The 72089-nt window shown below is 37.7% G+C and overlaps 3 protein-coding genes and 1 long non-coding RNA gene across 11 annotated transcripts; 2 read left to right on the forward strand and 2 right to left on the reverse strand.

The window, feature by feature from the left end:
* The first annotated feature begins 26184 nt into the window (after positions 1 to 26184).
* On the forward strand, positions 26185 to 30364 carry CIPK8 (CBL-interacting protein kinase 8). The gene is made up of 15 exons (XM_079066384.1): positions 26185 to 26758; positions 27438 to 27500; positions 27598 to 27669; positions 27761 to 27868; positions 27947 to 28021; positions 28079 to 28132; positions 28244 to 28369; positions 28470 to 28559; positions 28639 to 28761; positions 28928 to 29050; positions 29221 to 29337; positions 29493 to 29549; positions 29634 to 29708; positions 29812 to 29936; positions 30067 to 30364. The coding sequence occupies exons 1-14, from the start codon at positions 26600 to 26602 to the stop codon at positions 29926 to 29928; spliced, it is 1359 nt and encodes a 452-aa protein (XP_078922510.1). The 5' UTR covers positions 26185 to 26599; the 3' UTR covers positions 29929 to 29936; positions 30067 to 30364.
* An 81-nt stretch (positions 30365 to 30445) lies between these two features.
* On the reverse strand, positions 30446 to 32546 carry LOC145131719 (Pentatricopeptide repeat (PPR-like) superfamily protein). The gene has a single exon (XM_079066381.1). It carries the CDS (start codon positions 32349 to 32351, stop codon positions 30567 to 30569), a length of 1785 nt encoding a protein of 594 aa, XP_078922507.1. The 5' UTR covers positions 32352 to 32546; the 3' UTR covers positions 30446 to 30566.
* Positions 32547 to 34303: 1757 nt separating this feature from the next.
* On the forward strand, positions 34304 to 36340 carry LOC145131733 (uncharacterized). The gene is made up of 6 exons (XM_079066393.1): positions 34304 to 34443; positions 34530 to 34679; positions 35217 to 35352; positions 35449 to 35586; positions 35680 to 35801; positions 35947 to 36340. Exons 2-6 carry the CDS (start codon positions 34636 to 34638, stop codon positions 36119 to 36121), a joined length of 615 nt encoding a protein of 204 aa, XP_078922519.1. The 5' UTR covers positions 34304 to 34443; positions 34530 to 34635; the 3' UTR covers positions 36122 to 36340.
* Positions 36341 to 44183: 7843 nt separating this feature from the next.
* Positions 44184 to 49238, reverse strand: LOC145131739 (uncharacterized). 8 transcript variants are annotated; one of them, XR_013717820.1, is made up of 12 exons: positions 48912 to 49234; positions 48617 to 48826; positions 48199 to 48485; positions 47832 to 47904; positions 47256 to 47528; positions 46268 to 46350; positions 46006 to 46160; positions 45863 to 45904; positions 45580 to 45734; positions 45070 to 45236; positions 44893 to 44965; positions 44184 to 44777 (listed from the first exon to the last, which is right to left on the reverse strand). It is a non-coding gene; the product is annotated as an uncharacterized LOC145131739 (long non-coding RNA). The 8 variants fall into 8 exon arrangements; XR_013717819.1 differs by having other exon boundaries at positions 44184 to 44425; positions 44893 to 45236; positions 48912 to 49235; XR_013717816.1 differs by having other exon boundaries at positions 44893 to 45236; positions 48912 to 49235.
* Positions 49239 to 72089: the final 22851 nt, after the last annotated feature.

Consider the following 72089-nt stretch of genomic DNA (forward strand, 5'->3'; position numbering starts at 1 on the left):
TTTTGAATCCACAAGCTCTAGCCACACTAATGCAACTTCAAAGAGTTCTTCTTCCTTCAAGATCACCAAAACACCTTCAAAGTTCACTTCCAAGCTCAAGACACTCAAAAGGCAATTAGGGTTTCGTTCTTAGGGTTTGAAGAATTGGAGGTTGGTCACCAGAAGGTCCATAAGTGTCTTAAGGTGTTTAAATAGGGCACAAACCCTAAAAATTAGGGTTTGCCCCTGCTGATCATACGCTCCGCTTACCTATACGTACGCCCAACGTACTCCAAGCGTACACCCAACGTACTCGACTAGGGACCAAAATACCAATGTTTTTAAGTTTAAGGGTTAAAAGAAAAAAAATACCTGGAATGCAAATGTTACATGTTAGGGTGTGGGAAATTTACCAGAGGTGAATGAATGATGGTAGCTAGGTGGAATGACGACCCATCTATGATAATCATAGAGACGGTCAATGTTTTGAGGTGAGGGTTGGGATGGTTGATTGTTCTGGTGAAGTTTCAGATAAATGAAGGCTGGAATGGTATGACGATACTAGGTGAGGATGATATTGGTGTGAGTGAGATCATAACATGGAGAGGGAGAGTGGTGTGATGGTGGATATTTTTTGGTGAGAAAAGTAGAGATTGACGACTATATATTTGGGGGCAGTAAAGTTAATATCGTCTTCATCCACAATAATGAACGAGGAGAGAACATGGGAGAGTAGAGGGAGAGAAAAGATAGAGAAAAAGGTGGGTGGGCGTTAGATGAGGTGACATTTCTTTTATTTTTATATTATTAAAAAATATAATTTGGTAAAAAAAATAAAAAACAAAAGAAATTGAAAATGATAACTCAATAAAGTTTATATGGATCAAGAACCGCCATGTATTTTCTTCAAAACGCGAACGATCTTTTAAAAAAAAATTAAAAAGTTGGATCAAACTTGCGGAATAAACCAAACCACATGGACCATTTATGTAATTTACTCAAGATAAAATGAGAATAAAGTATTTATAATACTATTAATTTTTTGTTCCCAAAGTAACAGTACTTTTGTTTCATTGGATGATTTTTTTTTGTTTTTCTTTTAAGTTTTTTTCTTTGCTTGCTTGCTGGCACATTACGTGTTGTCTCCTCAACAAACCACCGCATAGACACTTTTCTCGATGTTCCCCACCGACTCCATTTTATCACCCTCCTATCTACTTGTGCTTTCCACCTCATCACTTCTCTTCTATTTTTTCACCGACTCCTTTTTTTGCTTCATCCACAGCCATTGACTTCAATCGCTCTCACTTCCTCCGCTCTCCATCGATGTCCGACGACCATCAACAAAAGGGGAAGGACGGTCACCAACTCCATTGCCTCCACCGTGTAAGTACTTTAACTTCCAATTGTGACGCCCCTCGAGTGGGTGTTTTTCTGATGAGAGAAACCCTCTTCGTCGCTGAACGAACCAGAAGAATAGAAACCTGTTTGTTCATTCGTTTCAACCTCCATATGCCAACGATTGAGATCAATTTTTGTTCTGATTTCCAAAATCGAACACACACACACATCAAAGTTAATCGTTTTCCATTCAGTAACAATGTTTTCCGTTGAAATTCATGTATGAATTTATTGTCCCACAAAACCTATCAGATTGATCGTTAGATTCACCCCCATCTTATTTCCCTAATTGATTTGTACAATTCAACAACCCTATACAGGTACTTTCAGACTTGAAGAATAAAACGAGGTTTTTATTTGTTTACTTGATCTGATATTTTCGGATTAAATTTTTCGGCTTTTGGATTTTTTTAACTTGAATTTCCAAATTTGTTTGCTTCAGGTGCGTATTATGAAACTTAGGTTACAAAATTCGGAAATTTTGTTTGATCGTTGATGGAAGGAAAACCGCCTTACCATACGTCTCTCTGGTTGTGTTTCTATTGATACTTAGAAGGTAATGTTCATTTGTCTTTCACGTTTCAACCTATTTGGATTCCTCATTCATTTCCAATATCGATTGTAGAAAGTTATGTTCTCAGTCAGTTACCTCCTTCCATTATTTATTTCGATTTTAGGATTAATTGATTCAAGTAACGACGTCTTAGTTGGTCCATAATATATACGTGTTGAATTTGGGAAGTGGATAGATTTGGCATTGGCAAAGGAGAATCAGTTTAACAACTACCTTTCCGGTAATGCTTTGGCCCATCCCCCAATTGATTTCACGGTCACTGTCTTGAGTACGGATTTATGCCCGAGCTATAAATCCTCTGATCTTACCCAACCTGCAGAAATTGTAAAAAAAAAAGTTTTATAAATGATTATCAATATGTTTATACATATAGATACCACTGATCTGAACTTGATATGTTTTTGTTTTGGGTTTCAGGTGAAATATGTTGAAGTGAAATATGTTGAAGTGTTCAAGGAGTTCTATCAGATGAAAACTCTATGGGGACATGCAATGTAAATGGTAAATTTGATCAGAAAACCATAGAGCTACCGTGATTGCAAAAGTCACAGGTGAGCAGTTCTTATGAGTATGATTGTGTATTTGGCTTCACAAATGTATTTTTATATCTTCCCATCCCATTTTTCTTTGCTTTGCAATTTGCTGGAGCATCTACATAGTGATGGGTTTAAGCCACAAGAACTTTCCTATGTGCACATGCAAACCCTAATGCTTGGATCTAGGTTTATCTATTGAACATGCAATTTATCCAAGTCTTGCAAACCCTAGATCTAGTGTATACAATTCGAATTTGACATAAGAAACTCAGATCTAGATGATTACCTCTTGTAGCTTGCTTGATTTTTCTTGTCTTGGAGCTTAGAGTCACAATTGTCACTCCTCTAATGGCTTACAAACACCAACTAGCAAGAGGATGATTTGGAGAGAGGAGAGAGAGATTGAAATCGGCTCTAGGGTTCCAAGGAAGCAAGTGTAGCCGATTTCCACAACCCAAGGGATCTATTTATACTGTGAGCTTCTAGGGTTTCAGCAAAAACCCTAATGGACAACTTAATCACCAAGCAGCCCATGGAACCTTCTGGATTAAGGCCATGGACAAAAATATGATGGACTCCCATCATAATTTCGTTCACCCCTTGCTCCATTGGGTTCCCGAACCCAATAACTCAATTATCCAATAATTGCAGTTCAGTCCCCTATATTTAATTAATCTCTTTTAGTCACCAAATTAATTCTTAATTAATCTATGACTAATATTAATTAAATAATATGATTATTCCTTTAATATATTATTCTCATAATATATTAATAAATCATAATATCTTCTCTCTCTTCATAAATCACCCTGTCAAGTTGCTATGGTGAAGGCAACCCAAAAGGATCATGCACAACCGGGTCAAGTACTTACCAAATATAGTTACGGGCTTAGACACTAATCCAACAGTCTCCCACTTGGATAAGTCTAGTAACTACAAATACAAGCCTAATCCGATTAGCAATCGTAGCTCTCAAAGACGCTGTCAAACTCTGATCTTATCAGTAACCTGTCCTTTAGATAAGGGATCGTATAATCCTCTGTTCTAGATATCATGTGGACAATTACATGGAACATAGTCATACTTATTGTCCATCAGTTAGTTTCTCGATCTCAGATTCATTTGACATAGAACTTAATGATGGGTTTTTGAGCATTCTAACACTTCCTAAGTGTACATGCAACCCTAATAACCTTGAATCTATGTTTTCTCTATATACATGCAAATTTCTTTTTCAAGGTTATTTCCTAACTAGCATGGCATGGGGATTACATAAAACATAAAAACTAGTAGAAATACATACCTTGTTGTTGCTTGGATTCCTTCAAGACTTTGTGAGCCTAGCACCCCAAATGTTGTGCCTCAAATGCTTCACACAACACCACAAGACTTGGAATAACTTGAGAGAATACTTCTAGCACTCAAAATCGGTTATGCCCTCTCTAGTAACACCAGGTCATGATTTTGCTAGCCATAGGGTTCCTTTTATAGTGTTGTCACAATTAGGGTTTACACATGAATGCCTTTAATTGTCATGACTCTTGATTTCTCATGACCCATGGGTTTGTAACTCCCATGGACTATCCATGGAGCTCCATATGGTTATAACCAAACCCATAAACCATGGATCATTAATCCACCATAAAAGAATGGATGATTGTCATAATCAACCCTATATATTTAATTAGTCTCACTTTGATCACCAAATTAATCCTAGATTAATACTTGATCAATACTAATTAAATAATACTATTATTAATATATTAGAACTTATAATATATTAATAATCATAAGTGCCTTATTCTCTCATTTAGTCTATCCAAGTATTGCAATGCCATGCAACCCAAATGGACCATGTCGGGTCGGGTCAAGTACATACCAAATAAAGTTATGGACTTAGACACTATATCCAACAGTCTCCCACTTGGATAAGTCTAATAACTATATTTGCAAATATGACTTCAAAATCCGACTAGCAATCGTAGCTCTTTCAAAGTCTCTCGGAACTGAGATGATGATGATACGCCATTTAAGATAAATGATCATATAATCCTCTATTCTCATGATATCAGCCGGACAAACACATGGAACATGGTCTTACTTATTGTCCAGCATTTGTTTCTCGATCTCTGATTTGTTTCGACATAGAACTAAATTGAACACATCAATTAGGTTCTGACCGGGCCCGATACATAGGTCAAAACCAAATCATCGAGGGGCCCAGATATCGCTTCTATTTCTAGAAGGAACAGATAAACTTCGACTGATATGCTTGTACTAACTACTTGTTGAATTATTCACAAAGGCACGTTTTATGACATCGAGTTACCAATGCGTTTTCGTGCAATCAATGAATAACCAACTCATAGTCAACAACTCATATCTCTAGGTTTGAAGATTTATATGATATTACCGTCTCACGATCACTCGAGATAAATTCCATGAAGTGATGCAAGTGAGCGTGGGTTGGACCCAATACTCAGCCCTTATGAGTACTCATGAATGTTGTAGCAACCATTGCATTGTCCAAAGCACTTTTAGACAAATCATACAAGCCAAATTCATGACACTCTTAAATCAATACTTACTTCCAAAGTTTGACTGACTGTGGATGGTTTGAATAATAACATAATTATTCTGGAAGTAAAAACATGCAAAATTGAAACATAGTAAACAATCAACACAAGATAGTAACACCTCACTCATAAATAAATAACAACTTTTATTTATCATCAAATGTCAATTACATTTTACAAGTTTCAGGAATCTAATTATTGAAACTAATATCACCCTTCAGCCCAATGCGCCTCGCATGCTGTAAATGCTTAACCCTGCTCAGTCCCTTCGTGAGGGGATCTGCCGGGTTCTCATCTGATGATACCCTCTTAGCCACGAGGAGTCCTTCTTCTATTCGATGTCTGATGAAATGGTATTTTCTGTCAATGTGCCTAGATCTCCCGTGATCTCTCGGTTCCTTAGCCAAAGCAACCGCACTTTCATTGTCACATAAAATTTCCATTGGCTCCTTTATAGCTGGTACAACTCCAAGGTCTCCGATGAAGTTCTTTAGCCATATCGCCTCCTTAGCTGCTTCACTTGCTGCTATGTACTCTGATTCACAAGTAGAATCAGCTACTGTCTCCTGCTTGGAACTTTTCCAAGTAATTGCCCCTCCATTTAGGATAAAGACTCAGCCTGACTGAGAGCGGAAATTATCCCTATCAGTCTGGAAGCTAGTATCGCTATATCCTTCCACTCTCAAGTCATCACTGCCTCCGAGGGTAAGGACCCAATCCTTTGTCCTCCGCAGATACTTGAGAATGTTCTTTACCGCTGTCCAGTGTGCCTTGCCAGGGTTCCCTTGATATCTACTGACCATGCTCAAAGCAAAGGCCAGATCAGGGCGAGTACAAGTCATAGCATACATGATCGAGCCCACAGCGGAAGCATATGGTATATGACTCATCTCAGCTATCTCAGCCTCTGTACTCGGACTCTGAGTCTTACTCAGCTTGGCATTACTCTGGACGGGTAATTCCCCTTTCTTGGATTCTTGCATGCTGAACCTCTTCAACACCTTATCCAAGTAAGTACTTTGACTAAGTCCAATTAGTCTCTTACTCCTATCTCTCAATATCCTTATCCCTAGGATATAGGCAGCTTCCCCAAGGTCCTTCATAGCGAAACACTTCCCAAGCCAGGACTTAACCTCCTGCAAGGTTGGGACGTCGTTTCCTATGAGAAGTATGTCATCCACATACAACACCAAGAAGCTAACTATGCTCCCACTAGCCCTGACATACACACAAGACTCATCCTCACTCCTAGAAAAGCCAAACTCTTTGACTTTCTCATCAAAGCAAAGATTCCATCTGCGAGATGCTTGTTTCAATCCATAAATGGATTTATCAAGCTTACACACTCTATTAGGGTATCTTGTATCGACAAAACCCTCTGGTTGAGCCATGTAAACATCCTCAGCCAACTTTCCATTAAGGAAAGCGGTTTTGACATCCATTTGCCATATTTCATAATCATGAAATGCAGCTATGGCTAACAATACTCTAATAGACTTAATCTTAGCTACTGGTGAGAAGGTCTCATCATAGTCAACTCCCGGAGTTTGAGTAAAGCCCTTCGCAACCAGTCGCGCTTTGTAAGTATGTACCTTCCCATCCATGTCGGTCTTCTTCTTGAAGATCCATTTGCACCCAATTGTCTTACGACCTGGTACATTGTCAACCAAGTTCCAAACTTGATTGTCATACATGGACTGAATCTCGCTGTCCATAGCCTCCTTCCATTCAGCAGACTCAGGGCCTGCCATGGCTTCCCTGTAATTATTAGGATCATCCAAATCTATTAGTGTATTATCACTAATGAATGTATCACCTTCAGTGGTGATGTGATAACCATAATAAAAATCAGGTGTGTTCCTCACCCTAGTGGAACGTCTTGGAGGTACAGACTCATCTATCGGATCAACAGGAGTTTCCTCCTCAGGTTGTTCGATAGCATTTGAGGTTCCTTCACCACTTGACTCTTGAAGCTCTTCAAGGTCAATTTGCCTCCCACTGTCCCCTTGGCTTATGAATTCTCTCTCACGAAAGACTCCTCTTCTTGCTACAAAAACCACATTATCACTGGGTCTGTAGAAGAGGTAACCAAAGGATCTATGTGGGTAGCCGATGAAAATACACCTCTCACTTCGAGGTTCAAGCTTATCATGAGTCTCACGTCTCACGAAAGCTTCACAACCCCAAATCTTGATGTGGTCCAAATTGGGAACTTTCCCAGTCCACATCTCGTGAGGTGTTTTGGCAACCTTTTTAGTAGGGACTAGATTAAGGATATGGGCGGCAGTCTCTAAGGCATACCCCCAGAAAGAGATTGGTAACAAAGCTCCACTCATCATGGAACGAACCATATCCAACAAGGTTCGATTGCGCCTCTCAGCTACACCATTCAACTGTGGTGTTCTGGGAGGTGTCAATTGTGAGACAATCCCACATTCCTTAAGATAGTCAAGGAACTCAATGCTAAGATACTTTCCTCCCCGATCGGATCGGAGCATCTTGATGTTCCTGCCCAATTGATTCTCCACTTCCTGCTTAAACTCTTTGAACTTTTCAAAGGTTTCTGACTTATGCTTGATTAAGTAAATATATCCATATCTACTGTAATCATCAGTAAAAGTTACATAATAGCGATTAGCATCCCTTGTAGCAACTCTGAAGGGCCCACACACATCCGTGTGTACAAGGTCCAACAAACCTTCACCCCTATCACAAGCACCTGTGAAGGGTGACTTTGTCATTTTTCCAAGTAAACAAGACTCGCAACTATCATCTGACTTGAGGTCAAATGATTCCAAGACTCCAGCCTTTTGGAGTTGGCCTATGCGCTTCTTGTTAACATGTCCAAGATGACAATGCCACAAGGATGCTTTATCCAAGCTATCTGAAGAATCAATATACAACACATTATTTCCTAGATTGTCTACAACATTCACGGCTTCATATACACCATCACAAGATAATGCTTTAAAGTAAAATACATCATTGTAATAAACATTAATAGCACCATTTTTATTATCAAATGAAAATGAAAAACCTTGTTTGTACAAGCCATGAAAAAAAAAATATTTCTTGCCATTTCGGGCGAGTAACAACACTTATTCAAATCTAACATTAACCCATTATTAAGCAATAAAGAATAAACTCCTATCTTGGTAACAGGTGATGCTTTCCTGTTGCCCATGACTAAGTTTATCTTCCCGTGCTCCACTTGCTCACTTCTTCTTAGTGCATGCAAATCAGTACAGATGTGAATACCACAACCTGTATCAAGCACCCAAGAATTAGCATTAGATGAGTTATTAGACAATATTGTGTAAATACCTGCATGGGTGGGTTTAACCTTCCCATCCTTTACATCTTGCAGATATTTAGGGCAGCTTCGCTTGAAGTGTCCCTTATCCTGGCAATAGAAGCACTGTGCTTCCTTTGGGTTTGAAGAAGGAGTAATGGGACCTTTCTTTGTCCCACTTGAAGAGGAACCATCAAGAGTCTTACCCTTGGTACCCTTCGAAGGGCTTTTTCTCTTCTTACCCTTTCCCTGCCCAATAGCCAGAACAGGGGCTATTGAAGGAGTAGAAGTAGCAACCGCTTTACCCTTAAGGCCATTTTCAGCTGTCCTTAAGAGTCCTTGAAGTTTGCTAAGTGTGACTTCCTCCTTGTTCATATGATAAGTCATACGAAACTGATCATAACTTGGAGGTAAGGAATGGAGAATGATGTCAATCGCCATTTCCTCAGGAAAGTCAACATTTAGCTTCAGCAACCGGTCAACGAACCTTTGCATCTTCTGCAAGTGACCGGTGATGGGTTCACCATCCTTCATCCTTGCGGTTATCATGGAGGAGATGATTTCATACCTCTCCTGACGCGCGCTCTGATGGTACCTTTCCATCAGATCCAGGTGCATCTCATAGGGGTAGAAATCTTCATAGGATTTTTGAAGTTCAGGAGTCATGGTGGCCATCATGATGCATGCTACTTTAGTAGCATCCTTTTCATGTGCAACAAACTCCGCAAACTCTTCAGGAGTAGCAGTGGCTTCACTCACAACCTTAAGCTCCCTATCGAGGACATATTCTTTGTCCTCATAGCGGGTAATCATTCTGATGTTTCTGATCCACTCATTGAAATTGGATCCATCAAAGATGACCTTACCACACAAGTTTATAATGGAAAAGGAGCCTGTTGGGTTTGAGCCAGAAGCATTGTTGGAAGACATCTGAAAGGAAAGAAAGACAAGTTTCATTAGATTAGGAATCCTTAATAATTCACCCAAAAGAAATATTAAGGCTAGGATCCAACAAACTATTTATAGTTGGAAGAGGGATGCCGTAATCCATACTATAAAATATTTGAAGGTAGGTAAATGACGATTTACCAATTTCCACCATAAGAACGAAATATTTTATTATTAGGTTTTATTGGTTTTGAAACTCCTAGATCTTTTGAGATACATTGAACTTTTCAATGGCATGTTTGAATCTCGATTGTGCCCTCTCAAGTTTGTGACTGGGATGCCGAGGATCACAAACAAGGTGTGAATAACCATACAAATTGACTTGGTACCCTCAACAATATTACCTAATCGATGTGCCGGTTAACCACACACGCTCCACCGATCTATAATAAGGTCAAGTTACCCTTTGCCACTCTTACTAGTCCATGTTAGTGTGTCGGTTAACCACACACGCTCCACTGACGACTTGGTAAGGTACAAAGTGTAATTTTATGGGCTAGCACCAATTTCACATTTTCCTAAAGTAACTAAGATTGGGAATTTATAATGTATAGTTATTTTATAATTCATTATACTTTTAACGAGTATTTAAAGTCGTATCCTACCCGTTCGGTTAACGACCCTCCACCGATCAAGGAAGCGGTGGGTGAGAGTGGACACCCATTAAGTCACCATTTTATAGGCAACAACCTTATACCCCCCTTATAGACCGGCTTCGTGAATGAGGCCTACTAACGGTAAGAATGACATATTCTTATACATATCTATATAATAAAATTATAATAATAGTATAAGTGTTGATTTTTAAACTTTTTTAAAAATCTAAGGTTTAATTTGGAATTAAAGTATTAAAGTGTAAGACTTTTCAAATTCCAAAACTTGAGGGCAAGATTTGAAACTATTCCAAGTCTCTTCAATTTGTAACTTATGAGTTTTAATGGTTCATAAAAATGAAGACTCTTCATTTTATGAAACCTCTTTAGTTCTTTAATCATAATTAAAAGAAGTGACTTTTGGTTATCCATAACTTGAGGACAAGTTATGGACACCATCATAGCCATTAAGATCATGAATTAAACACACATGGAGGTTACAAATAATTCCTATGATCTTCTAAACCTCATAAGAACACAAATTCATGTCAAGCAATTTCAAGAAATCATATAAACATATACAATACTTGAAAATTGATAAAAGTCATGTAAAATGGGTTAACATAATCATTATCATTTTGAAAAACAGATTTTACAAGTCCAAAACAGATTGAGATAATGATCTTAATCCATTTCCAGCAACAAAACTCGAAAAAACTGCCCAGCACGCTCCTACTCGCCGAGTGCATTATTCTACTCGGCGAGTAGAATGAATTTGTTCATGGACTCGGCGAGTCCTCCCCATGGACTCGGCGAGTCCAGTCGTAAGAGTGCAGAATTTTCGATTTTTAAGCAGTTTTGTATCAAGTATACAGAAAACAATCCTAGGCTCTGATACCACTGATGGGTTTTTGAGCATTCTAACACTTCCTAAGTGTACATGCAACCCTAATAACATTGAATATATGTTTTCTCTATATACATGCAAATTTCTTTTTCAAGGTTATTTCCTAACTAGCATGGCATGGGGATTACATAAAACATAAAAACTAGTAGAAATACATACCTTGTTGTTGCTTGGATTCCTTCAAGACTTTGTGAGCCTAGCACCCCAAATGTTGTGCCTCAAATGCTTCACACAACACCACAAGACTTGGAATAACTTGAGAGAATACTTCTAGCACTCAAAATCGGTTATGCCCTCTCTAGTAACACCAGGTCATGATTTTGCTAGCCATAGGGTTCCTTTTATAGTGTTGTCACAATTAGGGTTTACACATGAATGCCCTTAATTGTCATGACTCTTGATTTCTCATGACCCATGGGTTTGTAACTCCCATGGACTATCTATGGAGCTCCATATGGTTATAACCAAACCCATAAACCATGGATCATTAATCCACCATAAAAGAATTGATGATTGTCATAATCAACCCTATATATTTAATTAGTCTCACTTTGATCACCAAATTAATCCTAGATTAATACTTGATCAATACTAATTAAATAATACTATTATTAATATATTAGAACTTATAATATATTAATAATCATAAGTGCCTTATTCTCTCATTTAGTCTATCCAAGTATTGCAATGCCATGCAACCCAAATGGACCATGCCGGGTCGGGTCAAGTACATACCAAATAAAGTTATGGACTTAGACACTATATCCAACACTTAATTGAACACATCAATTCAGTCCTGACCGGGCCCGACACATAAGTCAAATCAAATCATCGAGGGGCCCTGATATCGCTTTCACCCTCTTAGGATAAAAGGAACAAATAAACTTTGACTTATATGCATTTACTATCCACTAATCAAATCATACACAACAATGCGTTTTATAACATCAAGTTACTAGTGCGTTTACGCATTATCAATGCACAACCAATTAGCAAACAACAAACCATATATCTAGGTTTTAAGACCATATGATATTACCATCTTGCGATCACTCGTGATGAATTCCATGAAGCGATTCCAGCAAGCATGGGTTTATTCCAATGCTCAAATCAAGTTCATAAGCACTCATGAATGTTGTAGCAAACTTTTGCTATGTCTAATACACTTCAGACAATCTACACACCAATTCATGACAGTCTTCATTCATATCTACTTCCAACATATGAACGACTGTGGACCGTTCGAATAATTCGATTATTATCAAATAATTCAATTATTCAGGAAGTCAAAACATGCAAAATGAAACAATAGGTAAATGATTAACATAAGACAGTAGCATTACTAATAAATAATACTCTTTTATTTAATCATCGAATGTTAATTACAATTTATCTATTATACGTTTCTAAACTATCTAATCTAAACTAATATCGTCCTTCAGCCCGATGCTCCTAGCGTGCTGCAAGTGCTTAACCATGCTCAGTCCCTTCGTAAGCGGATTTGCTGGGTTATCCTCTGACGATACCCTCTTCACTACGAGGAGTCCTTCTTCCACCCGATGTCGAATAAAGTGATATTTTCTGTCGATATGTCGAGATCTGCCATGATCTCTCGGTTCCTTGGTCAAGGTAACCGCTCCTTCATTATCACAGAAAATTTCCATAGGCTCTTTTATGGCTGGCACAACTCCAAGGTCACCGATGAAGTTCTTCAACCATATCGTCTCCTTTGACGCTTCGCTCGCCGCTATATACTCTGATTCGCACGTTGAATCAGCTACGGTCTCCTGTTTGGAACTTTTCCAAGTCACTGCTCCTCCATTAAGGGTAAAGACCCAGCCCGATTGCGAACGGTAGTTGTCTCTATCGGTCTGAAAACTGGCGTCACTGTACCCTCGCACCTTTAAGTCATCACTCCCACCGAGGACTAGAAACCATTCCTTGGTCCTCCGAAGGTACTTAAGAATATTCTTGACTGCGATCCGATGTGCTTTGTCAGGGTTCCCTTGATATCTGCTGACCATGCTCAAAGCGAAGGCCACATTAGGGCGAGTACAAGTCATAGCATACATGATTGAGCCAACCGCGGAAGCGTAAGGTACTCGGCTCATCTCTGCTATCTCGACTTTAGTACTCGGACTTTGAGTCTTACTCAACTTGGCATTACTTTGGATTGGTAACTCCCCTTTCTTTGAATTCTCCATACTAAAACGTTTTAGTACCTTGTCCAAGTAAGTATTCTGACTAAGTCCTATTAGTCTCTTACTTCTGTCTCTCACTATCCTTATTCCCAAAATATAGGAAGCCTCTCCGAGGTCCTTCATAGCGAAGCACCTCCCAAGCCAGGACTTAACCTCCTGCAGTGTCGGGATGTCGTTTCCTATGAGCAGTATGTCGTCGACATACAATACGAGGAAGCTTGCTATACTCCCACTGTCTTTGACATATACACATGATTCATCCTCGCTTTGCAGAAAACCAAACTCTTTGACCTTCTCATCAAAACAAAGATTCCATCTGCGAGACGCTTGCTTAAGTCCATAAATGGACTTCTCAAGCTTACACACTCTATTGGGATGCTTCACATTGACAAAACCCTCTGGCTGATCCATGTAAACATCCTCAGCCAACTTCCCATTAAGGAAAGCGGTTTTAACATCCATTTGCCATACTTCATAGTCATGAAATGCAGCAATGGCCAGCATCACCCTAATAGACTTTATCTTCGCAACTGGTGAGAAGGTTTCATCGTAGTCAACTCCAGGAGTTTGAGTGAAACCCTTCGCAACCAACCGCGCCTTATAAGTGTGCACATTTCCAACCACGTCGGTCTTCTTCTTGAAGATCCACTTGCACCCGACCGTCTTACGACCTGGTACATTGTCAACCAAATTCCAAACTTGGTTGTCATACATGGACTAAATCTCGTTGTCCATAGCCTCTTTCCATTTCGCAGACTCCGGGTCTGCCATGGCTTCCTTATAGTTGTTAGGTTTGTCCAGATTCACTAGTGTATTATCACTAATAAACGTATCCCCTTCTGTAGTAATATGAAAACCATAAAACTGGGGTGGAACACTAACCTTTTCGGAACGTCTAAGAGGTAAGGACTTGTCAATCGGTTCAACCGGAGTTTCCTCCTCAGGTTGAGCGCCAGTGTTAGAGGTTACTTCATCGCTCGACTCTTGAAGCTCTTCAAGATCGATTTGCCTCCCACTGTCTCCTTGGCTTATGAGTTCTCGCTCTCGGAAAACCCCTCTTCTCGCAACAAAGACAACATTGTCACTCGGTCTGTAGAAGAGATATCCAAAGGATTTCTGCGGGTAGCCAATGAAAATACATCGCTCACTACGAGGTTCGAGCTTGTCGTGAGTCTCTCGTCTTACGAAAGCCTCGCAACCCCAAACCTTGATATGTGCTAACGAGGGAGATTTCCCTGTCCACATCTCGTGAGGTGTTTTGGTAACCTTCTTCGTAGGGACTAAGTTAAGGATATGGGCGACAGTCTCTAAGGCATACCCCCAGAATGAGATAGGTAGTGAAGCATGACTCATCATGGAACGAACCATGTCTAGGAAGGTTCGATTACGCCTCTCAGCCACAACATTCAACTGTGGTGTCCTAGGTGGCGTCAATTGCAAAACAATTCTGCATTCCTTGAGGTAGTCGTGGAATTCAAGACATAGGTACTCTCCACCTCGATCAGATCGAAGCATCTTGATTTTCCTGCCCAACTGATTCTCCACTTCTTGCTTGAACTCTTTGAACTTTTCAAAGGTTTATGACTTGTGTTTGATTAAGTAGATATACCCATATCTGCTATAATCGTCTGTGAAAGTCACACATAAGCGGTTTTCATCCCTTATGGTGGATCTAAATGGTCCACATACATCTGTATGTATGAGATCCAATAAACTCTCACCCCTCGCACAAGTGCCAGTGAAGGGTGACTTGGGCATCTTTCCAAGTAAACAAGACTCGCACACGTCATCGTCCCTAAGGTCGAATGAATCCAACACTCCATCCTTTTGGAGTTGGGCTATGCGTTTCTTGTTGACATGTCCAAGACGACAATGCCACAAGCATGCTTTATCCATACTATTGGAAGAATCCACACACAACACATCATTTCCTAAGTTATCTACAACCATCACAGTTTCATATATTCCATTACAAGGCAATGCTTCAAAATATAAAACATTATTAAGATAAGCACAAATAGAACCCTTTTCATTATCAAAAGAATATCTAAAACCTTGTCTATATAAACCATGAAATGAAATGATGTTTCTTGCCATATCTGGCGAATAACAACAATTTTTTAAATCTAAATCTAATCCATTACTAAGCACTATGGAATATACTCCAATCTTGGTGACAGGCGACGTTCTTCTGTTTCCCATGATCAGATTCATCCTTCCATGCTCCACATCCCTATTTCTTCTTAGTCCCTACAAATCAGAACATATGTGAAAACCACATCCTGTATCAAGAACCCAAGAAGTAGCATGTGATAAACCATCAGATTTAATTGTGTAAATACCTGCAAAAGATGGCTTGATCTTCCCATCCTTGATGGCCTGCAGATATTCTGGGTAACTTCTCTTCCAATGCCCTATCTTGTGGCAGTAGTGGCACTCTGCCTCCTTTGGGTTTGAGTTGGGTTTAGCAGAACCAACTTTGGTTGCACTAGAAGAGGTACCATCTTGGGACTTTCCCTTGTGGTGGCCCCTTGAGGGAGCCTTCCTCTTCTTACCCTTCCCTTGCCCTATTGCCAAGACAGGGGCAGCAGCGGGAGTTGGAGTTGATGCAACAGATTTGTCTTTGAGGTTGCTCTCAGCAGTCCTCAACAAGCCCTGAAGCTTGCTCAAAGAGACCTCTTCCTTATTCATGTGGTAGGTCATGCAGAACTGGCTATAGCAGGAAGGCAAGGAATGAAGGATGATATCAATTGCCAGCTCTTCATCGAAGTTCACATTTAACTTCAGCAGGCGATCGACATATCTCTGCATCTTTTGCAGATGAGCGGTAAGGGACTCTCCATTACCCATTTTGGTAGTGATCATCGAAGTGATGATCTCGTACCTTTCTTGTCTAGCGCTCTGGTGATAGCGTTCCAGCAGATCTTGATGCATCTCATAGGGGTACTTGTCTTCATAGGACTTCTGGAGTTCTGCAGTCATAGTCGCTAGCATGATGCAATGGACTTTCGTGGCATCACGCTCGTGGGCCTCATAGGGCGCGATCTCTTCAGCGGTAGCAGTGTCGATGTCAATCTCCTTTAGCTTCTCATCGAGGACATATTCTTTGTCCTCGTAGCGAGTGACCATGCGAATGTTGCGGATCCAATTACTGAAATTGGTCCCATCAAAGATCACTTTCCCATACAAGTTCATGAGTGAGAACGAACCAGAGGAGTTTGAACCGGAAGCGTTGTTGTTTGCGTTCGACATCTGAAAAGGAAAAAGAACAAAGTTGATTAGAAACGAATTTCCCCAATTAATCACCCAAATGAGAAATTAGGGCTAGGAACCAACAACATTATTCAAAAATTAGAAAAGGGATGCCGTAATCTAACAAGTAAATAATTTGAAGGCAAGGGAATGTCGATTCACTAATTCTCCACCATGAAAAACGAAAAAGAGATTAAGTTTTAAACGTATTGAAAAACTCCTAGATCTTTTTGAGATTCATTGAACTTTTCAATGGCATGTTTAAATCTCGATATGCCCCTCTAGTTTGTGACTGGGATGTCGAGGATCACAAAGCGGGTGTGAATAACCATGCAAATGTACATGGTTCCCTCATTGTTACAGTCACCTATTCGATGTGCCGGCTAACCACACACGCTCCATCGAAGTATGACAAACAATGAGTCACCCTTTGCCACCTTTGCTTAGAACCCAATTAATGTGCCGGTTAACCACACACGCTCCATTAACGTCTTAGCAAGGGTACAAAGTGTAATTTCATGGAATTGCATCAAATTTACTTTTGCCTAAAGTAACTAAGATTGAGAATTTTGTAAAAACATTTAGTTACTTTATATAGATTCATTATACTTTTTAATGAGGAAAGTTTGCCCTATCCTACCCGTTCGGCTAACGACCCTCCACCAATCAAGGAAGCGATGGGTGAGAATGGACACCCATTAAACGGCCATTTTATAGGTCATAACCTTATACCCCCTTATAGATTGGCTTCGTGAATAAGGCCTACTAACGGTAAGACTAACATTTAAGTTATACATACACACATATATATATATATATATATATATATATATATATATATATATATATATATATATATTAATCTTATAATACTATAAAGTATAAGGTTGAATTTTAAAACTTGTAAAATTTCTAAGGTTTGAAATTTAAATAGTTCAAATTAAACTTTTAATCACAAAATTTAAATTTCAAAACATGAGGACAAGTTTTGAACTTTTCAAAACACAAAGGATCAAATAGCAAATAATATAAATTAACCAATTAATTTAATGATTATCTAAATTTGACATAGTCAATATTATTTGCAAGATAATTCAACAAATTAATTCAAACAATCAATTATTATCAAATAAGGAAATTATTATTTAAACAACTGGTAATTATCTTTTGTTTTGTTAAGGATATTGTCAAATAGGTGATAAAATTCGGATTTTATTAAACCAAAACGATTTAGGTAAGAATCCTTAAGCAAAACAGCAAGAAATCCCGAAAATCACTCTGACAGACGCTCCGACTCGCCGAGTCCCTTTATGGACTCGTCAAGTTCATCCTACTCGTCGAGTCCACAATGGGACTCGCCGAGTCTGTCAGTCAGGGGGCAGAAAAAAAAACGATTTTTCAAAGCTTGAACAAATAAACAAGGCATCAATTCAATAGAAACCAATCAAGCCTCTGATACCACTGATGGGTTTAAGCCATAAGAACTTTCCTATGTGCACATGCAAACCCTAATGCTTGGATCTAGGTTTCTCTATTGAACATGCAATTTATCCAAGTCTTGCAAACCTTAGATCTAGTGTATACAATTCGAATTTGACATAGGAAACTCAGATCTAGATGATTACCTCTTGTAGCTTGCTTGATTCTTCTAGTCTTGAAGCTTAGAGTCACAATTGTCACTCCTCTAATGGCTTACAAACACCAACTAGCAAGAGGATGATTTGGAGAGAGGAGAGAGAGATTGAAATCGGCTCTAGGGTTCCAAGGAAGCAAGTGTAGCCGATTTCCACAACCCAAGGGATCTATTTATACTGTGAGCTTCTAGGGTTTCAGCAAAAACCCTAATGGACAACTTAATCACCAAGCAGCCCATGGAACCTTCTGGATTAAGGCCATGGACGAAAATATGATGGACTCCCATCATAATTTCGTTCACCCCTTGCTCCATTGGGTTCCCCAACCCAATAACTCAATTATCCAATAATTGCAGTTCAGTCCCCTATATTCAATTAATCTCTTTTAGTCACCAAATTAATTCTTAATTAATCTATGACTAATATTAATTAAATAATATGAATATTCCTTTAATATATTATTCTCATAATATATTAATAAATCATAATATCTTCTCTCTCTTCATAAATCACCCTGTCAAGTTGCTATGGTGAAGGCAACCCAAAAGGACCATGCACAACCGGGTCAAGTACTTACCAAATATAGTTACGGGCTTAGACACTAATCCAACACATAGGTGTTCCCACATCATTTTATTTAAAAGGTTCATTTTTATTTTTTTAACTTTTTTAATTTGCTTTTACTTTTTTTTTTTCATTTTCTTATTGAAGCATTGTACTTTGAAAGTACAATAGTTTAATAAGAAAGAAACATTAAAAGAATTAAACAACTATACATCTGTATGGAGCATACAAGTCGATTTCAACTGCCCAAGCTACCATAACCGTCAAGCCAGGCTACAATTTAATCCTGAAAAGCAAAGTCATAAGGGTAAATCTGTCCAAATCCCAAAAAAACAAAAAAAGACCCTATTTTCCAAAAAAAAAATACCCTTGCACCTAACGGTCACCAATAAACTAATATCAACTTTTACCCACCAATTTAAAACCAAAAAATAGCATCAAAATCCAAGAAAAAACCCAAAATACAAGAATATGAGGTAATGTAACTGTTAATACCTATGAAATTGACCTTTGTTTAGTTAGTTACACCATTGTGTCTTATTGTCACTTACTTGCTGCCAATTTATGAGGTAAATAAACGCCAAGGTTCTTTCCTTAATAATTTCTGATAATCTGAAACTAACTACTCCATCAATAGCTATAATTTCAAAGTTTAACACACCTGGTGTTCCTATTGGTGATATGGAGCTCTAATGATCATCGATGAACAAGAGGTAAGGAATCGGTTTAGGTAAAGAGCTTGAACCATATTTTCGTTTCTTCCTTTTATGGCCTAACATGTGTGCTCCCTTATTGCGATAAGGTTTTTTTGTTGAAATTTATAATTTAACCTCTGTGCCCCCATAGATTCATGGATACTATGCTCAAAGTGGATGCTAGCCTAATCACAATCAATGTTATTCAGACATTTGAGAGGTAGCCTTTTTTATTAAATTACTTCTCTTTTTTTTCCAAATGCTCAGTTGATGTCACATATTTTTACTTATGGTAGTGCAAATGAATTACAAATCATAGAAGGGTGTTTTGGTAACTCCTGTTTGTTGATTGTTGTATGATAGACAAATTGATGATGGGGAATTTGCTGCAACGATGAGGAAGTGTATTGGTGGAATTGGGAGAAGAAGCATCATTTTTTCGATTGTTTTGATTCCTTTATACTATCGTGTTAAATACGGAGAGCCATATTGTTAAAATGAATGTCAATAATGCATTCTCCCTTTACTGTTCTCTTAAGTTAAATTTCAATGTTCAATTGTTTAACTACCCTTTGGATTTTGGAGACGTTATAATAATATTGAGTCCTAAATAAAACCAAAGGTTACCAACCCCCGCAAAGCAGGGGAACCTTCACTGGTTAATAGTAAAAATGTTAAATAAATATAAACCAAACAACTTATATATATATATATATATATATATATATATATATATGTATATATATATATATAGGGAGTGGTTCAAATGAGAACCCTAAGAACCATTTTTTAAAATGTTTTCATTGAGAGCATTTTGGACTTATCAAATATTAATATTATATTAAGCAAACTTTATATTCCCTAATTTACAACTAATTGCCACTCGTTGTTGGACAGCTGCCGACACTGGCGGAGCTTATATAGGGTCAGGGGGCTGTGCCCCCCCCCCCCCCTATTTTTTTTATAATTACTCCCTAACTTTTAAAAAAGTTACATGTTATGGCTAAAACTATAAATTTTGACTTTGCCCCCTGTACTTCAATTTTTATACATATTCTATTTTCGCCCCCCCCCCCCCCCCCCCAATCAACACTTCAAGCTCCGCCACTAGCTGCCGGACCGCCGTCGAACCACTGTTGGACTAATAGTAAATTTAATGGCATATTCTGGTTATATTCACAACTTAATAAAACAAATATTATAGTTCTCATTTATTTGATAATTCTTTTTGATACATACTATTTTATTTTTGCAGCAAAATATACAAAATTTTAATTAAAAAAAATAGATTTATGTCTTGATAAACTCAATCATCTTTTTTTTTTCTAGATTGTAGATTTTTTTAAAATAATATATCGTGTATAAGACATATTCACAGTTTAAAATACCATATTCACAGTTTAATAAACATATTAGTTCAGTAATACACAGTTTAATATTTTCATGCATACATTTATTCATATTTTAACACAAAATTTATATAAAATATACAACTTAATACAATCCATTTTTAGTTTAATACATAAAATTCACAACATAACATAATACAATCAATTATACACTAATTCACATATTTAAAGTTAAACCCAAACTCTACCACCACCACCAACTACCGAACGCCACCACAAACCACCTGTGCCACCTTCACCATCATCATTCATTTCAGATTTGTATATAAAATCATTGATTGATAGCTTACATATTATATTCACAATTTAATATACAATTTAAATTACTTATTTAGAGTTTAATGCAAAATAATTATAAAAAACTAATACATTCTTACATATTTATATAACACGAAAAATAAATATGTTCACATGAAAATTAATACAAACATTCATACATAAATTTATTAATAATTCACATCTTAATATAGTCAATTCACAGTTTAGTACATAAAATTCACAGCTTAATATGTAAAATTCACAGTTTAATACAAAAAATTATACATTCACAACCATATTTTTAACTTCAAATTACACATATACCTTCAGATTTATATGCTAGTGCTTCTTTCAAAGTTTATTTAAGCAAATATTCACAATTTAAGTTTTTTACATACTTTATTCAAAATTAGATAAAATGATATATGTGTATAGTGTTTCTCCAATCTTATATTTCAGAAGCAAACAAAAAAATTATAAAAAAAATCACAGTTTAATACCAGTCATTTCACATGTTAATACAGTCAATTCACAACTTAATACAATAAATTCACAGATTAATATAGTCAACTCATAGTAGTCAACTCATAGTTTAAACAGAAAATTCACAGTTTAATGCAATCAATTTACTGTTTAAAACACAAAAATAACAACTTAATATAAGAAATTCATAGCTTAATGCAGTCGACCATAAAATAAATAAGTTAATACAAAAAATTCACTGTTTAATACAAAACAAGTATGCATTCAAAAGCATATTATCAACTTAAAAATTTTAATACTACCAATTCACAGTTTAATACAATTAATTCATAGTTAAATATACAAAACTCGCAGCTTAATATAGTCAATTTACCGTTTAAACAAGAAATTCACAGCTTAAATCATTCAATTCACAGTTTTAAACACAAATATCACAACTAAATACACAAACTTCATAGTTTAATACACAAAACATATGCATTCACAACTAAATTCACAGTTTAATACTTACCAAATTTCATTGAGGCATTTTATCAAACAACCTGTGTGCATCTTTTTTTCAGAACTTCCTTTTGTAAACACCATCAATGTAAACACCGTACACACACCAGATCTAACCTGAAAATGGACAAACACATCAGATCTGGTGTCGATTTGGTGGTATTTTGACCAGAGATAAAAGAGACAGAGACGGAAACGAGTTATAGATGAGAAGGAGGCGACACATAACAGATCTGGTACAAATCCGACAAACATTTCGCCGGTGATGGAACATATAAGAGAAAAAAATAAGTTCAAGAGTTCTGGAACAAAACGAGATCAATATTAGCACCTGTAGGTTGAGATGATGACTATGATTTGTGATTTTTAATGCTCCGACAATGACACCAACGGTGGGGGAATAGATCTGATGTATATCCAACAATGGAATGATGAAATAGAAAAAAAAAACCTTTGTATAATAACAACAACTTCTCGGATCTACATCAGATCTGAATTGATCTGGTGTAAATGAAGATAAATGCAGTCTCCAGTGGTTGTTTGAATAAAGAAGTAAATATGGAGGTGGTCGGACATCTGGAGGCGACAGAGAGCTTCATACTCCGTCACATCTGTTATTCCGGCGAAGCAGATCGAAGAGTTTTTCTCGTGCTTCATTAGATCTGAAACGTTGGAGATCTGGAGAAAAAGCATATTCAAACTTCAAAATAGAGTGAGGTGTTTTCTAGGTGTTCCAGCAAAGCAAAGCGGCTGATGGAAGGCGATAGTGGGTGCTGGTGAGATAGATGACGGTGGAAGGAGGCGGTGCTCGGTGGTGATGGCAAATCTGAAGTCGAGGGTTCTAGATCTGAAGGCGAATGCACCAGATCTGAAGGTGAATGCTTCAGCTCTGAAGGCGGCAGCTCCAGATCTAAAGATCGTTGTATTTCGGCGACGACGACGGTGCCGACGGTGGTGTCGGCGATGGTGGTGGTGGTCAACAGCGGTAGGAGGTAAGAGAGAGAGAGAGAGAGAGAGAGAGAGAGAAGAGAAAGATGAGAGAAAATTTATCTTGTGAGATAAGATTGATCAAATATGTCTGATGATTTAAGTTATAAGGTAAAAAAAGTGGTTCTTATGGTTCTTAACTTTTTATGGTTTTCATTTGAACCTTTACCTATATATATATATATATATATATATATATATATATATATATATATATATAGGGCCGACCGGGAGATTTTGGAGGCCCTGTGCAGATTAGTAAAAATAGGCCCTAAAACTTGAAAAATCTGAAAAGATGTGAAAAACAATTTTAATTTTTTATTTTCTATTGCAACATAAGTTAAAATTCATTCAAAATAACATAAAAAAAAACACTTGTCTCTACTTAAAAAGTGTCATCCTCTTAGTATTGGCTGAAACAAAATTTTCAATTATTTCTTCATAAATAATTTTATCCAAAAAATTCCTCTCAATTGTAATCAAAGCCAATCCATTAAGCCGTTCTTGTGTCATTGTAGATCGTAAGTAAGACTTTAATATCTTCAATTTGGAAAAACTTCTTTCTGCAGATGCAACAGTAACAGGAATGGTTAATAAAATTCTATATGCAATAGATGTATTAGGAAAGCAATCAACACGTTTTAAAAAATTTAGAATATCTATTGCTGTCATTTTTTCTTTAGGTAAAAGATGTAGAAGTAATTTTAATTCAACATATAAATCATTTCCATCAATATCTGATTGTTCATCTTGTTTAAGTGAAGTTTCAAGAGTCTTACAACATGACTTTAAGCTCATATCAAATGTATAAAAGTTATTAGCATCATCAAAATTATTATCATTAACATTAGCTTCATCAAAATTATTATCATCAACATTAAAATCATCTACATTAGCTTCATCAAAATTATTATCATCAACATTAATATCATCTATATTAGCATCATTAACATTAACATCATCACTATTAGTTCCATTAACAGTAACATTATCAACATTAGCATCAATATTAATAGTTTGCTTTTCTTTTGTTTGTTTTATTATAAACTTATCCATAGATCCTTCTTGAGCTTTAGTAGATTCTTCAATTTTTTGTTTATTTTTACGTTTTTCATATCTAGATTCATATTTTCTTATTCGAGGAGGCGTATTAAAGTCTAAAGCAGTAAAGGGTAAAAAAGGAAAGGAAACACCTGATTTTTTGATGTCTTCTCCGTTTGTGATATTACAGATCTGTAAATTCCTTGATTTCCTTCTCAATTCTTAGTTTTCAGTTGTCAACAAATCCAATACACTGCATCTGTGAAAATATAAATAAATATGAAAAAAATTACTAAAAACCAAAGAGGTAAAAACTAAAAACCATTATCAATGTAGAATATAGAAAATCATTGAGAGGATAAAGTGGTATACCTTCAGATTGATTTCCAGATTTCTGAAAAGGTGAAAAACCGAGAATTTCAGGATTTCTTGAAAACCTAAGAGTTATCACTATGTTCTACTGTTCCGGAGTCAAGGTCTGTCGAGAGGATCAAAACCAAAGTTTTCAATTGTCAAGAACTAAAGTTTATGTAAGATATTCTAAAAAACTATTCTGATTTTAAAGTACCTTTCTTTTATTCTGAATTGATTCTTAAATAGACCTATTCGGCGATTTTGATTTTGACTTTTGAAGCCACCTGGTGCAGATTCTAAAAACGGATTCTAGTTATCGGACTCCTTGTGGTCGAATTCTGATTAACTTCTAGTGCTAAGTAGAAGTGAGATTGTGAGAGAAATAGAGAATCAGAGAGGAGAGATATCACAGAATGGAGAACGAAAACCAGAATGAAGAAATCAGAGAATGAAGAACCTTAATAGAGAATCGTTGCGTTGTGAGAGAAATACAGAATCAGGTTGGATTTTGAGACCGTTGCGTTGCAGGATACGAAACGCGGAAACGGCTTCCTTGATTTTTGCTAATACCGAGAGAATAGAGGAGAGATTGAAGATCGATTGACGATTGATTGCCTCTTTTTTTTCCCGCTCCTTGATTGTGTCGGCACTTCTGGAATTCCCTATTATTTCCTCTTGTTTGGGCTAATTGGTATTACAGGATTACAAAATTTTGTGGCCCTGTGCAGATGCACCAAGTGCACCCCTTAATATCCGGCCCTATATATATATATATATATATATATATATATATATATATATATATATATATATATATATATATATATATAGGAGTCTCTTTTCACCAGAAGCAGCAATGACAAAGCTGCTGCGTTTATCCCCTTTCCGGTCTTCTCCTGTCGATATCTCCCTCTTCGATCTTATCGACCAACTCCGTCTTGTGGTTGAGGTTTGAAGCAGAAAAGCATCTTCTCTCTGTCGGTTCTCCGTAAAGGAGTCTCTTTTCTACATTAGAGAGGGGAACGACGTCTGTGGAAGGGTGGAGGAAGGCTGAGGGAGGCAAGGTCGGTGGTGGTGTACAAAACCAAAGACGAAAGAAAGGGCATCGGTACCTGGCTGATTAGACCATAGTCAACCATATGGTGAACAAACCAATTTCTAGGGTTCATATCGACTGCTACCTGTTTGTTGAAACCAAATAATTAAAAGCCGACATAAAACGAAATTGGAAGAAACTGAAATAGTGAGAAGGAGTAGTAGAAGTCGACCTCATCGTTCGATTGGAAGGCTGAGGGAAGCAAGGTCGGCGACGGTGTGTTGATGGGAAGCTGGAGGTCGAAATGGAGAAAACAAAGACGGAGAAATTAATCAGAAGGAAGGTAGAAGAAGGTTGGAGAAGGGTTTCTTGCATTTGATTGGTGAGGCGAGGCAAGGCGGTGGAAACATAAAACGACGCAAGGCGGTGGAAGAAAGATAATAAGGGAGGTAAGTGTAACATTTTTTGTGGCAAATGTTTAACACCCAAAGAAATCTGTGGCACAAATCAAAATCCCAAAAGTTTACTGTTCACCACCATTTTAGCAAACAATAGTATATATAATGTTTAGTTATAACTTTGCAACCAAAGTTGTTGCTTTTTATCAAATATATACGTTAATTCATACGATTTTTATTTTTATTTTTATACAATAATACATAAAAATTGATATAGATTTGTTAATTATTTATAACAAAGTCATAAAAATATTAAAAAAACACTTTGAAGTTTAAAAAAATCAGTTAATTTAGATTTCAGTTTATTTTAGTAGCCCGCAGATGTTAAAAAAACAAACAGTCTTCTTTTTTCAGACTGCAGACGTTTGGTCCACATCTTCTACTGCAGAGGTCTACAGATGTGGTCCGCTTTGCCTCGGAAAAAACAAACAACACCTTAGTTTATGTTTTATTGCAAGGTCGTAGAGATACAACTATAAACTATCCGTGGTGCCTGAATAAACAGGTGTGGTTAACTACCTACCGTCCAATCAATATTCTCAATTAATTTCCTCCGGCCGTCGCCTCCTCCCATCCTCGCCATCACCCACAAATACAATCCTCCTTTCACATCAATGATCAATCCCACCCACTCCTCCCTTCAACTCAAGTTTATTCTCTAAATCAGTAGCCTGTAGACCCCACTTTCTATCTCTCTATATATCTTATCCCTTTTCTCCGTCAAACCCGCCTTTCTGTCTTTTAATTTTCTCTCATTTGCCAAACTTTCCCCTTTTTTTCGAAGACATTAATCGAATCGGAAACTAGACAAGAAATTCTCACAAATCTGATTTTGATCCTGTGCTACTGTTTACTCCCTACTTGAAATGCTACAAGAATTTGGCTGAATTGAAGAAAGAAATAGTTAGAAGAGTGTAGAGATGGTGGTGAGGAAAGTTGGCAAGTATGAGGTTGGGAGGACGATCGGTGAAGGAACCTTCGCGAAGGTCAAGTTTGCTCAGAATACAGAGACCGGTGAAAGTGTTGCTATGAAACTCCTCGATCGAGCTACCATAATCAAGCACAAGATGGTCGACCAGGTGAATTTCTTCTTCTCTGTATCATTATACTTGTTTGTGGTTCATTTGATACGCTGATCTGAAAATTAGGTTAAAATGGGTCAATTGTAGATGTTTCAATCGAACGCTAATGATGATGTTACTTTCAGTTATATAATTACATTGCATGATTAGTCTTTGGCCAAAGATTTTAAGTTTTGATTAGGGTTTTGATCTGCTTTTTGGTACGTCTGCATACAGAGGTATAGCTCTCCAGAAAATCATTGAAATTCTACTGGACTACTTTTTAGATACGATGTAGCTATGACTTTCTTAGTTTCAGAAAAAAAACTTGGTAACTACAATGAATTTAGTAAGTGCTACAAATAAACAAAGCTGTTGCCAAATACTCTTACTTTGAGAGTGAAAACATCATGGGAGAAGGGGGATGAAGTTTCTGCTTTGAAAAGAAAAATCAAAACCATATTCGTTATGGAAGAAGGCTATAGTTGCATTCATAGTGTTGGAAACTTTCTTTATGACTGACATGTTTTTGTACACAGTTGATGACATGCAATGTAACCTAAGACTTGTGATACTGCATAAGCTAGGAACTTTAACCATACATATACTAGTGCACAATATTTACTTGGTTTCAACAATTAACCTCTTTCATAATCTTAAAAGCTCCCTTAAAATTTATTCTTATAATTGCATGCAGATCAAGAGAGAGATATCAATCATGAAGCTGGTTAGACATCCCAATGTTGTTCGGCTGCATGAGGCATGATCTCATAATCCAGGCTATATAAGCTGTTGTAGTTTAACTTTCTGAAAGAATCATCATCAAGTCTGTTAACTAATGTAAAATTTTGGTTTAGGTGCTAGCAAGCCGCACAAAAATATACATAATTTTGGAATTTATCACAGGGGGTGAGCTTTTTGATAAAATTGTAAGTCTCCAGTCTCCATTCTCCAAGCAAGGTGAAATGGATGTATTTTGGTATTATCCCTGGGCTCATAAATCTAATGCATGTTGACCAGGTCCACCATGGACGCCTCAGTGAAGCAGAATCTAGAAGATTCTTTCAGCAGCTGATTGATGGTGTAGAGTATTGCCATAGTAAAGGAGTATATCACAGAGATCTGAAGGTGTTGGGTACTTTTTCAGGTCATCATCTTCAATGGATTCTCATCATTTTGTTTTACCTCTTTACTTTCCTTTTGCAGCCTGAAAATCTTTTGTTAGATTCCCAAGGAAATTTAAAGATTTCAGATTTTGGACTCAGTGCATTGCCTGCAGAGGTAAGATTTGGAATACATTCTTTTGGTATCGTCCATCATTAATTTATATATTTGCAGGGTGTCAGTATCCTTCGAACAACCTGTGGAACTCCCAACTATGTTGCACCAGAGGTAATTACAGGTGCAACTTATCCTTATTTATTATTTATTTTCTTCTTTTTGGTAGTGTTACCTACATGCATATTTACCATTGCTTCATTCTTTGTTGATGGTGTGGTTTAGGTACTGAGTCACAAAGGTTACAATGGTGCTTTGGCTGATGTATGGTCATGTGGGGTCATCCTATATGTACTGATGGCTGGATACCTCCCATTTGATGAAATGGATCTCACCACATTGTATAATAAGGCATGTCAAGTTATTACTATTATTATTATTATCATTATCTGTCTTGTTGGATTTTCTTTACCAAGGTAGAATAATTTTGGTTATTTGTTTGTTTGTGCAGATCGATAAAGCTGAATTTTCATGCCCATCATTTTTCCCAGTAGGGGCAAAATCGTTAATTCATCGAATTTTAGATCCAAATCCTGACACTGTGAGCATTCCATCTTCCATCTTGCATGATGTTGGTTAGTACGATTACTGTTAATTAATGATGTGATGGTTATGTGCAGCGTATTGGTATTGAAGAAATAAGGAATGATGAATGGTTCAAAAAGAATTATGTCCCTGCTAGAGTTGTTGAGTATGAAGATGTTAATCTGGATGATGTAAATGCTGTTTTTGATGAATCAGAGGTAAAAGGCAAAACCTATTCTATCACTTATGTCAATTTCATATTCATATTCATATTCATATTATGGTAACACAAACAAACAATGAAATGCTAAAAATAATACTAACAGCTGTATATCATGTATGATGTATGTATGTATGTATGTATGTATGTATGTATGTATGTAGGAAGAGGGAGGTGGTGATGAGCAACAAACAGATGAAGATGCATGTCCTCTGTCTCTTAATGCATTCGATATGATAATCCTGTCTCAGGGATTAAACCTGTCTTCCATGTTTGACCGTGGTCAGGTTTGAATTCTATCTACCCCACCCCACCCACAAATCTTAAATACATGCATGCAAATAGTGTTTCAAAATTATATGTTGAAAAGTAAATTGATATCGGTTTTTGAAATTAGGAATTAAGAAAATGAAATTTATATGTGAAAAGTATATGCTTGCTTGCTTGCGTTTGACAGGACCCTGTGACGCACATAACTCGGTTTGTTTCTCAAAAACCCGCAAAGATTGTGTTATCAAGTATGGAAGTTGTTGCTCAGTCGATGAGCTTCAAGACACACATTCGAAATTACAAGGTTACACACACACACACACACACACACTATCTTTACAGTTTACATACAAAATAGATTATTAATGATCAATAACAATGAATGGGTACAATAGGAATTACAATCTATAGGGAAGGAGGAAATGCTTACTTTCTTTTTTTTTATTATATTATTTTCAGATGAGAGTAGAAGGGCTTTCTGCTAATAAGAAGTCCCATTTTTCCGTGATCTTGGAAGTGAGTTTTTCATCTTAATTACTTACGGATATTATTATATATAGCAAGAAAGCAAGAAAGCAAGTAATGAATTGTTGAAAGCAGGTTTTTCAAGTGACCTCCAATTTTGTGATGGTTGACATTCAGAAAGCAGCAGGAGATGGTGCTGAATACCTTAAGGTGCTTCTTCTTTTATTAATTTTAAGGGAGTTTTTTTTTAGGTTGAAAATTTTTACTCTTCTTAAATCTTAAATAATAATATAATATTGGTGGCTGCATGCAGTTTTACAAGAATTTCTGTAACAATCTTGAAGATATTATCTGGAAACCACCTAACGAACAACAACAACAACAACATGGGAAATCCAAGATCACCAAAACAAAGAGCAAACGCCGTTAGATCCGTTGGTTAGTCGTTACTCATCATCGATTGATTTCTTTCTTTCTTTCGTTAAGTTAAGTTAAGTTTGATTAATTACACATATTATTATTATTATTATTATTATTATTAATTGGTTCAAAATTTTCGTTGTTACAGGAGAGGCCAGGCCAACACTGTTGTAGTTAAACCCATCTCTTTCTACCTCCAAAAGAATGTAAAAGATCAATTTGTGGTTGATATACATTTGTTGTAGACTTTGGTATTTTTTTTTTCTTTTTACTTAGAGCGTGGTAATGAATGAGATAGAATACAATACAATACATGGTATGGTATTGTATTCTTTTGTTTGAGAAATAAATAATAATACCAAGTGAAGTAGCTAGGTAATGCATTTTGTTTTGTATACCTACGAACTAGTTTTGGCTTTATTCACTATTTCTTTTTCTACTCCAAATTGACACCGACTTTCCCTTCCCTTCTTTTAACAACTAACAAATACTTGCATATATATAACAACAGAAGTAGTGGCAAATCATTAAAAAAAAATCCACAAACATTTTGAATTTGAAGCACCAAAAATTGACCTAAAAACTCTTGTTCACATAAACTCATCTCTTAGTAGACAACATAACATAGAGTTACATATTGTTCAAAACCTAAAGCTTGACGAGCACCTGGTCAGCGGACCGTTTCTTGACAACACCTCTGGAACACAAGTCATTAAGCAACTCCAAAGCTTCCTGAGCTAAGCCTTCATGAGCCAAACCTTCTATCAAAATGGTATAAGTGGCTTCTGTAGGCTTACACCCCTTTCCAACCATATACCCCAAAAAGTCAATGGCCCGGTCAGTCTCTCTAGCCTTACAAAGCCCCAACATCACCGCATTATAAGTCAACACATTTGGTCTCACCCCCAACTTTTCCAAATCATAAACAAACTTAATCGCTTCTTCCACTTTCCCTTCCCTACTCAACCCGCTTACAACCGATGAATATGTGATTATATCTGGTTGCAGCCCTTTCTCCTTCATCTCATCAATCAACATTATTGCACGCCCCGTTTTCCCAATCTTTGACAACCCATCAATCACAGTGTTGTAAGTAATCAAAACAGGTGAACACCCTTCAAAACTCAAATGGTTTAGAATCTCCACAGCAAAATCAACCTTCCCATCTTTACACAAAGCCGTGAGCAAAGTGTTGTAAGTCACAATATCCGGATAACATCCACGGGACACCATCACTTCCAAATACTCAATCGCTCGATCCATCTTCTTTTCTTTACAAAAACCATGTAACAAAGGGTTATAACTCAAAGAGTTCGGGGTACATCCATGTTTAGGCATCTTCTCTAAGATGTCAATCGCACGCCCTAACAGCCCTCTTCTACACAAAAAGTTTATCAAGATGTTGAAAGTCACAACACTTGGAGAACACCCTTTTCGAAGCATGTCACCCACAAATTTCTCAGCATCCATCCATTTACCCATGCTACACATGCTTCGCAAGATGATATTGTGTGTGACCACATTAGGCTGGCAACCTGTAGATGGCATATTGTTTAAGAACTTGATAGCATCATCTAATCTGCCTTCTTTACAGAACCCATTGATAAGGACATTGTAAGTCACCACATCCGGCTTACAACCTTTTGTTTTCATTTCATCTAAAAGCTTCATTGCTTGTCCTACACCACTCATCTTACACGCAGCTTCTATCAAGATCGTGTAGGTGATGACATCGGGGTAGCATTGCTTCTGCATCTGTCTATCAAGAACTACCATTGCTTGGTCTAGTTTTCCTTTATCGCATAAAGAACGTAAGATTGTGTTGTATGTGACGACATCAGGTGCTACAGACATTTTATCAAACACGTTGAGTGCTTTATCGATCTCACCTGCTCTACAATAACCACTGATTAAAACGTTGTAAGTTATGACATCTGGTACAGCTCCGGATTCTTCAAGAATCTCCATAACCCTAGTGGCTTTTCTTGTCTTTCCTGTTCGGCAAAACCCTCGAATCAAACTCGTACATGGAATGATGTCTGGGATGTCACCTCTATAAGCCATGTTCTCTAAATACTTAAACCCTTCCTCCAATTCACCATTCCTAATCAGTCTTCTGAGATGGTTATTATTCTCAAACTCCTCCAAGTTTCTTCTGGTATTAACCTCGTTAATCCCGTTCAATTTCAAGGCTTTCTCCCCATTCACAGCCTTCCCATTCGGAGTAAATGTTTCCGACTTTGAAATGGCCGACACCCTTTTAATCTTTTTACTCAAAAACCCATTTTTATCATTCAGTTTACCATGAATTCCAGTAGCTAAAACAACCGAATTACGAACCCTAACTCTACGATTTCTAAAGGTTTTTGTATGGACACATTGAAAGGAACAAAACCCTTCATGGGTTTGCTTTATGGACACAACTGACTCCATATTTACTTTAGACCATAAACTTGTGGTTACACGCTTCTACTGGATGATTTAATGGAAAACGATGAGATTACTGACTGTCCGTGTCAAGAGCAGAACGGTGTACACAAAGAAGAAGAGAGCTTACTGGTGTTTTGCAGATGGAAGAACGGTGAAGAAGGTGCCGCCTAATTTTCTTATCCGAATTTGTCGAGTGAAATGTCGGACGACCTGTTTATGACTTTATAGCTTTATGTTCATAAAATCTAGGCTTTCTACTGTTATGGGCCTATGGCCCAACCGCCCAATAAAGTTTGCAGGTATTTATACATTAAAGTTTATGTACATAATGCGTACATGATTTAGATAAATTTTTAATGACACGAAAATTAAATGAATACCACACGATGTTTTTTTAATGATAAGAAGTTAAGAACAATGAAACAAAACCTTAGAAAATAGTTTACAGAGTTACTTTGTGCTTTTTTATTTGTGTTATTGTTTTAAAGTCTTACTATAAATGTTGATACCTCATGATAAGAGCGCAGTGGTTAAGGCACGAGATTTCACCAAAAAAATCATAGTTGATCTCCCACATAAAACATTTAGATATGCGGTTTATCATTTTTTTACTATAAATGTTGATAACGTACAAATTGTATTATGAAAATGTAGCCAATGCTTTATGTTTAACCAAAAAGACCAATAAATCTACACAATATTTTTCAATCTTTATGACATTTATACAACCAAATATGATTCACAAATCCACGACCTTATTAGTTATTACAAGAGGAAGCTATCAAACGACTTCAAATTTTCGTCTCAAGAAACGAATTCGATAATAATATGGCTTCAATTTTTTTAATAAATATGTCTATTGAAGAATTGAGAAACCTAGATATTTTGTCTTGATGGATAAAAAATGAAGCACAATTAATTTACAGGTCTCGTCGTCATGACCCTTGATTACTAATCGTCCAAGGTAGTTTTAGAATATATTTTTTTGTAAGTGGCAAGGTAATACCAACATCGAGGTCAAGAATTACCCCCCGATCAATGGAATCCCAATCAATGGAAATGTGCATGTGTTTAAGCGATTACTAGGATACAAAATTTCGTTTTATTTGAAGTTGAACTAGAAACAGTTGGACAACAAATACATAAAGAAGAGGTTGCATTTGAGATATTGCCCCCAACTATATAAGTAGAGGAGGAAGGCACTAATTTAGACAACGAATGAGAACAAAAGACTTGTAAAATAACGAGATGTGAAGAAAAAATTGATAACATCAATAACAAAATGTTGTATTTCATTTCATAGTTTTATGCTTTTGCATTTGGTTTATTTTTTTTCTTTACGTATTTATAATCAAATATAATTGATTGAAGTTAAATAAGTGTCGGAGATTATTTTGGTTTTAATTTGAAGAAAAACAAAAATCACGAATCAAACCGAAAATCGATTTTTTCAATCCGATCTAACATCCGTTACAATAGGTATATGCATCTGATATGAATTTTGATAAAATCTTTTTGAACACGGATCTAAAAGATCCAAACTGATTTGAAATCAATCCAGATTAGTATAATATTAGGTTATGTGCACCTTTTAGAGCCACAAACCAAGGGCATGTTTGGTACATGATGTTTGAGAGTTTCTAGCGTTTTGTTTTGAACAAAAATCTTCATTTGACACTACAAACTTTTAGCGTTTAGTTTAAACACAACGCTACAAATATAAAAGTTATCTCACATATCGTTTAACAAAACACTACCAGTTACCAGCTACATACTATTTGCTACCGGTCCGAAAACACTTTAAACCAAAAGGCCTGATACACCGGTATCAAAAAGCTATGAAAAAAACATACACCTCTATCAAAGATGTATACACAAAAGTAAATAAGTCGTTCAAAAAAGAAGTCACAAACTAAAATAAAAGATACCTTGAGAAAATGAAAAATAAAAAATATGCGTATATTAAAGAGATACATTAAATCCACGAAGTGGCATAGTTTCTTGAAATTCTCATCATCAAGAAAAACACCAAATCCAGGAAGTGACTCCTGTGCGAAAGTGTTCCGTGTTGGAGCGATCGATTTCACAATCACAGGTCCTTTTCAGAGCTTTCAATCCTTCATTTCCGTGTTTTTTCTTGTGTACCATACCAATCTCATCATACTCGTATGATTTTATCAGGAATTTGGATCTTCTTGTGACAAGGAATTCAATTCGATTCTAGAATTCGAAGTTTGCAGATAATTTGGTAGCGCTGTGGGTAAGATACCTACCTTCAGCCGAGACGATGGACGTAGGTTCTTATCGCGCGACAAACATTTGCAGTCACTGGTAATAATAGGGTTTCTTTTTTCTTGAAATTTGTTGCGTGATTTTGAGATTTCTTATTTAATATGATATTTGTTGGATTGCATATGGGATTTTATGAGGTTAAGTGAAACAGTTGTAGGCATAGAAAGATTTGTGTTTGGTGCGAAAAGTGTTGAGGTTTTTAAGCCAGGGTAGTTGTTAACTGACGATTTGATTGTCTCGTAAGGCATCTATATCTGTTATATCCCCATTTGAAATGTTAGATCATACCAATGGGACCTTGAAATTGCAAGTAATCTTTGATGGTTTCATATATATATATATATATATATATATATATATATATATATATATATATATATATATATATATGATGACATAAAGACAATCATGGATTCCAGTTGATGTCTTGTTTTCCATATCTGTTGTTCTAGTTTTTATCTTGTTGGTTTTTTTGAAAATATATACTGTATATTGTTTGGATAAGTGTTAAGAGTTAAGAATATAAAACTGGTGAAGAAAAAAAAGGAGAATAATAATGTAAGCATGATTGTGCAGTGACAGAGCGATTCCATCTTCGAATATCGATCTGCATTATTTTCACTGCTCGCGCAATTTAGAAAAATGTAAACTCTGTGATGAAATGGTTCCCAAAAAGCACGCTGAAGAGCATTACTCCAACACCCATGCTCCGGTATGTAGTCAGTCAGCTTATTACATATGATTTTAAAAAAATTAATAAGTGAAAAAGAAACAAGAGCTGAGAGGACACACACACACACACACACAGGTACCGTGTTCATTGTGCAGCGAGAGCATGGAACCTGAAAGCCTGGCTGCACACCAACGTGAACATTGCCCCAAACGGATCGTGACATGTGATTACTGTGAATTCCCTTTGCCTGCAATCGACTTATTTGAGCATCAGGTAGGTAACCACCAAAGCAATAATCAATAATCAATCTTTCCATATAAATAAATACCAATAATCATCATATTTCTTTAAAAATACCATTACCAGGAAGTCTGTGGAAACAGGACAGAGCTCTGCAATCTGTGCATCAGATACATCAGACTACACGAGAGAATGGCCCATGAACTCACTTGTAATGGCGTCCCAGATACCACTGCAGAAGCTTCCAGGTTTAAACAACTTTTTTTTTTCCAACAAAAAAAATATATATATATATATATATATATATATATATATATATATATATATATATATATATATATATTTAATAAGTTTTAGGTTTGAATGTTTGTTTGTTTGATGTTTGTGAATCAGGGCGAGGGAAGGTGAAAGAGAGCATGGGGGTGGGGCAGCTAGAAGAAGGCCGCGGCCCCCACCACAAGAATTCTCTACAAGAAGACTTGTATTCACGATAGCCATAACTGGAATAGCTGTTGTCTTGGGCTCTCTCATGTTCCAGAGGAAACCACAAAATACTGACCTCCGTTAAAACTTTTAACTCTTAAACCAACCCTAAACTCAATTTCTTTCTTTTTGCACCCTTCTTTTCTTTACTGTAAAAAAAAGAGAAAAAAAAAAGATCTGTCATTTCCCATCCCCATTTGTTAAAATATGTTTGATTTGGTTTTGCATCTCAGATATTCATTCCTGTTCACGGACCTTTGACCTCATTTTACCAACCAAATTTATGCTTTCTTATATTATAATATTATATGCTTGTTAATAACGTTACTCTTTGCATTGTGTCTAGTAATTGAATCATGCAAACATCATTCTTTCAATAATGTATTTAAAAAGCTGCATCTATTGCTGCAGTTGATATATCATATATTGAAAATTTAATTATACCTTCAAATACGGTTTGCTTGTATTTCTGTGTGTATACGGTATAAATATTAGAATTGGCTTTTGGTGTATCAATGTACAAACTCTTCTTAAACGAGACCAACTCTAAGGGTGCGTTTGGTTGTGGAAAATTTTTCAAAAAAAATATAAATTTTGAAAAAGCGTTTGGTTCGTTCAGTTTTCCAAAATTTTCCAAGAAAATAAAAATTTTTAGGGTGCGTTTGGTTGTGGAAAATTTTCCAAGAAAAACGGAAATTTTGAAAACGCGTTTGTTTCGTTCAATTTTCCAAAATTTTCCAAGAAAATGAAAATTTTCAGTTTTTCAAATTGTATGTAAATTAGAAAAGTGATTTTTACAGTTTTTCAAAGTTTTCCAAATTTCTAAGATGGAAAATGAAAACTCCCCCGATTTCAACCAAACGCGTTTTCTAAAATTTTCATTGAAAATTGAAAGCGAAAACTCAACTCTATTTTTTGAAAACATTTTCTTAGAAAATGAAAACAGTTTTCCACAACCAAACGCACCATTAGTTTTCTAAATTGTATGTAAATTAGAAAAGTGATTTTTAACGTTTTCCAAATTTCTAAGATGGAAAATGAAAACTCCTCCGATTTCAACAAAACGCGTTTTTTAGAATTTTCTTTGAAAATTGAAAATGAAAATTCAACTCTATTTTCTGAAAACATTTTTTTAGAAAATAAAAACAATTTTCCACAACCAAACACACCCTAAGTCACCAGGTTTTCACTTGATGAACTAATGAGTTACATACTTAGTAGTATGGATATGGACAAATATATATATATATCTGTTGAGATTAGATGAAGATTAAACACACACACATATATATATATATATATATATATATATATATATATATATATATATATATATATATGTGTGTGTTTAATCTTCATCTAATCTCAACAGAACTTAACATATTCAGACATATACCATACCATATAGTATACCTATCTGATGAGAGTTTAGTGATTGAGGTGCATAATATTGTTAGTATTTTGTTATTTACCCCCCTCTCATTAGTGTGGGTCCAAATGGTGAGGTTTGCTTAATTATTTTATATTAAGATACATACCATACATTTCATGGTTTTCATAATGCCTGCTAGCTTTGCTTAATTATTTTTGGATGTGAAATTTTAGATATTTTCATTTACATATTCCAAAAAAAAGTACTTCTCATACAATTTTAATGAAAATAACTATTAACATTGGAAATTCATGATAAGATCTGATGGAAAAAATCTTGATAGAAAAATAATACCAAGCTCACAGGTTATTACTAATTTATATCATATACTTTGATTAATATTTCATAAAAATCATATGTTTTGTTCGGTTAAACTAGATTTATAAAAGTTCTTATATGAAAGTCATTTGTTATTTAATACTCATTTATATACGGATAGGAAAAATTATCATTTAATTAGTTCAAACAGTTTTTTTGGATTAATAAAAAAACAAGTTTAATATATAAGATATTTTCATTGTACTATGGCCTACTTAAATAAAAAGATTTATTAATCAATAATCATATTTCTTTTCTCTTATGATAACTTTGTTTTAATTTAAATTATCAAATTGGTGCTTAGGGTAGTTGATATAAATGGATTTAGACGAAACCATGTAATCAATATGATGATAAACGTATAGCCGTATAGGTATGATACATACTGTTTTTATAGTTTTAGTGTTAAACTATAATTGAAGATGGTATGAAAAGTATAATTACGTTTTTATCTATTTTGCTAGTTATGTGTAAAAATTGTATATGAATTTGGGTTGCGTAATTAGATATCTCAAAGTTAAGACTTATTAATTTAGTGTCCTAAAAAGATAAGTGGCGTTGGTACTCGTGGTATCAAATATTCAACCGACTTTGAGTCCCTTGTTATAAGCAACACAATTCTTTCTTTTAACTTGATTCAAAATAGAAATTATGGTTAAATGAATTATTAATGTATCGAGTCTCATTGATTTCTTCTGTTTGTGCAACGAAGTAACCTTTTTATTGTAATTTTCAAGGTTCTAAATAACGTTAGATGTGACTTGACGTCAATGTCAAGTCTTGTTGGCGAGAGCTAGAGTTTCAGCACGTGTTGTTATCCTAAACTTGTATTCTTATCTTATAGTTTCCCTTATCATAGGATAGTTAGTTGTATCAGATCTGTATATATAGCCTTGTACCTTGTTCTTTATTAAAAAAAGAAAAATAAGAAAACTCTGGAAGTGAATTCCACGAATCCATCTCTCTAAATTTAACATGGTATCAGAGCCTGGTTACTGATCCATCGAATTGCGGAAATCTCAATCGAATTGAGGAGATCTCTCAAGGCGAAGCAACATGGGCGAAGGCGAAGAAGGGTCAGGTCCATCGAATTAGGTCATCGTCAACAATGTCCAAGATCCTCCATTTCCCGCCGGGGTCATTCTTGACGATAACAATTTCCCCCTCTGGTCTCAACTAATGGAGATGAGAATTGGGGCACGTAACAAACTAGGGTTTCTCACTGGTTCATCAGTAAAACCCACACGAACGAGAAGGCAATCGAAACATGGACTACAGAGAATAACAAAGTTAAAAGCTGGCTCATTGACTCGATGAGTCCAACTTTGATGCGGAGATTCATTAGGTTGAAAACAGCAGCGGAGATCTGGGATGCGGTGTCTAAAACCTTCTACGATGGAACAGATGAGACACAACTGTTTGAATTGAATCGGAGGTCGTTCAGTACTCGTCAGAATGGACGCCCATTACCTACGTATTACAATGAATTAGTAAGTCTTTTCCAAGAAATAGATACTAGGCTTGCTGGGGAAGGGGATTCAGTAGCGAAAACCCTTGCAGTCAACAAGGCTATGTCTAGGTTTCGAGTCCACATATTTCTGGCTGGATTAGATTCAGAATTCAATCAAGCAAGGAGTGAATCCTTGAGAAAAGATCCACCACTCACTCTTGAATCCTGCTATGCATACATCAGGAAGGACCACAACCAACAACAAGCTATGGATGTCAAATCAGTTGAACCAGATAGCGTTGTGAACGTGGCCACTCGAAACTATCAAACAAAGAATAAGGGCACAAACGAAAAAGGAGGAAACAATCTCTCTTGCACTCATTGTGGAGAGACAGGACACTCAAAGCAGAGGTGTTACGAGATCATAGGGTATCCAGACTGGTGGGACTTCACGAAAAAACCCAGGAAGAAGATTGGAAAGGGCCAAGCTGCGGTGGCAACAACAGTGAGCCCTGAAACCCCACCCATTGCAGCTCACACATCAACAAACTCTGGTAAGTCTCACATTGACTTTAAAAAACCTGAATGGGTGATAGATACGGGGGCCACAGATCACATGACAAATAATCCTAATTGTTTATCTACTTCGAATACTCCAAAACAAAAAAATATATACACTGCGAGTGGAGGTGTTGAACTTGTCACAGCAAAGGGCACAGTTAATGTATCAAATTCTATGGAACTGGATTCAGTTCTTGTAGTTCCCTCTCTATCAATGAGTTTATTATCAGTAAGTCAAATCACTCAGGCACTAAACTGCTATGTGACTTTCTGGACGAATGAGTGTGTGTTTCAGGATGCGAGGACCCATCAGATTCGTGGTTATAGTACTAGGAGAGGGAGGCTATATTACCAGGAAGAAGACTATAGGAGCCAAGTCAATCATGTTGGAGTAGCTGAGTCAAATAAAGCCTTGGCGGTATTATGGCATCGCCGTCTTGGGCACATGTCGTTTTCATACCTTAGGAAATTGAAACCGAACCTGTTTTTGAATTTATTAGACAATGCATTTAATTGTGATGTTTGTGAGTTGTCAAAACATAAAAGAAGTTCTTATTCTCCTAGTGATAATAAAGCTACGTTTCCTTTTATGATAATACATTCGGATGTTTGGGGTCCAGCTCCAATTGCAACTCCAAGTGGTGCTCGCTATTTTGTTACGTTTATTGATGAATGCACTCGTGTAACATGGGTTTCTCTTCTTAAGACAAAAGATGAGGTGTTCAATGCCTTCATAGAACTCCACAATCTCGTAAAAACAGAATATAGGAAAAATATTCATACTCTCCATTCAGATAATGGAGGAGAATACATGAGCTTAGAAATGAAAAACTATTGTAAATCTAACTCAATACGACACCAAACCTCATGTGCAAGAACACCGCAACAAAATGGACTCGCAGAACGTAGAAACAGGTCCATTCTTGAAATTGTTCGCGCATCTTTATTTGACATGAAGGTTCCCCGTCAATATTGGGGTGAAGCAGTCAGATTGGCTGCATATATTATGAACAGAACACCCTCGAAAGTTATAGAGTTTGTTACACCGCTTCAGAAACTCCATGATATTATTGGCACCACTCAAAAACAAAACCTTGAACCACGAGTGTTTGGATATACCGCCTATGTCCATCAAAGTATTGGCAAACTTGAACCACGCTCAATTCGATGTGTATTTATCGGATACGTAGACCTGAAGAAGGGGTATAGATGCCTTGATCCAAGTAAAAATAAAGTGCATGTTTCATGTGATGTATCCTTTCACAAATCTGTACCTTACTTTAATCATGAGGGATCACTTCAGGGGGAGAAAGGCGTGGAAGTGACCCCTAATGAAACTATGGTATAGGGTATGAATGATGGGGATTTCCTTGCTGACTTTTCTGATGGCCTGGAGGCAATAAATGTAACGAGTCCTTCTGATTCTGATGTAAATGAAACAGAACCAACTGATATCAGTATGAACCAAACTGATACTAACACCAGTACTACTGATACTAACACCAGTACTAGTGAGACACAAGGTACTCAACAAGTAACTCAAGAACCTGGAGTAAATATACCATCAGAAAATGAAAATATATTCTATGATGGGTATATATCTCATGAAACTGAAAGTGATGAGGAAGTGTCGAATGCTGAAGACGTAAATACACCAAGGTACCCCTCTCGAAGCACACGAGGGAAACCTAAAAGGCAATATGAACCAGAATTAAATGCAAAGGGAAAGGATCCAATCAACAATTACGTATCACAACACCGTCTTGCTAAGTCACATGCTCTGTTAGTAAAGGAATTGGATGCTGTTACTATACCGGTGAATGTGGGGGAAGCCTTGAAGGATTCTAGGTGGAAAAAGGCAATCAATGACGAAATGGAGGCATTACAAAAGAACAAAACGTGGGACGTGGTTAACCCACCTCGTGAGGTTAAAATGGTGGGTTGCAAGTGGGTATTCACTGTAAAACTCGATGCAGAGGGAAAAGTAGATAGATTTAAAGCAAGGGTCGTAGCAAAGGGGTATACTCAGAAATATGGGATCGATTATAGGGAAACATTCGCACCAGTGGCAAAGATTAATACAATTAGAATTATTATATCTCTTGCTGCAATTGAAGACTGGCCATTGAAACAATTTGATGTTAAGAATGCTTTTTTGAATGGCATTCTGGAGGAGGAAGTCTATATGGAACCACCACCGGGTATCAATACGAATGGAAAAGTGTGCAAACTGAAACGGGCACTGTATGGATTAAAGCAGTCGCCACGTGCATGGTTTGGGAGGTTCTCTAAATTCATGAAAGAAATTGGTTATAAACAAAGTGATGCTGATCACACTCTGTTTGTGAAAAGGAGATCGAAGAAGGTGGCAATCCTCATAGTTTATGTAGATGATATGGTTGTGACAGGAAGTGATGAGGAGGAGATAAATAAACTTCAGCAAATACTAGCAGCTGAGTTTGAATTAAAGGATCTAGGAAATCTGAAATATTTCTTAGGAATCGAAGTTGCAAGGTCTAAGAAAGGAATATCAATGAATCAACGTAAGTATGTCTTGGATCTTTTAGCAGAAATGGGTATGTTAAACTGTAAACCCATTGACACACCTATTGAGGTAAACCATCAGTTGGAAATCACTGAAGATCAGGTCCCCGCCAACAAGGATCAGTATCAGAAGTTAGTTGGGAAACTGATTTATTTGTCTCATACCCGACTGATATTGCGTATGCTGTGTCTGTTGTGTGTAGGTTTATGCACGCCCCTAGCGAGAAGCATATGAATGCTGTTTTTCGAATTCTGAGGTACCTGGAATCATCCCCAGCAAGAGATCTATTTTTTGGAAGAAACAAAACTTGTGATGTAAGTGCTTTTACTGATGCTGATTGGGCTGGGGATAAGTCTGATGGAAAATCCACATCAGGTTATTTCACTTTTGTTGGTGGTAACTTGGTTACTTGGAGAAGTAAAAAACAGAAATTGGTCTCGAGATCAAGTGCGGAAGCAGAGTTTAGGGGCATGGTGAACGGGACTTGTGAACTGTTGTGGATAAAGCGAGTACTTAGAGATCTGGGAGTGAAACTAAGTGAACCAATGAAGTTGTACTGTGACAACGAGTCAGCAGTGAAGATTGCAAATAATCCAGTTCAGCATGATAGAACAAAGCACGTGGAGATAGACAGACACTTCATTAAGGATCACCTAGAACGGAAAACTGTGGAGCTGCCACATGTAGGTTCAGAAGACCAGCTAGCTGATATGCTAACTAAGGCAGTTTGTGGAAGAGTGTTCTACAGCTCTCTTGACAAGCTGGGAATGATAGATATACATTCTCCACCTTGAGGGGGAGTGTTGGCGAGAGCTAAAGTTTCAGCACGTGTTGTTATCCTAAACTTGTATTCTTATCTTATAGTTTCCCTTATCATAGGATAGTTAGTTGTATCAGATCTGTATATATAGCCTTGTACCTTGTTCTTTATTAAAAAAGAAAAATAAGAAAACTCTGGAAGTGAATTCCACGAATCCATCTCTCTAAATTTAACAAGTCTCAAGTTTTTTCAAGTCGTGTCGTTCGTAAGACGTGACTTAAGGCGACAATTTTGTATATAATTAATAAATTTATATACATTTTCTATTATTATTCATTTTTATATACACATTTGACTTAATGCGATATTTTGTTAAAGCTTGACGGCAAATACAAGCCTTGTAGTCATGACGTGCAATGACGAGCTTTTTAAAACCTTGCTAATTTTAAATAAAACATGTAATGATGTTTCTTTTCGAAGCTAAAATATACCATTGTTGACAACAAGTCAACAAAAATGATATTCCCTAACATGAAATCGGATAAATACTTTATATATATATATATATATATATATATATATATATATATATATATATATATATATATATATATATATCCAATAGTCTACTTATTTCTATTGTTAATGTATGTGACAATGTTTTTATTATTTTTTATATAATTAATAAAACATATTTCACTTATGTTTAATTTATGCAGCTAACAATGATGTAAAATTTTTGATCGGTTAAACTAAAACACAGTTAGTTAATTGTATAATATTTTGGAAGAAATCCTTATATTGTTGGCTCATTAGAAATAAAATCTTTGACTTTATTTTGTTATGAAAATAACAAAATACCTACAACTGTTTATAGAAAATGACAACAAACCGCAATCATTTATAAATTTGACTTATAGCAGATAATCCATAGGAAATTCATTATAACTAGATGTGTTTCCCCTGCGTTGCGGGGGTTGGAAGGTGTTGCTTTTGTGTGCAACTATAGTACATCGACTTAATTGGTAGCCACAATAAAATACGTCGCTATTCTCTGCAATTCGTCTATTTGCAAACACGGTAAAAAAATGAATGTACATTGGTATTTTGTATTTTGATGATCCAAATTACAGAATACTAAACATTAAAATGAAAGTACATTGCCCTATTTTGGTTGGTATATGCCAAATTCCACCACCTGATGAAATTGCTGAAACAGTTGTGGTGTAAGCATATGTTCCACTTCTTCTTTTAGTTGATATGTGTTATCCCATCCAGGTGGAAGTCCTTCATCTTCATAATCTTTTTGCTCCATGTTTACGACTACGGTGTGACACATTAGTTCTTCCAAACCACAAAACATCCGAAACTTACCATGACAGATTATGGCGTGGTAACATGATGAAATTGGACCATGGAATTGGAATGAGTCATTACATTCCAATATCAATGAGGCATTAAAAAATGTGTCCAATTGCAAAACTAAATGACAATAAATTGATAAATAAATAAAATCATATTTTATATTTCACATCATGTAAATATATGTTATAAAACTACTTTCTCGATTTTACAAAACATTCCAGCAAGGCCTTCTTGTGTTTGGAAAAGAGTCACCATTCTGATGATTTTTGTTTGAAGCCCAACATCACCAAAGTTATTCAAAACACGAATTCTGCTCAGTTCATTAGGAATGGTCATGGTACTAAAACATTCAAGAACTATGACGGTTTTTACCCATTTAAATATAATAAACAACAACATACAAAAAAATAAGGGAGTTGAATTACCAGCAACAACTCTAAAAGCAAATCAAAAAATCCCTCAACTGATAGAAATTCTATTGTGTAGCCTTTCTACCTCCTTTCCACCAAAAAAAAAGAAAAAAAAGTGAACAAAGAAAAAAAAAACTAAAATTTCGAGTTTAAAAGTCTGGACCCACATCCATAAAGATTATAAGAACTCACCAGTAACTTTAACCCATTTACCGAAATCAATTTTGTTTGCGAATCGACCACCAATCTTCAGGAGTATAACCCAATATAACAATTTCACCTAAAAAGAATCTGGTGCATTTGGAAATTGCGTCGGATAAAGAAACACTCCCTTCAGCACCACCCTGGTGGAAGAACACCTGAAGTCCTCCAAGTTAGAAGATGTTTTCAAAAGGTCAGAAATGGTAATAGATCCAATTATAGCAATAAATTAATAAGAATTAAGCAATAATAATGCAATGTAGGCCTATAAATGATCGGATTTGCATCAAATCAACTAATCTTATCTACCATATAACTTTATTAAATTAGCTTTTATGTGACCCTTAACTAAGGATTAATGTTATGATTCATAACCATATTCCACAAAAAAAAAAAATTATGTAAAGTTGTTACTGTAAAGCATTTAAAAGTAATTTTGTCCAAAAAATAACTCGTATTTGTGTTATTTAAAGTTGTGTGACTGCTAAGGTCACTACTTACCATATCGTTTTGATGAATTAGTAACCGAAAGAAAGGCAAGGGCATTTTTGGTATTCTGAAAATCAGATTCAAGGAGTGTCGTTCCTTTAAAATCATTCCCTGCATATTTTGAGTAAAGAACAGTGTTCCTTCATCATCTAAAAGACCAGGTCCTACTGCAATGAAGCTTACATTAACCATCATTAGACGCAAAACAAAAAAATTCATTAATTTTTAAGATTTGAGTAAATGTGACAGGTGTTACTCACTGTGCCAATAGATCAAATTGTTAATGGATACCTACCCAAAATACCCCGGCAGCTGTCGTTTCCTCGGCTTCCTCGCCCTTTTATACAAAGTAGAAGATCAAATTAAGAGGATTTTATGGATACCTACCCAAAATACCCCTTAAGAGTTGTATGAATCAAGAGTATAAGGGTTACTAACCTTGATAGGGACTCTGCCATCAAGAGATTTCAAATCCGTAACATCTTCTATTTCAACAATACCAACGATGTCATCTTCCTTCAGTATGAGATGGTTTGACCCATTAAACTCAACTTCAGTCCCTGCATACTTGGAGTATACAACTGGGTACCAGTCTTCAAAATAATTATATAAATAGTCATTTAAAATTATCACACTGAAATAACCCACTACATACATTTAAATCTTGAGTTCTTTTAACATTAACAAAATAGTTAATTACCTTGACACCAATTTACACCTTGTTTTGCCTAATTGTCATGTCTTCTTCAACTGCAACATCACCACGTTGAGGCTTTGTTTTGCCTAATTGTGAAAGTCAGAAAATAACAACAAACTGTCTAATAGTTAAAATTATAGCTTAATAATGGTACAAATATATCAAATTATATAAAAAATAATAATAACATCTCTTTTAGCTAAAAAATAATAATAATATAAGTAGAATGCTGTAATCAATAGATTTTTAGTTGTTCAATACCCAGCCTGTTTATTTTTGACGACACTACCCCTCAAACTTTTGACGATGTATTATAAATATTAATTAGCATGTATATTGTAATTAACATATATGATTAAAAATACAAAAAAAAGTAACAAATACAACAAATGTAAATAAATCAGTAAAACTGATAATTAATTTAACAATAAAATACAAACATATCAGAAAAATCTATTATTCTCTCATTAGATTAATAATTTAAACTAACAATGGTAAATTACAAATTTATTATGTAAAAAAAATGAAAATAATAAAACCAAAATTTGATTTCTATTAAAAGGAAACTGATTTTTGAACCAATAGCTTTCATTTTCTATATTACCAAAGGCAAAAAGCAAATTCTTCACTTCTTTTTATTCCGACCATAATAAAATTTTTTTGTTTGCTTGTGTAGAACATAGTCAATATTGTTAATGCATCTCTCATAGTCAATAATGTTAATATATATTCGTGAATCATAAATAAAAACACAACATAAAACTAAAAAAACAGATCCGTAATCTAAAATAACCATGGGGCAAAGAAATTCATGCAAAAGATATGATAGCTTGAATTTTATAAAACAAATCATAAAATCCTCCACCATAATGCAAATGAAGCAAAAGTCCCAAAATTGTTACGAAAACCATATTTAGAGAAAATAATGCTAACCATTTGGTGCTTAAATGAAATGCAACTTTTGTGGGGAAGGAAACAGTGGATCTCTTACCGTTACCCTTTACAGCTTGAACCCAACAGTGATTACTCAGTACAATTGACATGTCTCGGGGTGCCAAATATCTGTAAATCACAACAAACACTATAATCAGTAATCATATCCAGAATTTTGATGTTTTTTGGTGGGATTAGATGGAGATGAATGTGTAGCAGCTTTTGACTTCCATAATGAGATGGCAATCCTGAGGCATGACAAGTTGCATTATGCAAACATAACAGATCACTGACATTGAACCAACTGTAGAGGAAGAGTTTCCATTGCAACCTGAAATGAAGTTGTTTAATTATTTAAAGAGATAACAACACTGAAAATGGTGAACACAAAAGTTAATCATATTCTCTTTATTTGTACTATAAGATTAAGAAGCAACATGAAAAATATTATTTGTTGTTAAATTTTATCAACTTATCCAACAGACACGGTTGGACATGTGAAAAGTAGGGGAAGTATGACATAAGTAGGCAGACAGATACTTCAACAAACATCTGCATCTGATATCTATAAAAAAGTAATTTCAAGATTTAAAAATGTTATGTTAGTAATACAAATTCATGAATGTTTAATTACCTGAGTAGTGTCAAGTGTTTTTGTGGCTAGGTTGTCATTCTTAAGGTCGTCAAACTTCAACATCTCCTCTCCACTGGAAAAAAATGTTTCCAAAATTACCCTCCATATTCTAGACTTTAAAAACACATACACATACTTTATTTATAAATATGAAATCTAAGTAAATTATTAGACTCAATTAGAATTTGATACACCGCATCTTTGAAAGCATATACAGGTTTCGCTTCTGAGTACACATGCGAGGACCGAGTACAATGTTTAGAATAGTTAATTACTCCATAAGCTCAAAATACTAATAATCAGATAATTTCCAAATTCCAAATCCAATCTGATAGTAAAATAATCCATCTAAAATGCAGAAGCTTACCAGAATCCAACAAAGGATTAACTTGAAAAAAGAACCGAGCAGCCTGACACGAACACCATCTGAATAGCCTAAGCTCACAACAAATTACTAATTAAATCAAAGATGATTTACAACCCAATTAACAAAACCCATTGAAAGCATGAAACAGAAAGAAAACTTAGCTGCAAAATTTCTTATGAGGAGACTTTAATTCCTCATTCCCCCACAGCTCTTCATTCCCCTGACTGTAAGTAAACTAATTTTGATAATATTTTTGATATTTTTGTACACAAATTATAGAGATGTAACTGAAAAAATGCAAAAAAAATATTAGTTGTTGTGTTTTGATTAGAATCGTACTGTGAACTTAAATCAAAGGCTGGCCCTAAATCCAATAAACATGAAAAATGATAGTGGAATCTCTGTAGTTCATCATTACCAGTAAAAACATGATGAAGAAATGGAAGGGTTCCATGGAAATCATAGCAGAACACCAACTCAAATTAAGCACACTCAAAATATGGAGGTAGTCGGGAATGGAAATGGGCAAGTCGCCAGAGAAACAACCTCCGTCGAACACCCTGAAGACCACAACAGGCAGCAGATTGATTCCGGTTAGCATGAAAAGCGTGTTGGATTGCGATTGCAACTGTACTTCGGGTAAATGGACACTTGAATCGATTAGCGCCAAAGAAAAGAGGCAGTAAAAGGTGGATGGTTTTAATAGGTCTAACCTGGGCAGTGGTCATCGACAATCCGAACATAGGTAACTGTCCGATGGCGGTGGTGAATATTCCAGCCAGTTATCATACTGGCCATCGATGGTGGTGATGAACCACCCTTCGCCATGGAAGCACCTCTATGACTTTGCCCTAGAAATCCATCGGGAGCCAGACATCAACCCTAAGCGAATAGATAGGTTGTCGATTTGGTACCGCAATGACGGTTTTGGAGAGGCGGTGAGAATTATCGAGATAGAGATGGAGGGTTTTGGAGAGGCGGTGGGAATTATCGAGATAAACAGAGTGAGCGGAGGTATTGTACACAAAATATAAAAAATTGAGAAAATATGACCCCTAAATGAAACCACCCAGAATTGTATCCACACATATAAATGAAGGACCAATTTTGCCAAATATGTAGGAAGTTAACTGTAGCTAAGCAAAGAGAATTTTAATATATATATATATATATATATATATATATATATATATATATATATATATATATATATATATATAATTGGAACTTATTAATAATAAAAGTCATTTTTATTTTAATAGAAAATTACAAAATATTGTGTTATTATTATCATTATCTTATAGTAATAATACTATATGCTTTAGATATGACAAATAGTATTATATATATATATATATATATATATATATATATATATTTGTCTAGTAGAGGGTATTATCATAATATAAACCTTATCTATTAGCTATATGTAACAAATAGTAGATATGGTGGATAACCTATTGACCCATGTTCAAATCCTGACACCACTCAGCCCTTGTGGTCATGGAGGTTCGCCTGCAGTGACTCCAGGGCATGAGACAAAGCCTCATATTTGCAGCGGGGGATTAGTCGGTGCGCGAAAGCTGGCCCGGAAACCCTCGTTAGGGAAGTTCTCTTTCCAAAAAAAAAGAATATTTGCTTAATATTAATTTTAATATATTCTTCTTTTCCGACATATGATATTACTTTACTATAATGTTACAACATTCTGCCTAATAAAGGGTATTTATTATTCTATATATCTAACAAAAGATTTCATCATTATGAAAATAATAATTTTTTTGATATTTTCGAATCAAAGTTTAGTTTTACACTAAGACAAAATTCTATATCAGGCAAATAATATCTAAAATAATATATTTGTGAGACAAAGAGAATATAATAAGATTGTAGTAAGATATTATTCTGTTTTTCTTTTATTAAAAAATGTTATGGTTTTATCATTAATGATCCCAAAATATATGGACTTTTATGATAATTACGGACTAATATCCCAAATGTGTAAATGTTTACCCATTTTTTGGTCATTTTCTGTAAACAATTTGTAGTATTTTGTCCTTTATTGTTCAAAAAAATCAAAAATAAAATGACAACTTAATCGATAATGTGCTTAGAATACATGGAACCACAAAACATTTCCTTATTTCTTTCTACATCTCTCTTAGATGTTTATCATTTTTTTCTCCTTTGATTCCTATTTCCATATGGATTTGGTTATTTCTCTCACATTCTATGCAATATGTAATTATTTATATTTTCATTCTTGAACGGATTTTCAAGGTTAAATAATTATCCGAGGAGAGTGAACGCAAGTTCACATAAGAAGAGATAATACCGGTAATAAATGATTGTCTGGTTTTTACGAGTAGACAATCTGAACTTTCTTAATTACTTGAAATAAATTTTCCTTATGGATTAGAAGTCATCAATATTTGCCTCTACTATGAGATTTGACAATAATCAAAGGAATAAGGAATTATCAATGTGGGTGGATCGAAGAAAAGGAACGCATCAAAATAAGTCGAAGATAATGTGTGGTAGCAAATCTTATGCTAACATTGTTGAAGGTGTTGTTGGTCACTGGAAAGATAGAAAAGAAGACTCATGTGAAGGAGGATCCGTTTAGTTAAAAGTGATATTTCATAGCAAAAAATATATAAACCAAAATCGAAACCATATTACATAGTCATCAAGATTAAGTAGATCATATCTTGATTTATTGACCATGTCGTCTTCTTTATACGGAACTTGTATAACAAAATAGAACCTATGTGTGACGGTCTTTCTTAACAAAAGTCACATAGTTTCTTTGTAATCATTTTTTTAATGATGAGGATTAAAGATTGCATAAGAGTTTGTTGTCATTGGGGACTATCTATATTTTATACTCAAAAGAATATAGTGACCATTAAACTTTACTTATGTCGTACTTATGACACTTAATTAAATACTTACGAATAACAACGTAACTTATAAAACATATAATGTTCATTATTATTAATTTCTAATATTTAATTAACAATCTCTAATTTTAGTATTATATGGTTGAAAGTTTATTAAATGTTCTTTAGGCTCACAACTATTCATTTACATTTTATTATCTTTAAAATAATCTGGTCCATCTTATGTATAAGTATCGAAAAAAGGCATATTTAATCATTTAATTAAAAGATGACTAAATCATAATGATTATAATACCGACACACTCAATGCCACATATCAAATGTAGATGAAAATGACATAACTATTGCAATAAGGTATTGAATTCATGATAATGATAAAATTAACAATTTTATTTTACAGAATATAATAACATAATGTATGGATATGAAATAAATAGTACAACAACAATTATGACCTAATATATTTACTATTGTTTCTGAGACTTGACAAACAAATAATCCGAAGATTAACATTGTGAACTAATATCGAACCGTTAGTAAAATCAAAAGCAAAAAAATAGACAAATAATGTTGATAAATATATGTCCGATCTTTGTAAATAAATAATATTATTATTACTTAATTACCAAGTTTTGTCCATAAATCAGACTGATCTTTTGCGATTAGATATGATCATAAGAAAGGTAGAAGAAGACTGTACTGTTGTCGGACGAATTAAAATACGAGACTATAACGTCCCAAAACTCATAGTAAAATTTTTGATTTTCAAAAATCACTTTGATAAAAATCTCAGGTCAATAAAACATTTTTTCCCAAAACATCAACAAATCAGAATATCAATACATCTCTCAAAATATCAAAATCCATGGGACGATATGCACAATCACACCTTCGTCTTTCCCTGATCCTCTGAAGTACATGAAACATTGAAATCAACAAATATAAGCCAATGCTCAGTGAGTTTCCTAAAATACCACACACACACCAAATACAAATACAATGCATGCAATCATGAGCCTTCAGTCTGCTTGGACCGCCTTGCAAGACCTACAGTATGTATGGACCGCTCTCCTGAGCCTACAGTCTACTGACCTGCCTTGCAAGGCCTACAGTAGCTGGACTGCTCACCTTGGACCTACAGTATTAACCGTACTGCTCGGGCCTATTGGCCTTCAGCACACAGTTGGCCCGCCTTAACCCAACCACAACATGTCGACATATACATATAAACAATATCAAGCAAACACAGGTAATCAGAACACATATATCTACCTATCATACTACTATAACATAACAATATCCTAAACCCGAGGATACGTAGCATAATCAAGTGGGTCAACCTTGGTGCCTTAGACCCATAGGCATAGTGAGAAAACTCACATCAAAGTCAAGCATATAATACAATAACGCCCTCCCTAGATAAAAAAACGACACCACGAGTCACCTATAAGATAGTAGGAGCTCAACCTCAGTCTAAAGTCCAAACTCACAAGTTGACTAAAAGTCAACTAAGTCAGAAAGTCAACAAGTCAGCCCCATGGTCAACGGTCAAGTCAACATCCCCAAAACCCTAATCAGCGAGTTGCCACGTCGTGGCCATCCATTGGCCATGTCATGGCAACGTAAAGACAAAACAGACGGGTCCTTACCCAGTTGCCATGCCGTGGCAACCTAAGCCACGCCGTGGGGACTAGTTTGAACAACTTAACATATTAAACATTTTTCCAACGATTCCAAGAGCTCCAAAGCTCATATTTGGCCCTTCCCACGGTCTTGATGGATAAATTTTCCAACTTTATCCATTAAGACATCTCAATAAGTCAAGATCTCAAACCTTAAGTCCTTAAAGGCAACTCAAGTCATGCAAATACCCATTAAGCACTTAATCATTAGAGTTACTCTTCCAATGTTTCAAGAAGGGTTTCCTACCCTAATGGACCATAAAAATCTTAGATTTATGGACATGCATGTCCAATGCATGACCCTTCCATTTTAGGTCAAAAACATGGCAAATATGTACTCAAAGCTTGTGCATGGGACCAAAACTCCAAGGATCCTCAGATCTGGAACATATAACACTAAGATGACCACAAGGATCCATAAAGTTGCCAACTTTATAGAATCCAACCTTCCAAATTTCAAAACCATGAATATTAAGGGAAAAAGGCCTAGATCTAGAAGCAAGTGACAATATTGGATCTTGGAAACTTATAAAGGTCCAGAGAATGCACAAGGGAAAGATGATAAGACTTGCTTGACGAATCCACACTCCAAAGCACCTTCTTCTTCTTCTTCTCCAAGCTACTAAAAACACAAAAAGTACCAAGAATCACCAATAGAGGCTAGGATTAGGGTTTCTGAGTCTAGAGAGTGATGGAGGTTGGGGATGAGCAAACCCTAGCCCTCACTTTCCTATAAATATGGCTCAAACCTGAAAAATTAGGGTTTTAGACATCAGGCAGTTGCCACGCCGTGTCCAGAATACCGCTACGCCATGGCAACCAAAACATGACACACGTTTTATATCGCTTGGGTACGTCGTGGTGGTGCCTCCACCATGTCGTGGCAACCCCAAAATCATAATTTACTTAATTAAAATATACCTCAAGGTCCGGATGTTACAGAGACAGAAAACATAAACTAACCTTAAGAATGCTAATTCTTGACTTGTAACCTGAACATAATGACTCATGTTGTAACATCCTAAAATTCAAGGCCAAAAATTTCATTTTTAATTAGGTTATTACATAAAACCAAAGTGTGAATAATCAAGATATAATATTATGAAACCATATCAGAGTATAATCCCAAGGATCTCGTGTGCGGAAAACATAGTGTGATGCGCTGCGACCAAGCCGGCTCCTTTCCTCTTAAACAAAGTACCTGAAACCAAAACTGTAAACCGTAAGCACGAAGCTTAGTGAGTTCCCCCATCATACCACATACCACATAACACCATCTGTATCTATTAACCGGTAACTGCCATCGGTATCTTTCATCCGGTAACCGGGGACTATTTCACCCCTACCACTATCACATAATAATATGTCATAAACATACTGATCACGTACTAACATCATAAACATGCTGATCACATACTAACATATCATAAACATGTTGATCACATACTAACATATCATAAACAGACAGATAAGCATTGCATGGGTTCTGTATACCCCTTCGGTATCTTCCAACCGGTAACTGTCATCAGTATCTTTCAACCGGTATCTGCCATCGGTATCTTTCAACCGGTATCTGCCATCGGTATCTTTCAACCGGTAACTGTCATCGGTATCTTTCAACCGGTAACCGGGGACTATTTCACCCCTACCACTATCATACAATAACAGGATATAACCATACAGTCAGGCATATCTGGGGTACTGACCTACCCTTCGGTCCTAACGACCGAGTCAGGGAAAAACTATTCCCTGCTACTACCACTAACACACATAGCATATCACATAAGCATATCACATAAGCATATCTCACAAACATATCATACCAAGATAATTATCACAAAGACAATTATCTACCAACTACCCCTATTGGTGGGCCGGCATTGTGGCCTTAGACCCACCCCTACTGGAAGGTAACTCACCTCACACTGCTGAAGTCCCGTAGACACAATCCCACATTGCTGAAGTCCCACAGACTCAACCCCAGCTGCTGGCTGACAGATTCCCGAACTGTCAACACCAAAATAACACCCAATTAATAATCGGGTTCCACTACATAACCATGAGTACATACTTTGGATAATTACTACATTACCCCAAGCTTGGCTTTATGCAAGCCCAAGGCCCAATCCAAAGGCCCAAAAGTCCAACTATGGCTCAAAGCCCAACATATGGCCCAATTTTCCAAACTGGGCCCAAACCTTTACATGGTCTCATTCTAAGGCCCAACATCATATAATCATTAAGGCCCAAACTATGGCCCAATTTTCCAAATTGGGCCCAAACTCCTTACATGGGCCTTACCCTAGGCCCATTAAATATTCTAGTCCATTTGCTTGACTTTGGATGGCCCATTAATAACGCAATCATCAAGGCCCAATAGAAGGCCCAACAATACACCCATGTGAAATTAGGGTTTCACATAAAATGACGATTAGGGTTAAGTGTTTCTCACTTAACCCATTAAGGACTTAATCCATTAAGTCCATCATTCTTCTAAATAAGTCATATGGTGTGATTGGGCTTAATCACACAATTCCATTATTCCAATGGCCCACAAGTGGGTCTCAATAAGTCCAAGCCCATAAATCCAATATTAGGGTTTCTAAACCCTAATTAGGGTTTCCAACCCCATCTTAGCCCAATAGGCCCACAATCAAGTCCTTAAGCCCATTAGGGTTCACTGGACCCATTAGGGTTTATTAAGCCCATTAAGCCTTATTGGGATCATTAGGGCTCCTTTGGGCCCATTAGGGTTTCAAGTACCCCAAACGAATCAACACAACGAGGCAAAACACACCGCCACCCAACACGGCGGCCGGTGGTGGTTTTGAGTTTCTTTCTCATTATTCCATTTTCTTTTGTTACAATTTACAATGAAAATACCAAAATAAACGCACACACACACTACACTAAAATAAACACACACACACGTAACCACCCTTGCGGTGGCCGGCGGTGGCACGTGGTGGCGGTGGCTATTCTCGACTTTCCGGCTAGACAAAACACACACAACCCACCAAAGAAAACAGAAACACATCCATCCATACTTGCTTCTGATCTGCGAGATGTACCCCAACCACCCACCTGGTGGCTCACGGCGGCGGCAGAAGGAGGTTGGATACCGGCAGGCGGTGCTTTGCGATGATAGCCACCACCTCACGGTGGTGGCGGTGGTTTCTTTCGATCATCAGCCCAGCACACGATAGCACAAATACGGACAACATGCGGTGGACGACGGTTATGAACGGCGGCAACAGCTGCGCTCCTAGTCGGTGTCGACGGCGGCAGCAACGACTTCAAGGCGGCGGAACAGCAGCACTACAACGGTGCTCATAGCGGCTGAAACAGCGACACACGACACGGTAGCCTTTCGGAATGGCAACCGATGTCCGGAGTAGAAGAAACGAGCCCTCCGGCGGCGGCAGTAGCAATGTAACAGTGGGGGTCAAGCGGACGGCGACGTCTTCGTCTTCTTCACAGGGCGGTGCAGCGACGGAGGCGGTAACTTTCAGGCCCGACAACGCAAACGGTGGCTGATAGCGTCGATTGGGAAACGACCTGCTCGCCGGACTCGTTGATCGGAACGACGAAGAAGGGTGGGGCTGGAGAGCCTCCGACGACGGCGGCTGCAACTATGGGTTAGGTTTAGGGTTAGACGGGTGCTGATGTCTATATACCCCCGTCCCATAAACTTTTCTCCATAATAACATCTTTGGTCCCTCCTTTCTCTTTTTCTTTCAAAATTAATACGAAATTTACCTTTTCAACCCCTGATTCCACAAATCTTTACAATATAAATCCAGAATTTACCTTTTACCCTTTGCTTCCATAATTCCTTCCATATTGAGTCCTAATTGTTACCATGCAGCCCCTGCCTTCAATATTACTTACAAAACTAATCTGTAACTTACACTTTTAACCTGTGACTACTAAAAATGTGGCAATTAACTCCTTGAACCCAACACCCTGCATATATAATTATTTATTTCAGGCTACCATTCGTTCATTAATTTATTTATTTAACTAATAAATAAACGGGTGTTACAACTCTCCCCCACTTAAATTAGATTTCGTCCTCGAAATCACTACTTACTATTTCTTATATGCCAACCCACTTCTAGTAACATGATCACCGTCTTGGGCACACCCTAGCCTTCCCAGGGTAGCTGTGACCAATCTTCGCAAGGCCCTAATATCCCCATATGAACGAATTCCTCGCAACAGGATCACTTCTACTTCGTCTGAATCTACTATCTCGAGATGGTCTGATTCCCTGACAGACCACTCATACTGAAACATCATCGACGAGTCCAATCTGTTTATTCCACAACTGACTACTTAACTTCTGATCACTCGCGGGTCCCACTATAATACAGGGTCACAGACCCAAATATCCTTGCATATCACTTTTACTCGACCAAGGTTCAGCTAATCCTGTCGTGAGTGACTTGTCACTCCCCAAATCATTTAGTTATTCCGCCCATACTCGCAACCCGAAGCACCAATGCTAACATTGCCCAAACACTGAAACTGCTTGAACATTGTTCTGCCTGAAGCAGTATGATGTTACATGACTACTTTCCAAAATCTACCGAGGCCTTCCTGGTCTCAATTCGTTCGAAAATCATCTGAAATATTGGGTTCCAACCCGACTACGGAGCCAAAAGACTTATACACAGTCGCTCTACACGACTTCTGAACGAAATCCTTCTTTGGAACTAGTTGCCACTAGTTATCATGTCGCTGAGGCTCTAACAACCTCCTGATCCAACCGCTCGGGTCTATACGTCGAATTCTGACGTCATCAAATCCAGGCTAAAAGTGATTGCTACCTAACCAATGGTAGCCTTATATCACAACCAATCTTATACGGTCCATTGCTTCCCTGATCCCGTAACTGTAGTGGCGCTCCTACAGTATTATCACTGGCTCAACCAGATCTAATCCATCGAGATAAATCCAAAATCTGATTCGTGGATTTCCATATCCTCAATGTTGCACCCAAACTGGTGCGTACCACTGTTCATTCTGTGTCCTAACAACGCGCTCATGCTATCTGCCGACCAAGCGAATGCTACGGCTACACCCGCAGTCTCACGACACTCTATCACTATCTGACCGCTAATGAATGCTACGGCTACCCCCGTAGTCTTACAACACTTCCCATGCTAACTAACAACTGGTGAATGCTACGGCTACCCCCGCAGTCTTACAACACTTCCCATACTAACTGATTGCTAGTGAATGCTACGACTACCCCCGTAGTCTTACAACACTTTCCATACCACCTGATCGCTAGTGAATGCTACGGCAACCCCCGTAGTCTTACAACACTTTCCATACCACCTGATCGCTAGTGAATGCTACGGCTACCCCCGTAGTCTTACAACACTTTCCATACTACCTGATCGTTAGTGAATGCTACGGCTACCCCCGTAGTCTTACAACACTTTCCATACTACCTGATCGTTAGTGAATGCTACGGCTACCCCCGTAGTCTTACAACACTTTCCAAACTATCTGACTGCTAGTGAATGCTCTGGCTACCCCCGTAGTCTTACAACACTTTCCATACTGGGTCGAACACGCACTCGATCTAACACACAACTGAACTTGAGTCCTAACCGGAACTCTAACCTGGTTCCCGAAACCTGCTATCACGTGACCCCATTGTATCAGTACCGTACCCATGCCTGGGATCAAAGCGTCACAGTAAACCACAAAATCATCTACACCCTCTAGCCGGGTGAGAAACGGTGCCTCACACAACCGCTGTCTGAGAGTCTCGAAGGCTGCTTGCTGCTCAGGCCCCCAACGAAAGGCCACCGACTTCTTGGTCAGTCGGGTCAAAGGAACCTCAATCTCGGAGAAATCCCGTATAAATCTCTGGTAATATCCCGCTAGACCCGGGAAGCTCTGAGTCTCAATTGGAGATCTCAGAATCTCCCACTGCATCGCAGCCTCTATCTTGGCCGGATCGACCAGAATACCCTTCTGGTTGACAAGGTTCCCAGGAGATTGCACCTTGCGCAACCAGAACTCACAGTGGGAGAACTTTATAAAAAGTCTCTCCCCCACTTAGATTCGACTAAGTCTTCACGGCCTGCGAGAATTGAAGGATTCCCAATCCATCTCGCTTTCTAATATCCCACTGATGACGACCTGTGCTTACCAATGCTAGCGTTTAATCACTGATTAAACCTTAAGATCACCCATCCTCTGAAATCTTGAAGAGTACTCTTGAAATCTGGTCCAATCTGACACCTCAATCCATCTCCCATGCTGTCAATTGAAGGTCTCAATCTTTACTCTGGCTGACGAATCCTCGTTCCCACTTCCAATCTTGCAGTACCACTGAACTCTAACCGAACATAGCCCATGCGAAAATACAATTCTCATGAACATCCGATGACCAACCACTTATGCGCCTAGCACCCGCAACTGACACTACCCTCTTCATGTTACCAGTCCTGTCCTAGCAACAGTAGTGCCTTGAACTCCAAAGTTCATCCATAGACAATTACCGACCATACCTGAACCAGGATAGAACCCCTGAACGTTGACTTCACTGGAGAACTATCACTCCAACCCTGACCGAGTATCCTCTAAATAATACTCCTGCATAGATCCCGACAAGGATCCGGAATGATAACGGTACGCACGGAACCCACTCCGCAAGATGCGTCCCTCTGTGGGTTCATCAAGGACCTTTCGGCATGCAGGATGGCATATATGATCCTTGATAACCCAAACACTAGCAGAAAACCGTCCCGAGATCTGACTTATCCAAACTCACTCACAATTCCAAAGCGATACGTATTCCCAACATCCATCTAGCAGCAGTAGAAGACGACATACCCGCAACATCTGGAGGAATACTGATCACCCTCAGCTGACATGATCAACCCTGCCACACCTGTAGCAGCCTAAACCCTTCGAGCGACAAACTCCCTTGCGCACTATCATGTACGTGGTGCACTGAATCAGGCCCTGCTGGCCTTTCACCCGATGATCAGAAGTCACGGGTCTCTTCCCGGGACCCTCTACTATACGCACCTGGCACGAACCTCTCCTTCCAGGGTGCTCCAAATCGATCTCGCATCTGCAACTCTTGGAAATCATATCCTTCAGGGTCTGACACCCTGTCACGCTCACTAGCTCGCTTGCCAATGGCTAAGCTGCAACAACTGGAACATCCTCTGTCCCCAAACCGGGTCACAAACTTCCCCTGAAGCTTCTCAGATTCGCCAAGACTCTCACTGACTCGAGTATGGATCCTGTGCTTTCAGTAGTACGGGCCCAATACTACCTTCCACACCTATCCATACTTTCCTCAGCAATCCTTCTGAATCCTCCAAGTCACTTCCTCAAACTGGTACCCTGAATGCTCGCTAGCAGCGCAACCGAACCCACTAAAGCACTTTCTAGGCTTTCCTAGGTTCCCGTACTCACCCAGTCCTCAGCTGCTGAAGGACTTCCCACAAATGTCAACTAGCTACCTCATGAATATAGCCACTCGCGATTTAGCATATTCACTTAGTAGCTAGCTCACATTACCAAGAGTCCCTCGAAGCACAAAGCAAACAGCATTCAGACAATGGGAAATCTAACCAACACATTCCAATCAAATCGGTTTATCCTCCTATCAGGAATCTATACTAGCATGTAACTCCAAAGGCTCATACAATCAGGCATAACCTAAACAGGCTATCCTATCACTGACTGATCAGTACTATCATGTAATTCAGCAAGCACATACAGCAGGCACATAAGGCATCTTCCTAGATCCTTAGCCCTAGTCTAGCATGCAGTTCTCATAATCATATCATATCATAACACAACATGTATAGGTATCTTGGCGAAAACTTACTTGAGCTCGGCTGATTGCACGCATCACACACCTTGTTCTTTTCAAAGTTCTTTTCTCCATCCAAATTCTTTTTATAAAATGATTTTTTTTTGACAATTTTCATACCAAGCCCTTAGTTTGAGTCCAGACACACCCGAGAGTGTGCCCGAATCCCTTAAACCAAGGCTCTGATACCAACTTGTAACCTCCCAAAATTCAAGGCCAAAAATTTCATTTTTAATTAGGTTATTACATAAAACCAAAGTGTGAATAATCAAGATATAATATTATGAAACCATATCAGAGTATAATCCCAAGGATCTCGTGTGCGGAAAACATAGTGTGATGCGCTGCGACCAAGCTGGCTCCTTCCTTTGAAACAAAGTACCTGAAACCGAAACTGTAAACCGTAAGCACGAAGCTTAGTGAGTTCCCCCATCATACCACATACCACATAACACCATCGGTATCTCTCAACCGGTAACTGCCATCGGTATCTTTCAACCGGTAACCGGGGACTATTTCACCCCTACCACTATCACATAATAATATGTCATAAACATACTGATCATGTACTAACATCATAAACATACTGATCACATACTAACATATCATAAACATGTTGATCACATACTAACATATCATAAACAGACAGATAAGCATTGCATGGGTTCTGTATACCCCTTCGGTATCTTCCAACCGGTAACTGTCATCGGTATCTTTCAACTGGTATCTGCCATCGGTATCTTTCAACCGGTATCTGCCATTGGTATCTTTCAACCGGTAACTGCCATCGGTATCTTTCAACCGGTATCTGCCATCGGTATCTTTCAACCGGTAACTGTCATCGGTATCTTTCAACCGGTAACCGGGGACTATTTCACCCCTACCACTATCATACAATAACAGGATATAACCATACAGTCAGGCATATCTGGGGTACTGACCTACCCTTCGGTCCTAACGACCGAGTCAGGGAAAAACTATTCCCTGCTACTACCATTAACACACATAGCATATCACATAAGCATATCTCACAAACATATCATACCAATATAATTATCACAAAGACAATTATCTACCAACTACCCCTGTTGGTGGGCCGACATTGTGGCCTTAGACCCACCCCTACTGGAAGGTAACTCACCTCACACTGCTGAAGTCCCGTAGACACAATCCCACATTGCTGAAGTCCCACAGACTCAACCCCAGCTGCTGGCTGACAGATTCCCGAACTGTCAACACCAAAATAACACCCAATTAATAATCGGGTTCCACTACATAACCATGAGTACATACTTTGGATAATTACTACATTACCCCAAGCTTGGCTTTATGCAAGCCCAAGGCCCAATCCAAAGGCCCAAAAGTCCAACTATGGCTCAAAGCCCAACATATGGCCCAATTTTCCAAACTGGGCCCAAACCTTTACATGGTCTCATTCTAAGGCCCAACATCATATAATCATTAAGGCCCAAACTATGGCCCAATTTTCCAAATTGGGCCCAAACCCCTTACATGGGCCTTACCCTAGGCCCATTAAATATTCTAGTCCATTTGCTTGACTTTGGATGGCCCATTAATAACGCAATCATCAAGGCCCAATAGAAGGCCCAACAATACACCCATGTGAAATTAGGGTTTCACATAAAATGACGATTAGGGTTAAATGTTTCTCACTTAACCCATTAAGGACTTAATCCATTAAGGACTTAATCCATTAAGTCCATCATTCTTCTAAATAAGTCATATGGTGTGATTGGGCTTAATCACACAATTCCATTATTCCAATGGCCCACAAGTGGGTCTCAATAAGTCCAAGCCCATAAATCCAATATTAGGCTTTTCTAAACCCTAATTAGGGTTTCCAACCCCATCTTAGCCCAATAGGCCCACAATCAAGTCCTTAAGCCCATTAGGGTTCACTGGACCCATTAGGGTTTATTAAGCCCATTAAGCCTTATTGGGCTCATTAGGGCTCCTTTGGGCCCATTAGGGTTTCAAGTACCCCAAACGAATCAACACAACGAGGCAAAGCACACCGCCACCCAACACGGCGGCCGGTGGCGCCAGCCACCACTTCACGGTGGTGGTTTTGAGTTTCTTTCTCATTATTCCATTTTCTTTTGTTACAATTTACAATGAAAATACCAAAATAAACGCACACACACACTACACTAAAATAAACACACACACGTAACCACCCTTGCGGTGGCCGGCGGTGGCACGTGGTGGCGGTGGCTATTCTCGACTTTCCGGCTAGACAAAACACACACAACCCACCAAAGAAAACAGGAACACATCCATCCATACTTGCTTCTGATCTGCGAGATGTACCCCAACCACCCACCTGGTGGCTCACGGCGGCGGCAGAAGGAGGTTGGATACCGGCAGGCGGTGCTTTGCGATGATAGCCACCACCTCACGGTGGTGGCGGTGGTTTCTTTCGATCATCAGCCCAGCACACGATAGCACAAATACGGACAACATGCGGTGGACGACGGTTATGAACGGCGGCAACAGCTGCGCTCCTAGTCGGTGTCGACGGCGGCAGCAACGACTTCAAGGCGGCGGAACAGCAGCACTACAACGGTGCTCATAGCGGCTGAAACAGCGACACACGACACGGTAGCCTTTCGGAATGGCAACCGATGTCTGGAGTAGAAGAAACGAGCCCTACGGCGGCGGCAGTAGCAATGTAACAGTAGGGGTCAAGCGGACGGCGACGTCTTCGTCTTCTTCACAGGGCGGTGTAGCGACGGAGGCGGTAACTTTCAGGCCCGACAATGCAAACGGTGGCTGATAGCGTCGATTGGGAAACGACCTGCTCGCCGGACTCGTTGATCGGAACGACGAAGAAGGGTGGCGGCTGGAGAGCTTCCGACGACGGCGGCTGCAACTATGGGTTAGGTTTAGGGTTAGACGGGTGCTGATGTCTATATACCCCCGTCCCATAAACTTTTCTCCATAATAACATCTTTGGTCCCTCCTTTCTCTTTTTCTTTCAAAATTAATACGAAATTTACCTTTTCAACCCCTGATTCCACAAATCTTTACAATATAAATCCAGAATTTACCTTTTACCCTTTGCTTCCATAATTCCTTCCATATTGAGTCCTAATTGTTACCATGCAGCCCCTGCCTTCAATATTACTTACAAAACTAATCTGTAACTTACACTTTTAACCTGTGACTACTAAAAATGTGGCAATTAACTCCTTGAACCCAACACCCTGCATATATAATTATTTATTTCAGGCTACCATTCGTTCATTAATTTATTTATTTAACTAATAAATAAACGGGTGTTACACATGTCCTTGAAGATTCTTACGTCCCTCAATGGTTGTAAGCTTCAGTGTAAAACCTAATATTTAATGGAGATTATCATTCTTTCCAATGTTTATGAAAGAACTGATAAACGAAAAGCGAATACTTGGAAACTTGGAAGAACTGGAATTGCTTGCTTGAAACCATATATATATAGAGAGAGAGGAGAAATTAGATCTTGATTTTGGGGTGTGGAATACGGCTCCAGAAGAGTTGTATTGGTTGCTGAAAACTAGAAACCCTAGGAAGCCACAAAAAATGCGGACTATTAAGTCGACAACCCTATCGTGGCTTGCCATGTGTCACATGTTCTATAATAAAATAAAAAGCTCCTCAGTTTCTAGCAACTGATGTGGTGTGCTTCAAAGTGCACTTAAATCGCATCATTTCTTGAACCTCGTGTCTTGTGTCCTTGGTCTAGCTAGACGCACATGTGAGCTTAACACATTCCTTAATTTCTACTAACAAATTTGAAGGCTAAAGAAGAGAAAACCCTAATAAACGTTATTTTAGTTCTTCTACCCACCTATATGGGACAGATGGAAAATTGTCAACTTGCAATTTAAACCTCTAAATTTCCAACATTACTGTTAAAAACTAAATGAATAATGTCACAAAAGTCACTAAGTTTACACAGAAATTCGATTTTGACACTATGATATTTTTTGTCTCAAATTGGACACCCTGCTTCCAGTTTGTTACAATTCTGACCACTTAACCGGTCAACCCGGTTGCCTACTAACGTGTCAGTTTCAATGATGTGACATGTCAACATCGCATGTTGACATGACACTTTTGGTGACATCACATTCTAGGTGTTGAAATCGGAAAAAGAACAAAAATATAGTGACTTTGTGATAATTTTCTAAAATATAGTGACTTTTGTGGACTATATGGCTTAATAGTTGCACATCTTGGAATTACAAAACACCTTGTGGAACTAAAAATACCAACCCGATCCATTTGCAAGTGCATGTTGGTTAGATAGCGAACGCGAATATGAATATCCACCACCTATTATAAAGATGGTGGATTGCTTTGCTACTTATACATTAATATTATTGTTTGCCTATCAATCCGATAAAGTAAATTGTATATGGCTATTTAAAGGCTAGGGGAGGCAAGATTTTTTCTCCTCATAAAATGTTTACCTTACATCTGAGAGCTACAACATTTTCTTGAAAAATGGGTTTATCTGGGAAGAAGGTTGCCCAAGCTGATATAAAATGCAATGCATGTATCTTTCTTGGACTCTTAATTTATAGAACAAAAAACTTGTTGAAGATAATCCCTGATCATATTATTGGATGCGAGTTGCTAGAAGGGTGCAATCAGATCCAAAGTTATCTAGAACTACAAAATTGGTAAGTGGTATTTGTTCCTAATTTAGGAAAACATATGAAGTTGGAATTTATCACGCTCGAGCTATATTAGCATGTTAGAATTAGCTCAAATATCATTTAATGTGAAGATACAACAATAAATTAAAGGATTAATGTTGTATATATTTTGTTGTTTTAACGCTGATATGTTTCTTAGCAACAAAGGTAATAATATGAATATATACACAATATATATATATATATATATATATATATATATATATATATATATATATATATATATACACATACAGATGAATATCTGAACTAATTCGAATTTCATTTTGTACAATATAGTTTGGGAAAAGAAGTCCATACATATGTTTGTGGCATGGAAGATAGAGTATGAGAAGATAAATGCAAGGTAATAGAACTCGCTACTCGGTACCTGTTCGACCGACTGCCGAGTAGCGAGTACTTGGGAGTACTCAGATTCGGTAGTTCATGTAGAAATATTTTTAGAGATATTATATATGTCAAAATCATAAGTTGATTGAAATATATAACAAAATTAGATACATATGAATACACAAAAATGAAAAACACACAATGGTCTCATTTCGTGAATAATTACTGAAAATTTAAGGTATATATGTAGTAATAATCACATGTGTGTGTTTTAAATAATAAATCATTAAGTATATTACACATATTAATCACCGAGTTGCCCGAGTTTTACAACACTTCTCGCTTTAGTAAGGGGCCGATCGGCGAGTACTCGGATTCTGTAACTCGCCTCGGTAAGGGGCCGAGTGGGGAGTACTCGGCTGAGTAATCAACCAACTCGGTGAATTTTACAACACTGTATAAATGAACACACCCTTGACCCAAATGCACTCATTCATATTGATTACAAAGTTACCCAAGTTGTTGAGCTTCACCTTATCAAATGATCAAGATATTGATCAAATGATGGTGTAGCTTTAAGGTGTAGTTGTTGATTTTAGTAGATGAGTAATTTTGATTTTTACTATTAATATTAATATGTTTGATGATTTGTAACATCCAATTTTTAGGAATAAATCTTTATGCTTAAATTTTGGTGAAAGTTGGCAGCCACGCCGTGACAACCAATTTTGGGTTGCGATCTTTTTTTAGCTGCCATGACGTGGTCGTGTATTGGCCACGACATGGACCCTAATTTTCTGGGCTTAAGGACCTATTTAAGGGATGTGATGGCTAGGGTTCGTACACCCTTAGCCTACATCATCTCCAAGAGCCTTGAAGCACACCCTAATCCACCATTCTCCATATTTGAGCTCCATTTGGTGTTTTTGCCCCTTTTGAAGGAAGAAAAAAGGAGTTGTAGAGCTAGAGAGCAACAAACAAGCTTCATCACAACCCTTTGTGCATCTCATGGACCCTTGTAAGTGTCCATGTTCCTTTCTTTATGGTTCTAGTTTTTAGATCTTGACTTGAGTCCCTTTTATGATCTTGGTTAGAGTTTACGGATGAACTCCATATAAATCTTGCAACGTTATCAACCTTGGGTGTCGCTTTAGTGTTCTACCTTTCAGATCTAGAATCTGAGAGTGTTTTGAAGCAGTGCAAGTCATTTTTCTCACCTTTATGATCTAGTTTTGAGGGAGACATGCATTGGACATGCATGTCCATAAAGTAATGATTTTTATGATCCTTTGTGAAGTAAAGATACCTTATGGAAAGTTTGAGAAAACTATATGTATTTAGAGCTTAATCAATTAAGCTGTCTTCATACAGAAACAACAACATGACTTTATGCTCACCACAATGTGATAAAGGAAGGTATCACGACTATTTTGTTGGTTTGCTGCCATAGCGTGGTGGCATGTTTGCCACGACGTGGTGGCGGAGTTGGTCATGATTGTGTTGGATATCCATGACGTGGCCAGTGGTTGGCCATGTCATGGTGACCTTTGACCATTGACTTTTTGACTTGGTTGATTTTTGGTCAAATTGCTAGTTTTAGAGAGTATACTAAGGTTTTGTCTTTGGATGTTTCTTTAGGTGGTGTGTAGCACTAGCCTTTCTAATTTACGAGCTTTGGTGTTGTCGACTTCGAGTGTGAGGTGACTCTTCTCACTATACTATTGTAACATCCGGATCCCGAGGTACTTAAAATTCTAATATTTTTAAGCGTTTTAAGGTTGCCATGATGTGGGAAAGGCATCACGACCTGGAGCTTCAAGAAAGAAATTGTGGGTTCATTTAAGGCCGCCACAACATGGCAGTATATGGTCACGACATGGCAGCTGGCAAATGACAAAGCCCTATTTTCGGGTTTTGCTCCATATTTAAAGGAATAATGACCTAGGATTTATTCACCCTCAGCCTCCATCAGCCTCTTTGAGATTTTGAAAACCCTAATCCCTTCCTCTTTTGTTTAAACCTTGTATTGGTGCTTTTTAAAGCCATTAAAGAAAGGAAGAAGAAAAAGTGAGCTTAGAATTTGCAAGCAAGCCATCATCCTTTGTTGTAGCAACCTTCTGGACCCTTGTAAGTTTTGAAGATTCGATTTTTATCATGATAGGTGGTTAGATCTTGAATTTGGTCCCTAAATCTTCATATCCTTGATTATTGAGTAGTGAGATCTCATAAAGTGTACAAGTTTATGAATCTCCAGGCCTTTTAGGGCCTTTGATGCTTTGGATCTGGAGTAATATCGAGTTTTAATAACATGCATGGGAGTTTTGGCCAAAACCTCTATTTTTGACCTAATAAAGTCCAAGACATTCATTGGATGTAACGCCTGGTTCCTGGTACGTATTTAAATTATTAAAATGTTCATTTTATAAGAGCTACTCGGTGATTTGGTAGCCCTAACTCGTCGAGTAGGTGCCAGATTGGTCGCGGGATTTAAATGGTCCACTCGACGAGTCCAAGCCTGGACTCGGCGAGTAGGTCTATCAGGGGGAAACCCTGATCTTCAGGGCTTGCACCCTATATAAGCATCATAAATGGCCTCCACCCCAGCCTCCATCACCTCCAAACCCTATTATCGAAACCCTAATCCACCTTGAATGATTTGGAGCTTGTTCTTGCCATTTTGAGTGTTGTTGTGTATTTTGAAGCTTGTGGAAGGAGAGGAAGATAGAAGGTTCAAAGGGGAAGAAGGAGATCCAGGGGCTACACTTCATTCACTTCATTTTCTGGTAATAAAGCCTCAAGCTTGATCATTCTCTTCTTAGATCTATTTATGACCTCTTTTGAGGGGTTTTGGTCTAAGATTTGCTAACTTGTGGGTATGGATTGACCCATAAGTTGTCCTTCTAGATCTAGTGCCTTGAGAGGCTATGAGGACATAAAGGTGCAAACTTTATGCCCTTAGAGTCCTCATGCAAGTGCTAAAGAAGTATTCATGGCCTTTTGATCCCAAAAGGGCCATGCATGGAAGCAAGCTTAAGACTTTCAGTAATCATCTGATGGCTAGATCTTAGATCTAGGGTTGCATGAGTGGATATGAGATTCTAAGGCTTTTGGACGAGATTCATGTCCTAAAGGAATTAGGGTTTTGTCTAAACCCTTTAAGAAGAGTTATGAACGGGTAAAGTTGGAAACTTTACCCTTAGAATGGCCTTTCCAGTGAGCAAACGAACTAAGGAACATAGATCTGAATGGTAGGAGCTTAATCCATTAAGATGGCTCAATCAGACAGGGGAACTCGCCGAGTCCAGGGAAGGACTCGACGAGTTGAAGCGGGTTGTCCCGATTATTAAGACATCAAGAACTCGACGAGTCTGTTAAGGGACTCGACGAGTTGACTTAGTTGACCACGGTCTGAATTGTTCATGAACTTGCCGAGTGGAAAAAGACTCGACGAGTTGGGTTGACTGGGAGTCGACTTTGACTTTGACTTTGGCCAGGGGTAAAAAGGTCATTTTACCCTAATAGAGGATTAGCAGATTTTGATTAAGTGTTATATTGGAATTGATAGCTGGGGAGTCGCCGGAGCAACAGACAAGGATTTCTCACTCGAGTCTTCAGCAGTCAGTCTTGCAAGGTGAGTTTTCTCCAGTAGGATCGGGTCTAAGGCACCAAGGCCGGCCCGTTTAGATAGTAGTAGTTCCGGACCACGGTCCGATGACGGGCGGGGCCCGAAGTAGGGATATATGTTCTCCGGATCTCGATCTGATGCCGGAGCGGTCCCGAGGAACGTTCGTATGCTTGTATGCTTGATGTCTTTGTGATTCTTCCATGTGTTTGTTATGTGTTATGTGATCCGAGCTTAGGTCCGATGCTGGGGCGGTTCCCGAAGAATGTTAGTATGTTCCAGATCTCGGTCCGATGTCGGGCGGGGCCCAAGGAATGTTTTCATGTTTTAGTTATATGTTTATGTTATATGTATATGTATGCCGAGATCTGCTCGATGACGGGCAGAGTACGATGCCGAATAGGGTTCGATGCCGGGCGGGGCCCGATGCCGGGATAGCCGATGCCGAGCTTGACTCGATGTAGCAGGGGCGGGGCCGAGGATATGTTATGTGATATGTGTATGGTATGTGGTAGTTGGGGAGACTCACTAAGCTTCATGCTTACAGTTTTCAGTTTTGGTTTCAGGTACTTCCACTAACAAGGGGAAGGGCTCAGGATGATCGCATGGCACACACCATAGTCTTCAGCCTGGGAGTTTTACTATGATATTTTGATATGAGATTTTGACATGTGACATATATTATGATACTTTGTGATACATGATACACGGTTTTATTTATGAGTATGGATGATTTATGTTTTAATAATGATTTGAAAACGAAACTTTTGGACCGTATTTTTGGAATGTTTCAAGTTGGTATCAGAGCCTTGGTTTGAGGGATTCCGTTACACCCTCGGGTGTGTCCAAACTCAAACTAAGGGATTTGGTATGAAAATTTTCAAAATAAAAATCATTTTTATAAAAAGAATTTTGAAAAGAGAAAAGAACTTTGAAAAAAAAGAGAAAAAGGGTGTGGTGCATGCAATCAGCCGAGCTCAAGTAAGTACTCCCAAATTACCCATACCAGTTTATGCTATGTTATGATTATTAGCTTTATGAGAACAACATGCTAGATTAGGACTAAGGATCTATGAAGGATGCCTTATGCTCCTGTTATATGTATCTCAGCTTTATGAACTGCATGCTAGTACAGATTAGTCAGGGATAGCCTGAAAGAGATATGCTTGATTATGTTTACTCGATGCTCAAATGCTGCTTGCTTTGTGCTTTTAGGAGTCTTAGTTATATTTTACTAACTAGTAAATGAATATGTTACGTTACATATTGCAAGGATTAAATAATTTCAGAAGGTTAGGTCTAGCTCTATTGTGCAGCTCTTGTGTGAGTCCAACCGTTGTAGGGTAGGATCTCTCATTCAAAGAATTATTTAGTCTTAGTAATATGTAATAATATTCACGAGCTAGTTAGGGGTAGGTAGCATGAAATTCTTATGCAGCTGATAGCGGAGAGTGGGTTGGTGATTACCCTAGGGCAAGCCTAGGAAGAGTTTAGTATGAGATCAACAGTAGTAGTAGTAGAAGGGACTTGGTGGAGTCGAGGCAGTTCTTGAGGAAAGTACGGATAGCTGTGGAAGGTAGTATGGGCCCGTACTACTGAAAGTAGAGGATCCGTACTCGAATCAGGAAAGGATGAGATGAATCCAGGAAACTTGTAGCATGTTAGATCCCTCGAGATTTGATGAGTGTACTGATGTTTTTTATGGTGTATTTTCAGTATGGTGGTTCTACATCCTAGGCCGATGGGCACTTCAGGTGAGGGATCAGGCTTGGGCTCTGGATCCGAGCAGATGGATGAGCAGACAAGGTAGTTTCTTTCATTTGAGGTTACACGTAGCATTCTATAGTAGACTCCTGTGATCTTTGGATCGGTCAAGGAGGGTATTTTAGAGCTTCTGGATGAGAAGCTGAGCGCTTTCCGCACTGAGATAGTGGCCATGATGGGGTCGCACACACTTACTTTCCGGGAGTTCATAGCATGTGGAGCTCCCGACTATCATGGGGCTCAGGACCCCATTGCTAGCAACAGGTGGTTGGCTGATGTTGCCAACGCGTTCCGTACCAGCAGGTGTCCCGAGGGGGACAAGGTCAGACTAGCGTCCTGTCTTTTGAAGGACAGGGCACATGATTGGTGGGAGGAGGTTGGGAGAGCCATTGGTGATTATACAGTGATGGATGCTATGACCTGGAGTGATTTCTCGGCCGGGTTCAGGGCCGAGTCTGCACCCGTGATCGAGGTGCAACAGTTAGCGAGGGAGTTCCAGGATCGTGAGCAGACTACTAAGACTGTGGCGGAGATCACCGCCAAGTTCAGGGAGAGGGCCCTTCTTGTTCCACAGTACGTGGCGAACGAGGAGATAAAAAAGGCCCGATATCACGAGATGTTGAGGAGCGACATACAACAGTTTGTGAGCCGTTCCAGCTGCAAGACGCTAGAAGATATGATTGCGAGAGCTCGGGAGAGGGATCTAGAATTGGAGATGGAAAGGAAGAGGAAACCTGAGGGGGTGCAGACAGAGGGTGCGGGCAAAAAGCCCAAGGTGTTAGATCATAGATCGAGGAGCCAGCAGGGCCACAGCCAGTGTGGCAAGTGCGACAAGATGCACGAGGGGGCGTGCAAGGCGGGAAGTTCAGGCGGCTTCAAGTGCGGCCGAACAGGTCGTATGAGTAGGGATTGTAGAGCTAGTACTACCACCACCACAGCAGTTTCAGATATGATTTGCTTCGATTGCAATCAGAGGGGCCACAAGAAGGCACAGTGCCCGAGTTTAGCAGC

Source organism: Lactuca virosa, chromosome 1, assembly GCF_052849685.1.
Source record: "Lactuca virosa cultivar CGN04683 chromosome 1, Lactuca_virosa_CGN04683_v6, whole genome shotgun sequence".
Taxonomy (NCBI): Eukaryota; Viridiplantae; Streptophyta; class Magnoliopsida; order Asterales; family Asteraceae; genus Lactuca; species Lactuca virosa.

What these genes read in the sequence shown, in the direction of transcription:
- LOC145131719 (XM_079066381.1), bottom strand. Translation starts at nt 32,351, where the DNA reads ATGGAGTCAGTTGTGTCCATAAAGCAAACCCATGAAGGGTTTTGTTCC.
- CIPK8 (XM_079066384.1), top strand. Translation starts at nt 26,600, where the DNA reads ATGGTGGTGAGGAAAGTTGGCAAGTATGAGGTTGGGAGGACGATCGGT. An exon ending in ATGTTGTTCGGCTGCATGAG is followed by an intron (nt 27,501 to 27,597) that starts GCATGATCTCAT and finishes ATTTTGGTTTAG; the next exon opens with GTGCTAGCAAGCCGCACAAA. An exon ending in CACACATTCGAAATTACAAG is followed by an intron (nt 29,338 to 29,492) that starts GTTACACACACA and finishes TATTATTTTCAG; the next exon opens with ATGAGAGTAGAAGGGCTTTC.
- LOC145131733 (XM_079066393.1), top strand. Translation starts at nt 34,636, where the DNA reads ATGGACGTAGGTTCTTATCGCGCGACAAACATTTGCAGTCACTG. An exon ending in ACAAACATTTGCAGTCACTG is followed by an intron (nt 34,680 to 35,216) that starts GTAATAATAGGG and finishes ATGATTGTGCAG; the next exon opens with TGACAGAGCGATTCCATCTT. An exon ending in ACTCCAACACCCATGCTCCG is followed by an intron (nt 35,353 to 35,448) that starts GTATGTAGTCAG and finishes ACACACACACAG; the next exon opens with GTACCGTGTTCATTGTGCAG.